The sequence below is a fragment of the Rattus norvegicus genome, chromosome 1 (genome assembly GCF_021556685.1).
Source record: "Rattus norvegicus strain SHRSP/BbbUtx chromosome 1, alternate assembly SHRSP_T2T, whole genome shotgun sequence".
Taxonomy (NCBI): Eukaryota; Metazoa; Chordata; class Mammalia; order Rodentia; family Muridae; genus Rattus; species Rattus norvegicus.
In genome coordinates, this window is record NC_141534.1 from 223,534,690 (window position 1) to 223,595,637 (window position 60,948).

The window sequence follows — 60,948 nt, forward strand, 5'->3', positions numbered from 1 at the left end:
TTTGTGATTTCTTAATTGTTTCTATTTCCATTTTTAGATCCTAGATGTTTTTGTTCAATTCCTTTACCTGTTTGATTGTGTTCTCCTATATTTTTTAAGGGAGTTATTCATGTCCTTCTTAAAGTCCTGTACCATCATCATGAGATTTGATTTTAACTCTGAATCTTAATTTTCAAATGTGATGGGGAATCCGGGGCTTGATTTAATGGGAGAACTGGGTTCTAATGATGCCAACTAGTCTTGGTTTCTGTTGCTAATATTTCTGCACTTGCGTCTTGCCATCTGGTTATCTCTAGTGCCTGCCCTAGGTGTCTCGGATTGAAGCCTTCTTGGTCTTGTGATCTTGGTCTTGCCAGAATTTCTCAGATTCCAGGTGTTTTTGTGATCTTGTGATTCTGGGATCCTGTAATTCTATGATCCTGTGATCTTGAGTGTGTCAGAGCTCCTGGGATTGAAGACTCTTCTGAGATACTGAAGTCTTGGTATGACCAAACCTCCTGAGGTCCTGTTTTGTCAGAGCTCCTGGGAGTCAAGCTTTGTTTGGGTGTTGCAGGAGTGGGTTGGGGGAGGCCAGAGTCCTGAGTTTGCTATGGGCACAGTTACATGCTGGAAGAAATCCATGCCTATTGGTGGGTAGAGAGTTGTGTTTCCCTTGTTGCTATGTGGGTCCCAGTTATGCTGGGTGTTAGAGAAGTTGTGGCTTCAACTGTGACCTTTATTGTGTCAGTGCTCTAGTGATCTTGGGTGTGTCTGATTTCCTAGGAGTTGGGCTTTTTTGGTCATCCTGTTCTCCTGTGATACTGGGCCTGTTAGAGCACCTGTGTTCCTTCGATTCTAGGCATGTTAGAGCACCTGGATGGTGGGCTTCCATATTTGTATTTCATTACATAAATAACAACTATTAATTTCCCACCTGCGAATGTAAGCATCAAGCTCTGTTAAATTTTTAATTACTCAAAAGTGATAATAGGCACTAGCATTAGTTGTAGTCCTCACTGTGGCCAAGTGGATTGCTTCATACCCATGTTCTTGTAGTCATAACTAACTGTAGCCAAAACTATTAATGATATCAATACATTGTATATATCCATAAAATTTTTCATAAAATAAATACAAAATAATCAGACATTATTTTTAAGAAAGCAAATTGTAGACATTCACACTGATGCACACCTATTATTATGTTCTACAAAATTATGTTCTAAATTGAGATGAAAAATTTTAGACTTTTTTGTTTGTTTGTTTGTTTGATGTATTGAAATATATCATGTATACTTCCTGGCCTAGAACCTACTACATGATGGAAGGTGATGCTGTATTCCTATCCCTACTAAATCTGTATCCTGACTGCTAATATTTCACCTTGTACTATCATACCTGGCTCTGGATCTTGTAGTACTGTACATCAAGTCCAGACCTTTATACATTCTATGCAGTACCCTACTATCTAATTTATCTGTATCTTGAACCTTAGATGGCAATTTCAGAGACATATTGTTTTATTTATTCATGCTTCTTTTTGTATGTTCCTGTATGAATAAGTGGACTCACCTGTGGATGCACAGAAGCCAAAATAGAAGGGAACATCAGCTGAATTCCTGCACCTTGATCTGCTTATTTCTCTGAGAAAAGAATTGGACCTGGTGCTTATCTTGTCTGGGTAAGCCTGAAAGCCAATAAACCCCAGTGAGTTCCCTGTTGTTTTGAACTCAAATCTAAAGTGACAAGTGTTGATGAGTATTGGAGTGCTAATTCAAATCCTTATAATTTTACATCAAGAGCTTTCAAGCCATTTTCCAGACCTGAATTTTATTTTTAGTACTCAACTTAGGGTTCTTTACAGGACTAGTTAATGAAGATGACCAGAGACAAGGTAATTAATCGATTCTGCACAAAAGAAATAAAATAATATAAAGCATTCAGTAATTGTCTTTCTTACTCTGCATCTTAAGTTATGATTATCTCAAGTTCATTCCACTTTGCCACAAATGATATGATATAATCTTTATCCCTGAAAAAATTTCCCTGTGTACATACAGCACATTTTTATACACTTATCCATTGTGAGGCACATCCACTTCATCCATAATTTAAGTATTTTGAATATTGTTATAATAAACAAGATCGTGAAGATATATCAGTGTATGCTGTTTTGTTTCTCTGAGAATATACACAGGAGTGGTCTTGCTGGATTAGGTGGTAGTTCTATTTTTGTTTCCATTAAATACTTTTACTTTTAACTGTTAGGCCACAAACTGGTAGGTTTTATTATGCATTTCCATAAATACTTTATTTTGTTGGTTCTTCCCCACTTCTTTTGTCACTCCTTATCTCCTTTTTACTATTATGAGCTTTTCTGTTTCCATGAGTAGTAGAATTATATTTCTTGTACTGTAAAGAGGCATGGAAGTTTTGTGAGGCTGCACTGAACCCATAGACCATCTTGAAAACATGTGCAAGACATAAATTCTTGTTATCTTAAGCCACCATGACTTCGTATGATTTATCTGAGTAGATAAATCTACCATACCTCAACTTAAATTTTATCCCCACAAATTCAATTTTTCTACCAACAGATGTTCAGTGTTTCTTTTCCAAACATATGTGAGGTATAAAAATAAGGAAGGTACCTGCATTATTGTCTTTTCTAATATACATTGAAATGTGATTTATTTAGTAACAAATATTCATTTTTTTCAAAACACACTTTCATTTGTTTTAGATTCATACTAAGCTTTCATATCACTTTGATCTGTTTTTCTCTAATGTTATTTTTATTATTTTTGGTTTTCATGAGTAATTCATACTTCACTGTTTCCAGTTGGAGTATTTTATTCTTGATAATACATAATGTTTAGAACAAATCTTCACACAATTAATGAAAACAATACCGTTCATAATGCTTAATGATACTCAATTTTCCAGTTCACTATAAATTCTAGTACATGTTTCTTTGTCTATTTAAATAAATTAATCAATTTATCCTTCAGAATTCTTTGGTAACAAGGGATCAGCAGTCACAGAGCTACCTTCTTCTGGGAGATGGTACCTATGATGCAAGGCTCTGAATGACAAATCCATTTGCTCCTCCTGTGACTTTTTCGGGAGATAGTATACCAAAGCTCAATCCCATAGGAACAGTCTGCCCCAAATCACTGTTTTTTTCAAGCTGGTTGACAAGAGTAATAAGTTAGCATATCTAGGTTCTTTCTTTTGCAGGAACACCAGAAGAGACAGACCTATTATATTTTATTTCTCCTCACATTGAAGGTGAGAGAAATTCTTTTTTCTATCCTTTGATTTTCAAAGTTCTGATACCATTAGAAATGTAATGATCTTATAAATAGACTCTAGCATTTCAAATATCCTTTGGCCCAGAAGTCAGTGATCCTTTGAATTCACTTAAAAGTCCAGTTACTTCAACTAAAATATTAACGACCAATCTTAAATAAATGCTAATGTATGATATATTTAAATTTGGTAAGTTTACAGTTTAATAGCATCTTTGTTCTCCTGTGAGGCTCAACTAATCTTCTTCTGTGAAGTGGATATTTATTGCTAATATCATAACTAAAGCAGGTAAAAAAATAAACAAATAAAATGTGCATTGCTCACCTTCATAGGTTTCATGTTTCAATGCAAATGTGTTCAGTTCCATATTTTACTTAGCACAACACTTTTCAGTTAGGATTAGTTTCAAGTCTTTAAAAGCAAGGAAAGGGGAATTTGTCTGAAGCAAACTTCTCAATGTCTTATGGTAATATTATTAGGAGAGTAAGAATCTAATTGATATCTTCAATATATAAAATAAATAACCTCCCTTTTCTATATAATAATAATTAGACACTAGCAGTGGTATTCCAACTTAGATTGTCTGGATCTTGAGAATATAAAGAGATAAAGAAAAACATTCTCGTATTCTTCTTGTTAGTGATCCTCTGCTTCTTTAAAAGATGAAAGATGAAGAAAAACAAGCATAAATTGTGACACACATTTATACCATGGTGTTAAATGTATTAAAAATAAATGAGAAAGAATACTTCGGACTAAGACGATAATTACTTGATAGATGAATTGCTTTTGTAGAGAAAATATGCCACTCTTTGGAAGAGACAGAGTAGATAGAAGTCATTCAAGTGACAGTTTCAGTTGATCACAAAATAAAATTTTAGAAAATTCTACCTTCTCATTCTGAAGCATGACTTGGAAATTTCATGAATGTATTGTACATTGGAGATGTCCTAATATTCATTATCTTCCTTAAAAATTGAAATACTCATTAAAAGTATACTAGATATTTTCTGAAGTCCCTACCAGATCTAAGAATTCATAACCTCTCATAAAACAAATGTGAATATTTAATTAACTACAGTATTCTTATTTTATAAGGTTGCCCGATTTCAATACAATTGCCAGATTTCACTATTCTTGCATGGACTTCAAAGCCCTCCAAACTAAGACAGGTAGTAGACTAGCCCTTAGATTTTTGTTTATGCTAGACACTAAAACACTCTGTTCTTAAGCAATAAACTGTTTTCTAAAGTATAGCTCAAATATAAATATGTTATTTTTATAAGGTTCCTTAAAAATATTGTACTGTGAAAACATCTTAGAAGTTAAAATAAAAATTACATTTTAAAGAATGTTTATCTATTCAATGTGCAGTAATTTTATTTAATAAAATATAAATAATTTTAAATGGTTATCCTTGAACTTACAGATGATTATAAGGTTTTGCTTTATTGTCTTTCTTAATATAGACTCTGATATTACCATCCCACTTAATTTCAATATAGTACTTTGAACAAAGTATAAATATCATCCCTATTTTTCTTGGAAAATTTGAAAGAAAGAGAAGTTACACATTTCCTAACATCATAGACCAGTTGATAGAATTATTATACTCATATAGTACTCTCCTCCAGGTACTGAAGTGAAATAGGTGAAGTGCTAAATATCATGAGATATTCTTTAAATTATTTTTAAAATTTAGAAGAAGAGAAAGTAAATGAAGCAGAGACCACTCATTAGCTCTAAAAATAACAGAAATCCGTCTTTGCCCAAGATACATGTAATATTGACATGAAATTATGTAAATAATATTTGTGATGATGAGAGGTAGTTGGAAACAGATTTCTTTTTAGAGGTTTATATTGACTAATGGTCAGTATTAAAATGTGTTAATTTAAATTAAAACTACAGGACACCACTTTTGCTGTTCCTAGACACTGGTTGATATCTAAAAAGAAGTAGAATGTGTATTTTTTATGAGTCATACATGTTTAAAGAAACTTTAGGGTGATGTAAATTTATTTTGTTCCGCTATGCTTTTTGAGGAAAGTAATTCTTCCTTTAGAGTTCACATTTCTCTGGGGAAATGAAGAGAGGTATGGGCAAAGGCCTGGATTCATCTTCTACAGTATTATACAAACTCAGAGAGAGTTTTCTTGGGTTTCTAGTAGTTTTGTTTATGTTTTTAATGTGTAAGGATGAAACATAAGGAAAAATACAAAAGGGTTGTTGCCATATGTGAAGGATTGTATGCCCTAGAAGACACACACACACACACACACACACACACACAATTTTATATATATGAAATATAATAACATTAAGTGTATGAATGGATAAAGGAATAGAATTCTTCCTTAACATTCTCATATGGTTTTGGACTGAGGAATTCCTTGATGCTTAGAATTAAGTTTATTGGAAGAATTTAATTGTTATTGAATGCCTTCTGAAAACACCTTTCTGTATTCATCCATTTCCTCTGATGCTTTTGATTATTAGTCTTTTATTATCAAAGTGCAAGTATAAATTAACATGTAGATTTACATGTGAAAAATTTAATAAAAATAAAAAGTCTAAAAGATACACTCTGTTTCTTTTGCATATCCATATTTTGTTAATGAATTATAATCATTGACTATAATAAATTAATATATCACCAATCTAACAGAACTTTTTCTGATGTAAAGAGAATATTTGTAGATTCAATGACTTGGGAGAACCACTCAGTACTGATGGAATTTGTGTTCCTTGCCTATCCTAATCACCTAGAACTACGTATGCTCTGCTTCCTTGGAGTAAGCCTGGCTTATGCATTGATCATCTCTGGGAATATTCTCATTGTGGTATCCATCCAGACAGAAACCCGTCTACATGCACCCATGTACTATTTCTTGGGAAGCTTATCAGGTATAGAACTATGTTACACTGCAGTGGTGGTACCTCACATCCTGACAAACACCCTGCAGTCAGAGAAGACCATTACTCTGCTGAGCTGTGCCACCCAGATGGTCCTTTTCATTGGACTTGGCAGTGCTGATTGCTTCCTCTTAGCTTCCATGGCCTATGACAGATATGTTGCCATCTGTCATCCCTTGCAGTACCCTCTTTTCATGACTGTAACTCTTTGTGTTCGCTTGGTTGTGGCTTCTGTGATCATTGGCATGGTCTTGTCCTTACAGCTTGTGATCTTCATCTTTTGTCTACCATTCTGTCAGGACAGAGGAATAGAACATTTTTTTTGTGATGTGCCACCAGTGATGCAACTTGTGTGTGCCACGAGTCATATCTATGAGCTTTCTGTGCTAGTGGCTGCTGCCCTAGCCATAGTTGTGCCTTTCTTTTTCATTGCCACCACCTATGCCTTGATAGGAGCTGCTGTGCTCAAACTCCACTCAGCAACTGGCCGTCACAGGGCCTTTAACACCTGTTCCTCCCACCTCACTGTGGTGTTGTTGCAGTATGGCTGTTGTGCCTTCATGTACCTGCGCCCCAAGTCTAGTTTCCATCCCAAACAAGATCAATTCATCTCCCTGGTATACACACTGGGAACCCCATTCCTCAATCCTCTTATCTACACTCTGAGAAACAATGAAATGAAAGGTGCCATAGAGAAAGTACTTACCAGAAATTATTTCTCCCAGAAAATTGTACAATAGGAAACATCCCACATAATAAGGTTTAGTCCTAGCCAAAACAAGCCACTGAGCTACGAAAAATTATTGTCATTGCTGATATTGAAATTATTTCCACAGTAACAATAAACATAAGCTACTTAAATGTTCACATATGTATGGTGATATTCTTTACTATGTGCTACTTTTAGACTGGGTGATTATATTTATAAAAAAGATATAAGCAAACACATGCAGAAAGTAATGTTAAGTGGCAAGTATATGATTTTATTGAACTAGGCATTAGAAAAGCTTATTCCATAAATTTTAGATTAAAATTTTGAAATAACAAAATTTTATCTGGCACTTGAGAGCCAGGAAAGTGAGAAATACTTAAACATTATTAATTGCAGAGGCCATTATCACTAAGATACCTAGAAATAAGAATAGCTACAGTGTTTTAGAATCCAATGAGAATGGGACTCGGAATAGAATTGATTAGTGGATTGATAGTTTTGATTGAAATAAAGGCCTATGGCTCCAGCTGCATGTGTTGCAGAGGATGGCCTTGTTGGGCACCAGTGGAAGGAGAAGTCCTTGGTCCTGACAAGGTTGGACCTCCAGTGTAGGGGAAGGTCGTGGGGGGAGAGGGGTGGATGGGGAGGGGAACACCCTTATAGAAGAAGGGGAAGGGGATGGGATAGGGGGCTTATGTCTTGGAAGCCGGAAAAAGGGAATAACTTTTGAAATGTAAGTAAAAAATAGCCAATAAATGGGGGGAAAAGGAATCATTTAACCAATAAGACCACATGAGAAAAATCCTGGGATGAAAGTACCATAACCTCCCTGGTATCTCTTGCTCAGTCCTGTACTGGGAAACCCAGCTGGATGCCAGAGTATCTGGTATCTGTGTGACTTTAACAGGAAGCCCATCTTTTGAGAAATAAGCTGTATAGAGAGGGACATTGAAGATTGGCAAAAAACAGAATGACTCAAGATTTTCATTGTAGTATTATATGTAAAACTAAAATTATGTTCTCTAATAAAATTATTTTTAAATAAATTTTGTATGAGAAACTTGATTCTGGTTTTGTTTTAGGATGCTACGTATTAATACTGTTATCATTAAGTGCTTACAGTGTTCAAAAATTAGGAATATTACAGGGAGCATATAACACACATATTTATTAACATACCTTATCAATTTGTCTTCAAAATATTTTTATTATAATAAAAATTCTTTCCATAGAAAGATCTAATGTGACCAATACTTTCAGATACTTAAGATTATTAAAGAAGTACTACAGAGTGTGTTGTCTACATAATTAATTGATGTAGTTTGCTGCTAGTTCTAAGAGGCTGACAAATCATCCAGTTAAACCCAATATTGTACAGACAAGTATATCAAAGTGACTCTTTTTCCTTACCTTCTATGTGGATATATATATACACGTATATATATATATATATATATGTATATATATATATATATATACATAGAGAGAGAGAGAGAGGGAGAGTTAATTACAAGGTTCTGCATTTTAAGCAAGGTGTGCAGATTGTAGCATTGATATGTATTTTATGACACAATATTCAATCGAATGAAAGTTCCACATAAATTTGAAAAGAATAGTCAACCTATAAATCACAAAGAATGCTATATTTTCGAGCTATGTAATAGTATATGGTTTGTATTTTTATTTCATTTGGTTTTAGATTTTAATGTCAGGGTCTTACAAGGTAGCTCAGGTCATATTTAAACTTGTAATCTTTCTGTTTCAGCCTCACAAAGACTGGGAATATAAAGAAAAGCTATGGGTCTTAAGTAATAATATAATTTTAGTCTAAAATGTTTTGCATAGCTTATCTACTCTGATCAGTATTTACTGAAGATTATGGATCAAATTGTGCTACTGTTATTGTAGATCTGCCTCTCATTTTCTTTTTTTTTTTTATTAACTTGAGTATTTCTTATATACATTTCGAGTGTTATTCCCTTTCCCGGTTTCCGGGCAAACATCCCCCTCCCCCCTCCCCTTCCTTATGGGTGTTCCCCTCCCAACCCTCCCCCCATTGCCGCCCTCCCCCCATAGACTAGTTCACTGGGGGTTCAGTCTTAGCAGGACCCAGGGCTTCCCCTTCCACTGGTGCTCTTACTAGGATATTCATTGCTACCTATGAGGTCAGAGTCCAGGGTCAGTCCATGTATAGTATTTAGGTAGTGGCTTAGTCCCTGGAAGCTCTGGTTGCTTGGCATTGTTGTACTTTTGCGGTACAACTCCAAGCTGTTCCAGTTCTTTCTCTGATTCCTTCAATAGGGGACCTATTATCAGTTCAGTGGTTTGCTGCTGGCATTCGCCTCTGTATTTGCTGTATTCTGGCTGTGTCTCTCAGGAGCGATCTACATCCGGCTCCTGTCGGTCTGCACTTCTTTGCTTCATCCATCTTGTCTAATAGGGTGGCTGTATATGTATGGGCCACATGTGGGGCAGGCTCTGAATGGGTGTTCCTTCAGTCTCTGTTTTAATCTTTGCCTCTCCCTTCCCTGCCAAGGGTATTCTTTTTCCTCATTTAAAGAAGGAGTGAAGCATTCACATTTTGATCATCCGTCTTGAGTTTCGTTTGTTCTAGGGATCTAGGGTAATTCAAGCACTTGGGCTAATAGCCACTTATCAATGAGTGCATACCATGTATGTCTTTCTGTGATTGGGTTAGCTCACTCAGGATGATATTTTCCAGTTCCAACCATTTGCCTACGAATTTCATAAACTCGTTGTTTTTGATAGCTGAGTAATATTCAATTGGGTAGATGTACCACATTTTCTGTATCCATTCCTCTGTTGAAGGGCATCTGGGTTCTTTCCATTTTCTGGCTATTATAAATAAGGCTGCGATGAACACAGTGGAGCACGTGTCTCTTTTATATGTTGAGGCATCTTTTGGGTATATGCCCAAGAGAGGTATAGCTGGATCCTCAGGCAGTTCAATGTCCAATTTTCTGAGGAACCTCCAGACTGATTTCCAGAATGGTTTTACCAGTCTGCAATCCCACCAACAATGGAGGAGTGTTGCTCTTTCTCCACATCCTCGCCAGCATCTGCTGTCACCTGAGTTTTTGATCTTAGCCATTCTCACTGGTGTGAGGTGAAATCTCAGGGTTGTTTTGATTTGCATTTCCCTTATGACTAAAGATGTTGAACATTTCTTTAGGTGTTTCTCAGCCATTCGGCATTCCTCAGCTGTGAATTCTTTGTTCAGCTCTGAACCCCATTTTTTAATAGGGTTATTTGTTTCCCTGCGGTCTAACTTCTTGAGTTCTTTGTATATTTTGGATATAAGGCCTCTATCTGTTGTAGGATTGGTAAAGATCTTTTCCCAATCTGTTGGTTGCCGTTTTGTCCTAACCACAGTGTCCTTTGCCTTACAGAAGCTTTGCAGTTTTATGAGATCCCATTTGTCGATTCTTGATCTTAGAGCATAAGCCATTGGTGTTTTGTTCAGGAAATTTTTTCCAGTGCCCATGTGTTCCAGATGCTTCCCTAGTTTTTCTTCTATTAGTTTGAGTGTGTCTGGTTTGATGTGGAGGTCCTTGATCCACTTGGACTTAAGCTTTGTACAGGGTGATAAGCATGGATCGATCTGCATTCTTCTACATGTTGCCCTCCAGTTGAACCAGCACCATTTGCTGAAAATGCTATCTTTTTTCCATTGGATGGTTTTGGCTCCTTTGTCAAAAATCAAGTGACCATAGGTGTGTGGGTTCATTTCTGGGTCTTCAATTCTATTCCATTGGTCTATCTGTCTGTCTCTGTACCAATACCATGCAGTTTTTATCACTATTGCTCTGTAATACTGCTTGAGTTCAGGGATAGTGATTCCCCCTGAAGTCCTTTTATTGTGGAGGATAGCTTTAGCTATCCTGGGTTTTTTGTTATTCCAGATGAATTTGCAAATTGTTCTGTCTAACTCTTTGAAGAATTGGATTGGTATTTTGATGGGGATTGCATTGAATCTGTAGATTGCTTTTGGTAAAATGGCCATTTTTACTATATTAATCCTGCCAATCCATGAGCATGGGAGATCTTTCCATCTTCTGAGGTCTTCTTCAATTTCTTTCCTCAGTGTCTTGAAGTTCTTATTGTACAGATCTTTTACTTGTTTGGTTAAAGTCACACCGAGATACTTTATATTATTTGGGTCTATTATGAATGGTGTCGTTTCCCTAATTTCTTTCTAGGCTTGTTTCTCTTTTGTATAGAGGAAGGCAACTGATTTATTTGAGTTAATTTTATACCCAGCCACTTTGCTGAAGTTGTTTATCAGCTTTAGTAGTTCTCTGGTGGAACTTTTGGGATCACTTAAATATACTATCATGTCATCTGCAAATAGTGATATTTTGACCTCTTCTTTTCCGATCTGTATCCCTTTGATCTCCTTTTGTTGTCTGATTGCTCTGTCTAGAACTTCAAGAACTATATTGAATAAGTAGGGAGAGAGTGGGCAGCCTTGTCTAGTCCCTGATTTTAGTGGGATTGCTTCAAGTTTCTCTCCACTTAGTTTAATGTTAGCAACTGGTTTGCTGTATATGGCTTTTACTATGTTTAGGTATGGGCCTTGAATTCCTATTCTTTCCAGGACTTTTATCATGAAGGGGTGTTGAATTTTGTCAAATGCTTTCTCAGCATCTAATGAAATGATCATGTGGTTCTGTCCTTTCAGTTTGTTTATATAATGGATCACGTTGATGGTTTTCCGTAGATTAAACCATCCCTGCATGCCTGGGATGAAGCCTACTTGATCATGGTGGATGATTGTTTTGATGTGCTCTTGAATTCGGTTTGCCAGAATTTTATTGAGTATTTTTGCGTCGATATTCATAAGGGAAATTGGTCTGAAGTTCTCTTTCTTTGTTGTGTCTTTGTGTGGTTTAGGTATAAGAGTAATTGTGGCTTCGTAGAAGGAATTCGGTAGGGCTCCATCTGTTTCAATTTTGTGGAATAGTTTGGATAATATTGGTATGAGGTCTTCTATGAAGGTTTGATAGAATTCTGCACTAAACCCGTCTGGACCTGGACTCTTTTTGTTTGGGAGAACTTTAATGACTGCTTCTATTTCCTTAGGAGTTATGGGGTTGTTTAACTGGTTTATCTGTTCCTGATTTAACTTCGATACCTGGTATCTGTCTAGGAAATTGTCCATTTCCTGAAGATTTTCAAATTTTGTTGAATATAGGTTTTTATAGTAAGATCTGATGATTTTTTGAATTTCCTCTGAATCTGTAGTTATGTCTCCCTTTTCATTTCTGATTTTGTTAATTTGGACGCACTCTCTGTGACCTCTCGTTAGTCTGGCTAAGGGTTTATCTATCTTGTTGATTTTCTCAAAGAACCAACTTTTGGTTCTGTTGATTCTTTCTATGGTCCTTTTTGTTTCTACTTGGTTGATTTCAGCTCTGAGTTTGATTATTTCCTGCCTTCTACTCCTCCTGGGTGTATTTGCTTCTTTTTGTTCTAGAGCTTTTAGGTGTGCTGTCAAGCTGCTGACATATGCTCTTTCCTGTTTCTTTCTGCAGGCACTCAGCGCTATGAGTTTTCCTCTTAGCACAGCTTTCATTGTGTCCCATAAGTTTGAGTATGTTGTATCTTCATTTTCATTAAATTCTAAAAAGTTTTTAATTTCTTTCTTTATTTCTTCCTTGACCAGGTTATCATTGAGTAGAGCATTGTTCAATTTCCACGTATATGTGGGCATTCTTCCCTTATTGTTATTGAAGACCAGTTTTAGGCCGTGGTGGTCCGATAGCACGCATGGAATTATTTCTATCTTTCTGTACCTGTTGAGGCCCGTTTTTTGACCAATTATATGGTCAATTTTGGAGAAAGTACCATGAGGAGCTGAGAAGAAGGTATATCCTTTTGCTTTAGGATAGAATGTTCTATAAATATCCGTTAAGTCCATTTGGCTCATGACTTCTCTTAGTCTGTCGACATCACTGTTTAATTTCTGTTTCCATGATCTGTCCATTGATGAGAGTGGGGTGTTGAAATCTCCCACTATTATTGTGTGAGGTGCAACTTGTGTTTTGAGCTTTAGTAAGGTTCCTTTTACGTATGTATGTGCCCTTGTATTTGGGGCATAGATATTTAGGATTGAGAGTTCATCTTGGAGGATTTTTCCTTTGATGAATATGAAGTGTCCTTCCTTATCTTTTTTGATGACTTTTAGTTGGAAATTGATTTTATTTGATATTAGAATGGCTACTCCAGCTTGCTTCTTCTGACCATTTGCTTGGAAAGTTGTTTTCCAGCCTTTCACTCTGAGGTAGTGTCTGTCTTTGTCTCTGAGGTGTGTTTCCTGTAGGCAGCAGAATGCAGGGTCCTCGTTGCGTGTCCAGTTTGTTAATCTATGTCTTTTTATTGGGGAGTTGAGGCCATTGATATTGAGAGATATTAAGGAATAGTGATTATTGTTTCCCTTTATATTCATATTTGGATGTGAGGTTATGTTTGTGTGCTTTCATTCTCTTTGTTTTGTTGCCAAGACGATTAGTTTCTTGCTTCTTCTAGGGTATAGCTTGCCTCCTTATGTTGGGCTTTACCATTTATTATCCTTTGTAGTGCTGGATTTGTAGAAAGATATTGTGTAAATTTGGTTTTGTCATGGAATATCTTGGTTTCTCCATCAATGTTAATTGAGAGTTTTGCTGGATACAGTAACCTGGGCTGGCATTTGTGTTCTCTTAGGGTCTGTATGACATCAGTCCAGGATCTTCTGGCCTTCATAGTTTCTGGCGAGAAGTCTGGTGTGATTCTGATAGGTCTCCCTTTATATGTTACTTGACCTTTTTCCCTTACTGCTTTTAATATTCTTTCTTTATTTTGTGCGTTTGGTGTTTTGACAATTATGTGACGGGAGGTGTTTCTTTTCTGGTCCAATCTATTTGGAGTTCTGTAGGCTTCTTGTATGTCTATGGGTATCTCTTTTTTTAGGTTAGGGAAGTTTTCTTCTATGATTTTGTTGAAGATATTTACTGGTCCTTTGAGCTGGGAGTCTTCACTCTCTTCTATACCTATTATCCTTAGGTTTGATCTTCTCATTGAGTCCTGGATTTCCTGTATGTTTTGGACCAGTAGCTTTTTCCGCTTTACATTATCTTTGACAGTTTAGTCAATGATTTCTATGGAATCTTCTGCTCCTGAGATTCTCTCTTCCATCTCTTGTATTCTGTTGGTGAAGCTTGTATCTACAGCTCCTTGTCTCTTCTTTTGGTTTTCTATATCCAGGTTTGTTTCCATGTGTTCTTTCTTGATTGCTTCTATTTCCATTTTTAATTCCTTCAACTGTTTGATTGTGTTTTCCTGGAATTCTTTCAGGGATTTTTGCTATTCCTCTCAGTAGGCTTCTACTTGTTTATTAATGTTTTCCTGTGTTTCCCTAAGTGTGTTCATGTCTTTCTCGAAGTCCTCCAGCATCATGATCAAATATGATTTTGAAACTAGATCTTGCTTTTCTGGTGTGTTTGGATATTCCATGTTTGTTTTGATGGGAGAATTGGGCTCCGATGATGGCATGTAGTCTTGGTTTCTGTTGCTTGGGTTCCTGCGCTTGCCTCTCGCCATCAGATTATCTCTAGTGTTACTTTGTTCTGCTATTTCTGACAGTGGCTAGACTGTCCTATAAGCCTGTGTGTCAGGAGTGCTGTAGACCTGTTTTCCTCTCTTTCAGTCAGTTATGGGGACAGAGTGTTCTGCTTTCGGGCGTGTAGTTTTTCCTCTCTACAGGTCTTCAGCTGTTCCTGTGGGCCTGTGTCTTGAGTTCACCAGGCAGCTTTCTTGCAGCAGAATATTTGGTCTAACCTGTGGTCCTGAGGCTCAAGTTCGCTCGTGGGGTGCTGCCCAGGGGCTCTCTGCAGCGGCAGCAACCAGGAAGACCTGTGCCGCCCCTTCCGGGAGCTTCAGTGCATCAGGGTTCCAGATGGTCTTTGGCTTTTTCCTCTGCCGTTCGAGATGTGTGTGCAGGGAGCAGTCTCTTCTGGTTTCCCAGGCTTGTCTGCCTCTCTGAAGGTTTAGCTCTCCCTCCCACGGGATTTGGGTGCAGAGAACTGTTTATCCGGTCTGTTTCTTTCAGGTTCCAGCGGTGTCTCAGGCAGGTGTCCTGCAGCTCCTGGGCCCTCCCCCACGGGAGCCCAGAGGCCTTATACAGTTTCCTCTTGGACCAAGGATGTGGGCAGGGGTGAGCAGTGTTGGTGGTCTCTTCTGCTCTGCAGCCTCAGGAGTGCCCACCTGACCAGGCGGTTGGGTCTCTCTCTCACCGGGTCTGGGAGCAGATAGCTGCTCGATCTGCCTCTCATTTTCATTTTGCCAACATTTGTTTTCTGCTTTTAATTTGACTCTCATCAAAAGAGCTATAAATGTCAAATTTATGGCAAATAATTATTAATTATATATTGTTTCCTGTTCTTTTTTGAAATTATAAGTTAATTGCTTTTCTCCATTTTCTTTCGTTCATCCAAACCCTCCCATATTTTACATCGACTCTCTTTAAAACTGATGACCTCTTTTTCACTAGATGTCAAGGCATAAACATGCATTTTATATACATATGTTCCTGAAATATAGGCATACAATTTTCTGTGCATGTATGTTTTGAAACTCTGTTATAAAATTTAAATATTTTAGGCATGCTTCTGTGTTACTGAAGTAAAACTCACTTTATCATTAATTAATATTTCTTTTTTTGTATTGGATTTTTTATTTGTATTTCAAATGTTACTCCTTTTTCAGGTTTTCCAGACATAATCCCATATCCTATCCCGCTTCCCTTCTTCTATAAGGGTGTTCCCCTTGCAGACCACCCCCCTTCCTGCCCCTGCCCCAACCCAACATTCCCCTACACTGGGACGTACAGCCTTGGCAAGACCAAGGGCTTCTCCTTCCACTGGTCATCTTCTACAACATATGCAACTGAAGCCATAGGTCACTCCATGTTACAGTCTTTGGGTAGTAGTTTAAGTCCCTTGGAGCTTTGGTTGTTTGGCATTGTTGTTCTTATGGGGTTACAAACCCCTTCAACTCTTTCAATCCTTTCTCTTTTTCATCCAACTGGGATCCTGTTCTCAGTTCAATGGTTTGCTTCTAGCATTAGCCTCTGTATTTGACATGCTCTGGCTGTGTCTCTCAGGAGACAGCTATATCAGGCTCCTGTCAGCATGCACTTCCTGGCTTGATCAATATAGATTTGCTTGGTGGTTGTATATATATATGGGCTGTATACCGATGTGGGGCAGGCACTGAATGGTCATTCCTTCAGTCTCTGTTTCAAACTTTGCTTCCATATCCCCTCATATGAATATTTTTCTCCCTTTAAGAAGAGGTGAAGCATCTGCACTTTGGTCATCCTTCTTCTTGAGTTTCAGAAGCTCTGTGGATTGTATCTTGGGTAATTCGAGCTTTGGGGCTAATATCCATTTATTGGTGACTGCATACCATCTGTAGTTTGCTGCAGATTGGCTTACCTCACTCAGAATAGTATTTTCTAAATCAATCCATTTGCCTATGAATTTCATGAATTCATTGTTTTTGATAGCTGAGTAGTAATCCATTGTGTAGATGTATCATATTTTTTTTATCCATTCCTCTTTTGAAGGGGTTTTGGGTTCTTTCCAGCTGCTGGTTATAATTAATAAGGGTGCTATGAACACAGTGGAGCATTTGTCTTTATTGTGTGTTGGAGCATCTTTTGGGTATATACCCAGGAGAAGTATAAATGAGTCTTCAGGTAGTACAATGTCCAATTTTCTGAGGAACCTCCTCAGAAAAGGGTTCCTCTTTCTCTGCATACTCACCAACATCTGTTGTCACCTGAGTTTTTTATCTCAGCCATTCTGACTGGTGTGAGGTGGAATCTCAGGGTTGTTTTGATTTGCATTTCCCTGATGACTAAGGATGTTGAACATTTATTTAGGTACTTCTCAGCCATTTGATATTTCTCAGATGAGAATTCTTTGTTTAGCTCTGTACCACAACTTCAATAGGTTTATTTGGCACTCTGGAGTCTAACTTCTTGAGTTCATTGTATATTTTGGATATTAGTTCTCTTTCAGATGTAGGTTCAGTAAAGATTTTTCCCCAATCTTTTGGTTGCTGTTTTGTCCTAATGAAAGTGTCTTTGCCTCACAGACCTTTGCAGTTTTAAGAAGTCTCATTTGTTGATTATTGATTTATGAGCACAAACCATTGGTGTTTTGCCCAGAAAATTTTCCCCAAAGCCCATGTGATTGAGACTCTTCCCTACTTTTTCTTCTATTAGTTTGAGTGTATCTGGTTTGATATGGAGGTCCTTGATCCACATGGACTTAAGCTTTGTATAGGATGATAAAAATGGGTCAATTTGCATTCTTCTATATGCTAATCTCCAGTTGAACCAGCACCATTTGCTGTCTTTTTTTCACTGAATAGTTTTAGCTGCTTTGTCAAAGATCAAGTGACCATGGGTATGGAGGTTCAGTTCTGGGTCTTCAATTCTGTTCCCCTGATCTACCTGCCTGTCTCTGTACCAACACCATACAGTTTTTATCACTAATGCTCTGTAATACTGGTTGAGGTCAGAGATGGTGATTCCCCTAGAAGTTCTTTTATTATTGAGGATAGTTTTCCCTACCCTTGGTTTTTGTTCCTCCCATGAATTTGCAAATTGCCCTTCCTAACTCTATGTAGAATTGAGTTGCAATTTTGATGGGGATTGCAGTGAATCTGTAAATTGCTTTTGGAAATTGGCCATTTTTACTATATTAATCATGCCAATCCATGAGCATGGGAAGTCTTTCCATCTTCTGATATATTCTTCAATTTCTTTCTTCAGACACTTGAAGTTCTTGTCATACAGCTCTTTCACTTGCTTTGTTAGAGTCATAGCAAGTTATTTTATATTATTGGGGATGATTGTGAAGGGTGTCATTCCCCTAATTTCTTTCTCTGACTGTTTATCCTTTGAGTAGAGGAACGCTACTGATTTGTTTGAGTTAATTTTATACCCAGCTATATCTTATCTATATCACTCTAGAAGGGATCCAGTTAACACAAATACATGCCTCTCTCCTATAATAGCATATTTTTGGTGCAGTAGCTCAAAATCATCAAAAGTACAGATTGATTCAAATTAGCAGCCTCCTTTCTTTTCAGGCCTGCCATATTTTAACCTCTCTCTAAGAGGATTCTTAATATCATAACCACCAAACTGATAACCTCACATATTTTGATAATTAAAACAATTCAAATCAATCAAAGAAATCTAAACAATTACCATTATCTATTGAAATATTGCTCTTCCACTATTCCCTGCCTTGTTCTTACACTATTAAATTTTACTAGTGAGGTGAAATCCTAAATTTATTTATTCATCTATACATACTTAAATTCTCCCTTCTATGGAGATTTGTATGAGTATGTCTAGCCCATTTTTCTTTATATAATTGCTCTCTTCATAGCAGGAGCTGTTAGCATTTGTGGTTTCAGTTCTTACATAATCACCAGCCTGCTACCTATGGCCCTGGTTGGATTGGGTGTGTCTCATTCTTAAGCCAGAATTATGCATAACAGTTTAATACACTTTTTGTCCTACTTCCAAACCAACACATCTTGGGAAGGAACCACATGGCTTGGGCAAATCTTCTGCTAGGAAACCAATCCCCTCTGCCTCGTAATCTCACATCACGGTGCCTGTTTTATATTTAAGAATCTCCAATTAATTTTCATAGCTAGTTCGTGTCTACAAATTGGATGCCATCTGCTGCTGTAGAAGTTTAATTCACTCTGATATCCCAACGGCGGCTGTGCAATTTCCTTGTTGCCTGCCTAAAATGCTCTGGATTCTCAAATGAAAGACACAAACACTGGCAGCCTTATATTTAATAGGACTTAATGGCTGGACCACACCCAATCTTCTACATTGCTTATGCTGTCCCTGGTACATTCCTGAATTATTACTTACTAAAATCTATATTCCATCATTGCTACCAAAGTCCCAACAGGGTCCAGCAACAGGGACCACTCTTACCTGGTTCAAGCTTAATTGTTTGCTTTTCTCTCTGCAGCTCCTTTATCCTTCTCTGGCTTCAGTAAAGTTATTGGAGTAGAGAAATAAAAACAATTTTAAAAATCAAGAGAAGGAAACTAGATAAAAAATGTTATCAAGTGAATAAATAATGGGGGCTAGTCTTAACAAAAGTATGGGCAGAGGTAAAGAAGATGAAAAAATGCATACAGAAGAAGATGTGGTGAATTGCAAATGAGGAAAAATGGAAAAGATGAGAAAGAAAATGAGGAAGACTATAGCCTGGGAGTTTTGTGTTTTCTGTTCCTCTCATTCCCTATTGGTGCTCATTTTGTTAGAGCAGTAGTTCTAGTCCTTCCTAATTCTACAACCCTTTAATAGATTTTCATGCTGTAGAGATCCTGAACCACAAAATTATTTGCTTCCTACTTCAAGATTCAAAGTAAAGAAAGAAAGAAAGAGAGAGAGAGAGAGAGAGAGAGAGAGAGAGAGAAGAAAGAAAGAAAGAAAGAAAGAAAGAAAGAAAGAGAGAAAGAAAGAAAGAAGAGTATAAAAAGAAAAGGAAGGTCCAGCAGCAGGTCCAAAGTGGGATTCAGCTAAAGGGGATACTCCAAGGCCTGACACCATTACTCGGACTATACAGTGCTCACAAAAAGGGGCCTATCATGACTGCTGTCTAAAAGACACATTAAGCAGCTGAAATAGTCAGATGCAGATAGATCTATGTATCCAAACAATGAACAGAAGCTTCTGTCCCTTCTTATTGAATTAGGAAAAAGCTGTAGGAAGCAGAGGAGGTGACCCAGTATGAGGACCAGCAGTCTCAGTTAATCTGAACCCCTGAGATCTCTCAGACACTGGACCACCAACCAGAAGGCATACACCAGCTGATATAAGGCCCCCAACACATATAAAGCAGAGGACACTCAGGTCTTGGTTCAGTCAGAAAAGATGCACCTAACCCTCAAAAGACTGGAGGCCCCAAGAGGTTTAGAAGTTTGGTGGGGTGTCTCACAGAGACAGGGTTAGGTGAGGAGGAGGTATGAGATTTGGAACAGGTGGAGGGTAGACTGCAAGGGGAATAAAATTTGGAATATAAAAATAAATAAATACATACATTATTTTAAAAAATGATTCCATGTGTGCTGACATTGGGCTGTAAAATTGCTCAATTGCTCATCAGTAATGAGCACTAACTGCCAGATTTGCTTCCAAGAACCTAGATGGTGACTTGTAGCCATCCCTACCTCATGTTTCTAGAAGTCTGATATGCTCTTCTGACCTCCATGGCATTCTGTGTGCATGTATGTGATGTACAGACATATATTCAGTACAAAAACACAGCCACACAAAATAAGCAATAAGTAAATTAAATGTCAATATATAAATAAAATTTTATTTTTATTTAAACAAATTTAATTATTACTATAATTTTTAAGTTTTAATTGTTTAATTGTTACATAGAAATTGTAATACATATGGGATGACATATGTCTTGATACATGTTCCTGCTGTGCAATGACCAAACAATGACAATAACAATAACAATTTATTAAATGGAACTCATGGGTCCATCCAACATCCATAGTTATTCTTACCTGTCCTAGAATGGTTAGCATTAAAAAGAGAAAAAATAAAGTAAATAAATAGCAAAGCCTGACCAAGATATAAAGATAAAAGTTTTCACACCATTGATCGTATACGTTAGGAGAACTATGGAATACAGTATGAAGCTTCCTCAAAAAACAGAATTAAACTTTACCATCTGATACAGATATCTCAAAATGGTAGTGTAGCCAAAGAAAATGAAGTTGATGTTTCAGAGAGAAACTTACACACCCTTGGTAGAGCATTGTTCAGGACAGCTAAAATGGATTCAAGCCAGTTGTCTATCAACCACTGAATGGACACAGGGCAAGTGAGGCATATACTCTCTATATTTCTCAGCTATTGAAAATGGAGCCGTCATCCATAGAGAGATGGATGAAACCTAATAATATTATACACAAAGAAATAAGACAGAAATAAGACAGACACAACATCACCATCATCATCATCATCATCATCATAATAATAATAATAATAAGTAGAATAAAAATTATATCCAAGACCACAAAAATGACAGTTAATAAGTACATCATATGTTCTGATTTTGAAAATAAAATCACAGTTCATTGTACTTTAAAGCTAACAGATTTATCACATCAATTAAATCCGACATTTCTCCTTGCAGATTAGAACGCCATTTTTAAACTTCCCTTGTAGCTTGGAGATTAGAATGACCACAAATAGAATGACCCTGGCTCTCCAGGTGGCTGGGCCTGTGTAGGATAAGTATGTTACACATGCTTCAGGGTCTCAAGCTTGAATAAATGTCTCTCTATCTAGAATGTATCACCGTCAATTTCCTGATGGGTATAAAAAGGAATTATTGATACCTTCCCAGAGGCCTAGGAAGAGTTTTATAGTGACCACACAGAAAAGTTTCTCTTTAACCTTTGTCTTTCTTTAGTTGAATTAAGTGTAAGTGGCCCCAATAGGGATTTATATTCTCTCAAGTGACTCATTATTTTAAAGAAATTACATGAAGGGCATTTAAATACTAAACTAGATCGGCCAAGAATGGACTCAATGATTATATCAGAATCTATTCCACATTAACGAGAAGGTCACAAGTCTTGTCAGTCAAGACTGAAATTTTAATTACTCCATAATATCATGGTTCTTATGAATGGCATTCTTACCTAATTCTAGCCTAGTCACTAATTTCTAAGGAACCTTTTTTCTCCTGAATGTCAGAATATGAATAACACTTCCTGCTGTCATATAGATCTCATGAAACCATGATTTAATGCCGTCTTGTTCTCACTGGATGACTCTGACCAAAACCTCATGAACCACCATTATTGTTTTACCTGTATGAAGACTGGGAAAGTTTCTTTAAAGGAGCTCCCTCAGATATCTGTGGCAGCAACATCTGAGCAGCAAAGTTAATTTGCTCATTGGTGAGTTTCCTTAGATGGCTAATGGAAAAGAAATCAAAATTGTTGAGAGAGTATCTAAAAGACTCCGGTTTTATTCATATTTTCCTCACATAAATAATAAAAATAAAAAACTCTATAATGCTTTCCAATTTAAAATGAATAATCATGAATATCAACATTTATGAAACACAAGTATGTTGTTAATATATGGATAATTATTTGCATGAATAGACATAGAAAACATAGTTGAGATACATGGTTGAATTGACTAACATGACATATGTGATAAAGTGAGATTAAAACTTAAGTCATTGATAAAGTCAGAGGAAATCTTAGTGTGAAATAGTGACAAGACCAGAGTAGCCTATTCTCAGCTAAGTGGCTATTGCAACTGATGGCTGATGGGAGAGTTAGAGTAGGTTTTCTCTAGGAATGTTTCTCCAGAGAGACTACCCATGCTCCTATATGCTATACACTTACAGACAGCCCTGATGAGATCTGAGGGGTTAGAGAAAAAAGAACAAAAGAAAATATGAGGTGAGAAGAAATGGTGGTAGGATTGGAGAGAGGCTAAAGGGGAAAAATGGAGTTTGGATATCACTAAAACAATCAGTATGAATGTATGAGATTCTCAGTCAGTAAAAAATATAAATCATTCAGACTATCTCCTTTTAGAAAATATTAGAAAGTAGAATTTGTTCTTATAGGTCTCTTTAAGAGTAAGTCAATACTCTACGTTTTCTCTATCTCATGTTTGGCTAATGAGCAGAATTTTGAACAATTTAAAAGAAAACATTTAAGTCATCTGCATTTTTGAATATCAATGAAATATAAAATGTCTAATATAAAATTTAAATATCCCATATTGAAATTTTATGTAAAATTAATTATATCACTTTCTCACAAAATATTAGCATTGAAAATATACACAGTAAATCTCTAAGAATATAAGAAAATATTTTCAAAATGACTATTATAATTTTCATTTCTGAAGGAAAGAGAATTCTCATTTAAAAAATAAAAACAGTTTAGCACTTAGTTCTGCAGAGTCTTTAAATTCCTCTATTATAAGCTAAAGTTACGAAATATGACTTTTCTTTCAATTACACCAGGCTAGAATTAATAGTTTATAAAATATTAATGTTTCCCTGGTTGCTTTATTTGCTGATAAGGTGCATTGGCCTGAGAGATGAAGTGAGGAGAAGCCTAACTGCCACTATATTTGAGAATATATGGTAGTCAGAAAAATGTTTACACTGTACAGTGCTTACCTACTAAACTGTATCTCAATATAAGATTATTGTGTGGACATTCAAGCATTGAGGAATAACTGCTACAAAGGATATTAACTTGATTGGTGTAAAATAAATACCTCAAATTTTTGTTTTTATGTTTTCTATTATTCATTCATCAAGTTGAACAAGAACTAATCAATTACCCCAACTTAGTTTGTTATTATTTCATATTATTATTAATATTATTGTCTGCAACAGACAAATGTAAATGAATGATATTGTAAAGAGAGAAATAACGAAGGTCTAAAATTATTATAGCATAATTTGGTTGTAGAAACCATGACTGAATATTTGCTGTGAAAGCTGGTTTAAAGGATTTGAGATTAACAAATAAATAAATTTAAGTCAAACCAAACAAATAAAGGGACATGAATAAGGAAATAAATGAAACTAATAAACTGTGGTCTTGTGCAATTTAATATAACAGTAAATGAAATATTTATCAAACTGACTCTAACAAAAACTGATTGTTTTAAGCATTAGGCTCCTAAGGGGCAATGTGAACGCTATTGCATATGTGTATTTGTTACATGAAGATGATGCCAAGGTTGGAGTTGTCTCCCAAAACAGTCTTAGGGAAAACCACAGTATATCAATGATAAAAATGAAACCAACGGGTTTGCAGAAACTGTTGTATTGGGGAAAAGAAGTGTTTGAGTGTCACACAGAAACAAATATGCACACACAAAGTTGTCTTAAAGCCTTAAGAGAGGTGAATGTCAAATTTTGAAGTTCAAATTTAAGTTTAAATAATATTTTTATTCCATAGCATGACCTTGCATATATGAGCTCGTTTTCCTTTACATAACTATTTTTGGAATTTGTGCTTGCACACCACCAATTCCAGACATCTCTGTCTTACTTGATCCACAAAAAGAACATCTACTGAATCAGATCCTGACCACTTCTTCATGTTTGTAACATTGCTACCTTGGTTTTTGCTTTGAGAAAACAATCCTGAAAGCTTCCTGGAACCAGCTTTTAAATTATTTCTTTTTTTTTTTTGATATTTGATTGTAATTGTCCTATTGATAACCTTGATGTATTTGTTTTTATATTTCCTTGTCTTTTACTCATTTTTTAAGCTAAGACCAGTTATTTGATGAATATAGATGCAGAAATTAAGTATAAAATATGTGCTAACTGAATTGAAGAACATATTAAATTATGGCCAAATGAACTTCATCCATGAAAGATAACATTTTTGCAAAACATGTGCATCAATAAATGTAACACACCACATATACACCCTTAAGAACAGAAACCACATAATCATTTGGATTGATGCTGAAGGGGTATTTCGACAAAGTTCCAACATGCCTATATGATAAAAGTTCTGTAAACGGCTGTAAATAAATGAAGATAACTAAAAATAATAGTCTATATAAAAAAAATCCTGTGTAGCTAACTTTATATTAAATGTAAACAAACTCAGAGCAATTCCTCTAAAATCACAAATGAAATAAGAATGTTCATTTTCCCTCTTTTATTTGATATACTATCCAAAACCTTAGTTATATAATTTGTCAAAAGAAAGGCATGAATGTGAATAAAAATAGGAAAGAAAAGGTCAAATTATACCCAATTCCAGATTATATAACTCTTTTTTAAAAGGCAGTATCAAGTCTGCTAGAAAATTTTTGGACCTACAAAACACTTACAATAAAGTTTCATAATATAAAATAATTTTCAAAAAGTATTGCACTAACTCTGTAGATTAATTAATTTTGGTAGGATCAGATTTTTGTAATATAAACCCTGCCAAATGAAGGGTATACAAGGTCTTTTGATTGCTAATTATTTTATTTGACTTATCTTTCCAATGTTCTTGAATAGAGGTTGTTCTTTGTTTGGTTTATGTGTGTTCCAAAATATTTATTATTTGGAGTGTGTTTGAATGGGGTAGTTTTTCTAATTTCATTCTCTGATTGTACATCATTGCTATGTAGGAAGAAGTCTAATGTTTTTCCTCATTATTACTCTTTTTCTTATTAGAGGAGCAACACAGTCTGAGAAGAAACAGTGTTAAAGGACTTCACCCTCCATTACAGAGAGGATGAGATGAAAGAGTAAGTATCTAAGGAGAATTCCATCCTAATGAGAGAGCTGAAAAGAGTCATTCTCTAGACTCTCCTAAGCCCAGAAATGTGACACATTTAAAATATTCAGCTTTGTAAATTATTCACAGAGTCCATATCCGTATACCCTGTCATACATTAGAGAGCTAAAAATGTGCATTCTATATGCTAAGCATGAAAATTAAATTATCAAGCAAGAGTACTGGATTTAAAACTTGAATGTGAGGTTTAGGGATTTAGCTCAGTGGTAGAGCGCTTGCCTAGCAAGCACAAGGCCCTGGGTTCGGTCCCCAGCTCCGGAAAAAAAAAAAACTTGAATGTGACCAAAAATCTAATCAATTAGCACTCTTCCATTCTATCTCCTCAAATTTTATCAAATGCAAAGCAAAGCCCCAAATTCTTCAGTCATAATATAACTGGAGAACTGCAAATGATCATTATAATACATTTACACAGAGAAAGACAAAGCCATAAGCAGAATGATAACCATCAATCCCACAATGCCAAAACTTAATATTTCCAGACATGTAATTGCATCGTGTGAGTATATGTAATTACCTTTAAGTGGTATGCTGTTTTACAATCTCATTATTAAGTTTTTCTCATTTTGTTAGGATTTTCCGCATTGTTATTTTAAATTATTTCGGAGACTTGCACCATCTCGCTAAGTACCTTTCTCTTGATGTTTTTTTCATAATTTTGCTCCATTCCACTGAAAGTTATAGCCAATATTCCTGTCTATATTTTATAGACAGGTAGAGTGAAAAAATTCCTCAAAACAATATTCCTGATCAAAGTATATGATTCTCTTCCAATCCTTCATTGTACATATCAAGTTGTACTACAAAAATCTATACAGCAATTACACTCAGTTTGGATATTTGAGAAGAGACTTGTCTCTCAAACGCAAATGCCACAAGCATTTATCATTCCTCTATTATAATCAATTTGATCTCAAAAAGTTGTTTCCCATTTATCTCTTTATTTGAATACTACTGAAATTGTATTTCATGTGTTTATGTTTGTTTACCTTTAAGATTCTTAAAATCTTTCAATATCTTTTAATAATTTTCCATTATTTTTGCTGAATTATAAAATGTTATTGTTACTAAATATGCAGAATGTGTTCTCTCATCAAAGAAATTTAACATTTTTTGTCTTTTCCCCAAAAATAAATTCTGCCCTTTTATTACTTGGATAAATACATTTATGTACCATGAGACATTATAGATAATGTGAACTAGATTTTAGCTTTTCTTTATTTTCAACTTAAATTTTCCCTATAAGAATGAATTTTCACTCATATGACTTGAGAAATAACTACAGATGTTAGGATTTCAAGGCTTTGTAAGTGTGTTGAAATAGTAATGACTGATAATTGAAATAAATTTAGTGGGTACTCTGCCAGTGCTGTTTTAAGTGCTGTCATATGTCTCTCAGAAACTGAAGGAGGAAGAGACTTCTCTTCTCTGATATATTTCCCAGGTAATAAAACTAATAAGAATGGTATTGGAGGTCAAGAAATAAAGCAATTAAGGAAAGAGACTTAGCAGTAGTGAGCCTATGCTTAAATTCCCACTGCCGTATATAATATTGTAACCTTGGGCAAATATCCAATTTCCTTATCTGTAAAACATCACTTAGAATTTATTACTCCTAAGTAAGTTAATATTAATATATAGACTTCTATCCATTTGTGGATTTGCAATATGAAAACTCAGATTTCCTCTAATGACATTATGTGTAATTTTTAGCTTCATTTTAATTGACAGATAAAAATATTTCTTTATTTTTAGGTGTAGCAGGATTGGTCAGTGTATGTATTTTTATTCTTCTTTAAATGTATTCGCTGATATGTTACTTACTATTCATTTATTCAATTGTTCATTTATTTTGATTGTTTGAGAGGAAGGAACCATCAACCTATGGACAAATGTCAAAGATTTTACTTTGATTATAAAAGTTAATAAAAATCAAAGCCTTTATTCCGTTCATCAGGTATTTTTTTAAAATAAAGTGGGACAACATATTTATGACAAACATAAGTAGAAAATTATGAAAGAATCTTATTTTTTTCATTATTGGGGTTTACGGTTATCTGATGACAACATTTTTGTGCATAATTATTAACTATTTCTAAAGCATGACATTACCAGAATTCATTAAATACATTTATAACACTTTCACATCTGGTTAGATGTAATTAAATGAATATATAATTATTACTGATGATTTGCACTGTTTTTAGGCATAGTAGAATAAATTAAAATCAAATATGGAATAGTCAAATATTCTGTAGAGGACACTATGAGATTCAGAGTTAAGCAGTCATCATGTAGCATGTTGTACAGATGAGTTACGTTGGTTTGTATGTCACACCAGTTGAGTTGTTGATTGTTAACAATTCCCCACTACCATTCACTTCAGAGTGCTCATGACTGTGACTGTCTCACTGATCCTGTGTGTGTGTGTGTGTGTGTGTGTGTGTGTGTGTGTGTGTGTGTTTTGTTTCTTCAGTTAATCATTATTCTGTCTTGTTTCAGTTTTCTTGTATCTCAGGTAAGACTAATATTAACACATTTCTGTTTAATTCATTGTCAGGTAAAGTTTTATCTAAATTGAAAACCTTTGGGTCACAGAAGGAAATACAGAAAAATTATAAAATGAGAAATATATGAAAAGTGTAGGTCATAAAAGATCAGACTTCAGATAATAGCCCAGTTTGATATGGAGTCAGACTAGATGTAAAGTAAATGGAGTATAGCTATGTGTAAGGCACAGAGAGCTATGAGAACAGAGAGTTAGTACATAAAAGTGCTAGATAGAACAACCTGAATAACTTTTGCAGGCATGATGTAGAAGTACATATTTAAGTACAGTGAAGTTCATAAATTATCATTACATTGATAATTGAAATATAGTTAAACTAATTGTTAGTGATGAAAGCTGAAAGAGTGGTGAAAATGATAGAGAAAGTGTCTGTCTGTTTATTATTGTGGTTCTCCATCTTGGTAGTGATTTAATTTTATTACAAAAATAACTAAGATCTTTACATAACTTTACATGTAAATCTACATATATTCTATCTGAGTAAGAATCTATATAAAAATGTGAATGGTGCATTTATTTATCTAGCTTTAAACACAGTTAAATATATGTTTGTCCTATTTAAAAATATGTCCAAAATATACAGTTTTACATACAAACAAAATGTTTCTCGGTTAAATCAAATATTGAAATAAATGGAGGAAACATCTACCAGTTTTTTTGGGAATTTGTCTGTAGACAAGCATGTCCACTACTAAGATTTCTAAGGAAAAATATGCCAGACTTTTAATTGTGAATTTATTTCCCAAAATTGGGATCGAAACTAAATACCAAGAAGAAAACCACAGAAGAAACAGATTCAGCCTCCCTGACTTTTCTCTGGCTTGAAGCAACTCAGTAAATAAGATACCGCATTTCCTTTGTTTGTTTGTTTGTTTGTTTGTTTGTTTGTTTTCCATGCAAGGCATGATGAATGGGAAGCCTGTCCTCAATCAATCTGGGACTCCTGAGTTTGTTTTCCGCGTTTTCACCACTGTCCCTGAATTCCAGGCTCTCCTCTTCCTCCTCTTTGTCCTGCTGTATTTGATGATCCTCTGTGGTAATACAGCCATCATCTGGGTGGTGTGCACCCACAGCTCCCTACACACGCCCATGTATTTCTTCCTTGGCAGTCTGTCTGTCTTGGAAATCTGCTACACCACAGATGTAGTACCTTTAATGCTTTCTAACATCTTTGGGGCCCAGAAACCCATATCACTGGCTGGTTGTGGGACACAAATGTTCTTCTTTGTAACTTTAGGAAGCACTGACTGCTTTCTCTTGGCAATCATGGCCTATGACAGGTATGTGGCCATCTGCCACCCTCTACACTACACCCTCATCATGACCCAGAAGCTGTGTATCCAGATGGTGATGGGCTCTTTGAGTTTGGCGCTATTTCTCTCCCTCCAGCTCACTACCTTAATTTTCACCTTGCCCTTCTGTGGACATGACAGGGAAATAAACCACTTCCTCTGTGATGTGCCCCCAGTTCTCCGCCTAGCTTGTGCTGACATTCATGTGCACCAGGCAGTCCTCTATGTAGTGGGCATACTGGTGCTGACTGTCCCATTCCTGCTGATATGTATCTCCTATGTGTTCATTGCTTCTACAATTCTACGCATGCACTCTGCAGAGGGTCGCCAGAGGGCTTTCTCTACCTGCTCCTCCCACCTCACTGTGGTCTTGCTGCAGTATGGATGCTGTAGCCTCGTATACCTGAGGCCTCGCTCCAGCACCTCAGAGGATGAGGACCGCCAAATCGCTCTGGTCTATACTTTTGTCACCCCATTACTCAACCCTCTGATTTACACTCTTCGAAATAAAGATGTGAAAGGCGCGCTGAGGAACTCCATCTTCCATAAAGCAGTCTGAGGGGAGATAAAGATGTCAGGGAATTGTGTGGTAATTGTCAGTTAAATCATTCAACAGAAAAGGACAAACAAAATTATATCACTTACTGTCATCAACATTACATTACATTAAAAAAACAAAAAACAAAATCACATGCGAGCACCCCTATTACTGCCTCTCCTTGCTGCTTTTGTGCTCTCCTGCCCGTCATGGCCAGCCTTAAGGACCGCAAAGTGAAGTGGTGGTTGTTGGAAAGCCAAGGCTTTGAGGACTACATGCAGGAGCTAGAAATAGGACTGGCTCTTGGGAAGATAGGTGCCATGGCCAAACCAGACTGTATCATTATTTTGATGGCAACAACATCACTGACAAAACTGAGAACACAGTAAGCACGACAGTGTTTTCTTGTACCCTGAGAAGTTTGATTGCAGGAAGACTGAGTAAGACCAAATGTACCTTCACAGACGGTGCCCTGGTCCAGCACCAGCAATGGAAAAGGGAGAAAAGCACAATAGCAAGAAAACTGAAGGATGGGAAGATGGTGGTGGAATGTGTCGTGAACAATATCACCTGTACTCAGATCTATGAGAAGGTGGAATGAGGGCTTCATCATCATGCTGGACAGGAGTTAGCTGTCTGAGTGAATAAACTGAATTCAATGAACAGGTCTTAACAGCTCTACTAGCCTGGTATTCCTGAGGCCTCCCTCCAGCACCTCAGAGGATGATGAAGACCGCCAAATCGCTCTGGTCTATACTTTTGTCACCCCATTACTCTCCCTTTCTTTCTCTCTCTCTCCCTCCCTCCCTCCTCCTTCCCTCCCTACTTTCTCTCTCTCTCTCTCCATCCTTATCAAGGAATTTATTTGTTGTGGTAAACTTATAGGACAAATCAAGAGTGAAAGTTAACTAGGCCGCCAGAAGTCAGGAATGCTGATACTTGTTTGAACATACATGGGGGAGTTACAGCTGAATCTTAGAATTATTTCCAAATATGAAGAAAATCTATCCTTTAATAATCTTAGAAAAAGTATTTTGTCTTATATCTTATAAACAGAAAGTAAACCAGATTAATCCACTTACACCACATCTCCCAGTATCCCAGAAAACCAAAAAGAGCATTGACAAGAGACCTCAGATACACAGTTATCCTGATCCCCTCCATTGCTCTGCTGATTTGATGCCCATGGGCTTTCCTAGTTTCCGACTTCTTGTGTCTGTCCCCATTCTGTGTTTCTTTTAAGGATTCTTGTGGACAAGAAGTATCACAACAGAAGAAATTTGACTTAGAAGTTTGGTCTAACCGTACATATCAATTTTTCCCTCCAACTACTCATATAAATAACTACCATTTGAATAGTCTAACAAAAAGGACTAAATGGATATTTAAAGATCTAATGACAGTGTATGGTCCATGATTGTATCCCTAATCACTTTTTTAAATATTTCTTTCTTTCTTATTTGTTTATTTTTATTTTTATGGATATTTTATGTATTTACATTTCAAATATTATCCCTTTCCCCATTCTCTCATACCCCTCCGCCTCTGCCTGCTTCGAAGAAGATGCCTCCACTCCCACCTACCCACTCCCACCTCAACACCTTAGCATTCCCCTGTGCTGGAGCATCAAGCCTTCATCTCAAGACCAAGGGCTTCGCCTCCTATTGATGCCAGACAATGTCATCCTTTATAATATAAGTGGCTGGAGTCATGGGTTCCTCTACGTGTACTTTTAGTTGGTGGTTTAGTCCATGGGAGCTCTGGGGAGTCTGGTTGGATGATACTGTTGTTCTTCGTATCATGTTGCAAACCCCTTAGCTCCTTCAGTCCTTTTTCTAACTACTACATTGGGGTCCCCCTGCTCAGTCTAATGGTTAGCTACAAGTATCCTTATCTGTATCAGCAAGGCTCTGGCAAAGTCTATCAGGAGACATCTGTCAGCAATCACTTCTTGGCATCAGCAATAATGAGTGGGTTTGGTGGCTGTATATGGGATGGATCTCCAGTTTGGGCAGTTTTCTTTATCGCAAACACTTCACGTGAAATCCATGTCAAACTGTTGGTTTACACAGGATCATTTCTTTGCTTAGTAAATAAATGTGTTTGAATAATAATAATAATAATAATAATAATGTGCTACCAGGATGGACATACTCAACTTTCTTTAAGTCATAGAATAATTTTAAAATTTGAATAGAGCTTCCAACATGGGAACACCGTTCTACTTAACTTCATTTTAGGATTCTCATTTCAAACAAGACAGTTGCTTTATTGGGAACCTCACATACATGCTGCATTTGAATAAAGGCTGCTGTCTATTTACATGCGATCTCCAGAGGAGGATGAAAAGCTCATTCTATAAAAGGGAGCTACTTACCTTCTTAAAAGGGCAAACATTTCCCAAAATTAATGTATTTTTCTATATTTGATGTGAAGATATAGTTAGCAATTGCATATTTACTGTATGGGTTTCCTTCACATTAGGTGTTTCTACTGGTAACTTCATCATTTTCTTCTTATAAACAAAAAAGAATTACATTACATAGGTGATGTAGATAAAGATAGCTAGTCTATTATACCAAGACCAGATCCTTTGTGGCTTCAGCATAAAGTCTCTCTACTGAAAATTCTGTCATTAAAGTTGGTCTTTCAACCTCTTCTACACTAGCCTTTTTTTTAATTTTATTTTTCTTGGATTTTATGTATTTACATTTCAAATGTCATACCTCCTCTCCCTCCAATAACCCCTCCTCCCAACCCCTTGCTTCTATGAGGATGCTCCAACTCCTACCCATCCACTCATCTTAGCATTACCCTACATAGGGGAAACAAGCCTTCACAGGACCAAGGGCTTTTCTTTCTATTGATGCTGGACAATGCCATCCTCTGCTACATATGTGGCTAGAAACATGGGTCCCTTCATGTGTACTCATAGGTTGGAGATTTAGACCCTGGGAACTCTGGTTGGTTCTGGTTGGTTGATATTGTTCTTCTTCCTTTGGTTTAAAAAACATCTTCAGCTCCTTCAGTCTTTTCTCTAACTCCTTCATTGAGGTCCCCTGTTCAGTCAAATGGTTAGCTGCAACTATCCTCATCTAAATTGGTAGGGCTCTGGCACAGCCTCTCAGAAGATACCCATATCTTGCTCCTGTCAACAACCACTTCTTGGCATCAGAAGTAGTGACTGGGTTTGGTGGCTGCATATGAGATGAATCCCAGGTGGGGCAGTCTCTGGATGACCATTGCTTCAGTCCCTGCTTCACTCTTCGTCACTATATTACCCCCTGTGAGTATTTTGTTCTCCCTTCTAAAAAGGACTGAAGAATCCACATTTTTGTCTTCCTTCTTCTTGGGCTTCATATGATCTGTGAAGTTTTTCTTAGGTATCCCAAGCTTTTGGCCTAATATACAGTTATCAGTGAATGCATACATTGTGTTTTCTTTCTGACTGGGTTATGACACTCAAGAAGATATTTTCTAGTTCTATCCATTCACCTAAAATTTCATGTAGTCATTGTTTTTAATAGCTGAATAGTACTTCATTGTTTAAATGGACCACATTTTCTGTATCCATTCCTCTATTGAAGTACATCTGAAAGAATCCTGGTCCTGGATGCTTTCAGATTCTTTTCCTCCTATATCTGCCTCAGGCATACCTGTTTATGCATCTGCCCTCCAGTGTATAGATTAGGCTGTGTAACACTCATGTAAATACATATTTAACTAGAAGTCACTAAACTCTGTACTTCACAATAGGTTATCTCTGCTCAGTGACCTGTGTATAGCAAAAAACAATGCTTACCATGTTATTTTCTTCCAGAACATCTATTGAAGTTTGCTAAATACAGGTTATAAAATGAAAGTAGGATCCATTAGCTCTAAAGCACATGTGCTTTTGATCTGGCCTAAGAAGTTGGCATAAATTACATGATTATTATATGAATATGTATATATTATATCCTGAAATGTTTCAGGTCCTTAAGCCTAAAATTTACTGGTATACTTAAAAATGCTTCAATGAAATGACTTGAGAATCCAAATTTAATCTACCAAGGTAAAATAGTACATTAATGGACATTAAATTAATTTTTAACCATACACTTCATGTGATTCTCCATATGATAGAATGACAAAATAAAAGCTATATAAGTCATGGGGAAGAAGACGTTAAGCTTCCCACTTGGACCAGGAGTTGAACTCTCATATTGTCAGTCTCTGCGCCAGACACCATTATCAATTGACTCATCTTACTAGTTGACTACATCATTCTAATTACCATCTACTTCTCAGTATTTGCTGCTATGTCCATGTTCTTTGAGCTGATAAGAAACCATTGTGCCAATACTTTCCAAACAAAATAGTTTTCATCTTAAGGACGCAAAAAGATGTAGTAATATATTACAGTTTTTGCTTTCAAGTGTGGCCACCATGGGGCCAGATAATGACACAACATGAAAGTTTAATAATAGTTTCTTGGTCAGTGGACTATGATGTTCTTATTCTTGCTGCAACTGGATGTCCCATGATAGGGTGATACCTTTAGGGATCTTCAACTTCTCAGATAAGTGGAGGAGGAAATGAGGAGTATGAGAATGGGAGTAGAATGAGAGGAGGAAGGAGGGAAAGGTAATGGGGGTGGAGGAGAGGGAAACATGATCTGGTATTGGATGGGGGGAAAGTACTGAAGTATTGAAGGTGAACAAAAGAATGAAACCAGGCAACCTTTGGATGAAGGAGGTTGGAAGGACACTCTAAAATATACCAGTGTCCTGGGAAGTGAGAGACACTCAGGACATGACCGGGGGTCGGGGGGGAAGGCTAGATGAAATGCCCTACAGTGGGGAAAAGGAACTTATTGAACCTACTTCTAGCATAAAGACAGGGCATCAAATGAAGGATGGGGTTGCTGTCTGAGAGTCAAAGCTCTGACCCATAATTCTTCCTGTCTGAAAAAAATGCAGGAACAGAAATTGAGAAGATCTTGAGGAGAAGTCCAGTGACAGGCCCAAAATGGGATCCAGATCAAGGGGAAGCCTGAAAACTGACATCATTACTGAGGCTATGGGCATTTAAAAACAGGGACCTACCATGACTGTCCTCCAAAAGATCCAACAACAAGCAGCTCAAAGAGTCAGATGCAGATATGTGAACCCAACCAATGAACAGAAGCTGCTGACTCCTCTGGTTGAATTAGGGGGAAACTGGAGGAAGCCGAGGAGGAGGACAACTCTGTAGGACAACCAGCAGTCTCAATTAACATGGACTCCTGATATCTCTCAGACACTGGGTCATCAACCAGGTGGCATACACCAGCTAAGATGAGGCCTCTAACACCTTTACGGCAAAGGACTCTCATGACTGGGTTCAGTCAGAGAAGATGCACCTAATTCTCAAGAGAGTAGAGGCCACAGAAAATTTAGAAGTCGGTTGGGTGGGTGGGGTGGGGACATACTTGTGGATACTGAGGGGTGTGTCTGAAGGAGGTATGTGATATGGAACAGTCAGTGGGTGGACCAATAGGGGAATAAAATCTGGAGAGTAAAAATAAATAAGTTTATATTTTTTTAAAAAAGAAAATAAGTGAGCATTATTTTCTCTGTTACATGGATTTCAAGTGTGAATCCCCTTCAATAATGATTGCATATTACATAAATATATCAAAGAAATAACTTGTATTGGCTGTTAAGTGATGGTATGAAAAAAATTACTCTAGCAGTAATACATTATGTTACAAGGAAACACATTTAATTCAGGCTAAGTTGCATATACTTTTGTATATGCATTACCTTGTGCCCACTGGGTGCAAGAACCTATGAGCACTCAGAGGCAGGACCCATCTGCTTCCTGCCTGCACCTAGAACTGAAAGACAGTCACCAGGATAACCTACACACCTGAGATTACAGTACCTGTTTCCAGAAACAGATGAAAGAAAACAGGAAAACAGTTCTACAGGAGTGCTACAGAAGGGTCAAGCCACTATCAGAAACAGCAAGACAAGCAAACAACAGTGACAACCCGATGGCAAGAGACAAGCACAGGAACCTAAGGAACAAAAACAAAGAGTAGTTGGCATCATCAGAGACCAGTTCTCTCTCCAAAGAAAATACTGGATATCCAAACACACCAGAAAAGCAAGATTTATACTTAAATTCACATTTGATGATAATAATGGAGGACTTTAAGAAGGACATAAATAACTCCCTTAAAGAAGTGCAAGATGACACAAGTAAACAAGTAGAAACCCTTAAAGAGGAAACACACACACACACACACACACACACACACACACACACACACACACAAAACCTGAAAGAATTACAGGAAAACACAAGCAAGCAGGTGAAGGAATTGAACAAAACCATTCAGAACTTAAAAATGGAAATAGAAACAATAAAGAAAGCGCAGAAAGAGAGAACACTGGAGATGGAAAACCTAAAGAAGAGACCAGGAGTCATAAATACAAGCATCATCAACAGAATACAAGATTTACAACACAGAATCTCAGGGACAGAAGATACCACAGAAAACATTGACATAACCATCAAAGATAATGTAAATCGCAAAATGTTCCTAGCCCAAAACATCCAGGAAATCCAGGACACAATGAGAAGATCATACCTTAGGATGATAAGTATAGAAAAGAGTAAAGACTCCCAACTTAAAGGGCTAGTAAATATATTCAACAAAATTATAGAAGAAAACTTCCCTAACCTAAAGAAAGATATGCCCATAAACATACAAGAAGCCTACAGAACTCCAAATAGAGTATACTAGAAAAAATATTCCTCCCTTCAAATAATAGTTAAAACACCAAATGCACAAAACAAGGAAAGAATATTAAAATAAGTAAGGAGAAAATGTCAAGTGACATATAAGGCAGACCTATAAGAATTACACCAGACTTCTCACCAGACACTATGAAAGCCAGAAGATCCTGGACAGATGTCATACAGACACTAAGAGAACACAAATGCCAGCCCAGTCTACTGTATCCAGCAAAACTCCCAATTAACATAGATGGAGAAACCAAGACATTCCATGACAAAACCAAATTCTCACAATATCTTTCTACAAATCCAGTCATAAAAAGAATAATAGATGGAAAACTAAAACACAAGGAGAGAAACAATGCCATACGAAAGGCAAGAATGTAACTGGCTTGCAATGCAACAAATAGAGAAACCCACGAACATAATTCCACCTCTAAAAATAAAAATGACAGGAAGCTATAATCACTATTCCTTAGTATCTCACAATATCAAGGGACTCAATTCCCTAATAAAAAGTCATAGGCTAACAGACTAGATATATTTTGCTACATACAGGAAACACATCTCAGAGACAAAAGCAGACACTACCTGAGAGTAAAAGACTGGAAAATAACTTTCCAAGCAAATGATCCAAAGAAGGAGCTGGAGTTTCCATTTTAATATTGAATAATATTGACTTTCCACCAAAAGTCATCAAAAGGATAAGGAAGTACACTTCACATTCATCAAAGGAAAAATCCACCAAGATGAACTCTCAATCCTAAATATCTGTCCAACAGATCCAAGGGCATGTACATTCATAAAAGAAATCTTACTAAAGTTCAAATCATACATTACACCTCACACAATAATGGTAGGAGATTTCAACACCCCACTGTCATCAATAGACAGAGCATGGAAACAGAAATTAAACAGACATAGAGAAACTAACAGAAGTTATGAACCGAATGGATTTAACAAATATTTGAAGCACATTCCATCCAAAAACAAAAGGATATGCCTTCTTCTCAGTACCTCATGGTACCTTCTCCAAAATTGACCATATAGTTGGTCACAAAACAGGCCTCAACAGATACAGAAAGATAGAAATAATCCCATGCATGCTATCAGATCACCACAGACTAAGGCTGGGCTTCAATAACAGCAATAATGACAGAAAGCATACATACACATGGAAGTTGAACAGCGCTCTACTCAATGACAAAATGGCCAAGGAAGAAATAAAGAAAGAAATTAAACACTTCTTAGAATTTAATGAAAATTAAGATACAACTTACCCAAACTCATGGGACTCAGTGAATACAGTGCTAAGAGGAAAACTCACAGCTCTGAATGTCTGCAAAAAGAAACAGGAGAGAGTATACATCAGCATACATATGATTATTACAGAGCAATAGTCATAAAAACTATACGGTATTGGTACAGAGACAGGCAGATATATCGTGGAAAAGAACTAAAGACCCAGAAATGAACCCATACACCTACAGTCACTTGATCATTGACCAACGATCTAAAACCAGCCAATTGAAGAAAGAGAATTTTCAACAAATGGTGCTGGTTCAACTGAAGGTCAGCATGTAGAAGAATGCAAATTGATTCATTCTTATCACCCTATGCAAAGGTTAAGTCCAGATGGATCAATGACTTCAACATCAAATCAGATACACTCAAACTTATAGAAAAAAAAGTAGAGTCTCAATCACATGGGCACTGGGGAAAATTTCCTGAACAAAACATAAATCAATAATCAACAAATGGTACCCCATAAAACAGCAAATGTTCTGTAGGGCAAAAGACACTTTCATTAGGACAAAACAGCAACCAACAGATTCGGAAAAGATCTTTACCAATTCCACATCTGATAGAGGGCTAATATCCAAAATATACAAGGAGTTCAAGAATATAGACTCTGGAGAGCCTATTAAAAATGGGGGGCAGAGCTAACCAAAGAATTCTCAGCTGAGCAATATGGAATGGCTGAGAAGTACCTAAGCAAATGTTCAACACCCTTAGTCATCAGGGAAATACAAATCAAAACAACCCTGAGATTGCACCTCACACCAGTCAGAATGGTTAAGATAAAAAACTCAGGTGACAACAGATGTTGGTGAGAATGTAGAGAAAGAGGTCCTCCATTGTTGGTAGAATTGAAAACTGGTACAACCACTCTGGAAATGAGTCGGGAGGTTCCTCAGAAACTTGGACATTCCACTGCCTGAGGACCAAGCTATAGCTCTCCTGGGCATATACCTAAAACATACTCCAACATACAACAAAGACACATGGTCCACTATGTTCATAGAACCCTTATTTATAATAGCCAGAAGATGGAAATAACCCAGATGCCCTTCCACAGAGGAATGGATTCAAAAAAATGTGGTACATCTACACAATGCAGTGCTACTCAGCTATCAAAACAATGACTTCATGAATTTCATTGGCAAATGGAATGAACTAGAAAGTATTATCCTGAGTGAGGTAACCCAATCACAGAAAAATGTACTTGGTATGATCTCATTGATAAGTGGATATTAGCCCAAATGTTCAAATTACCCAAGATGCACAGACCACAGGAATTTCAAGAAGAATTATGACTAAAATGTAGATGCTCCCACTCCTTCTTAAAATAGGGAACAAAAATATCCATAGGAGGAGGTATGGAGGTGAAGTTTATAGCAGAGACTGAAGGAATGGCCATTCAGAGCCTGCCTCACATTTGGTCCATATATATATATATACACACACACACACATATATATATATATATATATATATATATATATATATATATATATATATATATATATACACATATAAACACACATGCAGGGACCAAAACTATATAAGAGATGAATCTAAAAAGTACATGCTGAAAGGTATCGGATATAGATCTCTCCTAAGAGACACATCTAGAGCATGTCAAATAAAGAGGTGAATGCTAGCAGCAAACCACTTATCTGAGAACAGGACCCACTTTGCCGGAATTAGAGGAAAGTTTTAAAGAGCTGAAGGGGCATGCAACCCCATAAGAACAACAATGCCAACCAACTAGAGCTTCCAGGGACTAAACCACTACTCAGAGACTATGCATGGACAGACCCAGAGCTCCAACAACGTGTGTAGTAGAGAATAGACTTATTGGGGCGCACAAGTAGAAGGGGAAGCACTTGGTCCTGCCAAAGTTCTACCAACAGTGCATGGAAATGTTGGGGGGCAGTAGTGGGGGTGGATGTGGGGGACACCCTTATGGGGGATGGACAGTGAATAGGGGAGTTATGGATAGGAAACTGGGAAAGGGAATAACATTTGAAATATAAATAAACGAACATATCTAATTAAAAATGAAAAAAGGGGTTGGGGATTTAGCTCAGTCATAGAGCTCTTGCCTAGGAAGTGCAAGGCCCTGGGTTTGGTCCCCAGCTCCGAAAAAAGGAACTAAATAAATAAATAAATAAATAAGAAAAAAGAAGAAATATAAATAAATAAAATATTCAATTTTCTTTTCTTTCCTTCTCTTTCCTTTTCTTTCTTTTCCTATTCTTTTCTTTTCCTTTCTTTTCTTTTTTTTTCTAACCTGGGCAGGAGCTCAAATCAGGAACTTGAGAAAATAACTATACTAGAGATCAGGAGAGAATGCTGCTTTTCCATTGCTTTAACCAAGGTTTGCTCCCTGTTTCTATGCAACAGAGGACTTTTTCCCCATGCATACTCCCAGCCCCCAAGATATTGGGTTTTCCTACTTCTATCTAAATCAAGAATAGGTTTTACGTAGTTGCCCAGAGGCCAGCGTGATGGAGGCAATTCCTCAAGTGAGGATATTTCCAAGTGTGGTAATCTTGTGTCAAATTGACAAAAGGGATAAAAATTAACCAACCAACAAATCTCTGTACTAGAAACCAACAAGCACAGACTTGAATACTCAGAATATCTGGGTATATGGCCATAACCCTTAAATTCTAAAACTAGTAAAGATATGTGGAGAGATTATAAAATTAGGCAAGCATGGGGTACTTAAGATGATATTATGACAAAATAGAGGGATAATATGCATAACTGAAACTCTATGTCTGATTTTTTTGTACTGATTTATTCTCTTTCTACTCTTCATCATGAGTTTGCACTTCTTTTTTTTTCATCTTTATTAACTTGGGTATTTCTTTTTTTTTGGTTCTTTTTTTTGGAGCTGGGGGTATTTCTTATTTACATTTCAATTGTTATTCCCTTTCTCAATTATCAGGTCAACATCCCACTAACACCTCCCTTTCCCCTTCTCTATGGGTGTTCCCCTCCCCATCCTCCCCCATTACCACCCTCCCCCCAAAAATCATGTTCACTGGGGGTTCAGTCTTGGCAGGACCAAGGGCTTCCCCTTCCACTGGTGCTCTTACTAGGCTATTCATTGCTACCTATGAGGTTGGAGCCCAGGGTCAGTCTTTGGGTGGTTGGAAGCTCTGGTTGGTTGGCATTGTTCATTTAGGATCTCAAGCCCCTTCAAGCTCTTTTAGTCCTTTCTCTGAATCCTTCAACGGGGGTCCCATTCTCAGTTCAGTGATTTAATGATGGCATTCGCCTATGTATTTGCTGTATTCTAGCTGTGTCTCTCAGGAGAGATCTACATCCGGTTTCTGTTTACCTGAACTTCTTTGCTTCATCCATCATATCTAGTTTGGTGGCTGTATGGGCCACAAGTGGGGCAGGCTCTGAATGGGTGTTCCTTCTGCCTCTTTTCTAAACTTTGCCTCCCTATTCCCTCCCAAGGGTATTCCTCTTCCCCTTTTAAAAAAGGAGTGAAGCATTCGCAATTTGGTCACCCTTCTTGAGTTTCATGTGTTCTGTGCATCTAGGGTAATTCGAGCATTTGGGCTAATAGCCACTTATCAATGAGTGCATACCATGTGTCTTTTTCTGTGATTGGGTTACCTCACTCAGGATGATATTTTCCAGTTCCATCCATTTGCCTATGAATTTCATAAAGTTGTTGTTTTTGATAGTTGAGTAATATTCCATTGTGTAGATGTACCACATTTTCTGTATCCATTCCTCTGTTGAAGGGCATCTGGGTTTTTTCAAGCATCTGGCTATTATAAATAAGGCTGCTATGAACATAGTAGAGCATGTGTCTTTGTTATAGGTTGAAACAACTATTGGGTATATGAGCAAAAGAGGTATAGCTGGGTCCTCAGGTAGTTAAATGTCCAATTTTCTAGGAAACTCCAGAGTGATTTCTGGAATAGTTGTACAAGTCTGCAATCCCACCAACAATAGAGGAGTGTTCCTATTTCTCCACATCCTGGCCAACATTTGCTGTCACCTGAGTTTTTGATCTTAGCCATTCTCACTGATGTGAGGTGCAATCTCAGGGTTGTTTTGATTTGCATTTCCCTTATGACTATTGTTTGGGGGAGGGCCATAATGGGGGGAGGATGGGGAGGGGAACACCCATATAGAAGGCGAGGGGGAGGGGTTAGGGAGATGTTGGCCCTGAAACCAGAAAGGGAATAACATTCGAAATGTAAATAAGAAATACTCAAGTTAATAAAAAAATTAATAAAAAAATACTTGGGAACAAAACCAAAAAAAGAAAAAATAGAAATAAAAATATATTTAAAATAAAAAAAAGATGTTGAAAATTTCTTTAGGTGTTTCTCAGCCATTTGCAATTCAGCATGCCTCAGCTGTGAATACTTTGTTTGGCTCTGAACCCCATTGTTTAAGGGTTATTTGTCTCCCTGCATGCTAACTTATTGAGTTCTTTGTATATTTTGGATATAAACGCTCTATTAGTTGCAGGATTAGTAAAGACCTTTTCCCAATCTATTGGTTTCCATTTTTTCCTAACTACAGTGTCCTTTGCTATACAGAAGCTTTGCAGTTTTATGAGATCCCATTCGATTCTTAATCTTATATCATAAGCCATTGGTGTTTTGTTCAGGAAATGTTCTCCAGTGCCCATGTGTTTGAGATGCTTCCCCGATTTTTCTTCTATTAGTTTGAGTGTATCTGGTTTGATGTGGAGGTCCTTGATCCACTTGGACTTAAGCTTTGTACAGGGTGATAATCACGGATCGATCTGCATTCTTCCACATGCTCCAGTTGAACCAGCACCATTTGCTTAAAATGCTATCTTATTTCCATTGGATGGTTTTGGTTCCGTTGTCAAAAATCAAGTGACCATAGGTGTGTGGGTTCATTTCTGGGTCTTCAATTCTATTCCGCTCGTCCATCTGTCTGTCTCTTTACCAATAACATGCAATTTTTATCACTATTGCTCTGTAATACTGCTGGAGTTCAGGGATAGCGATTCCCCCGGAAGTCCTTATATAGTTGGGGATAGTTGTAGCTATCCTGGGTTTTTTGTTATTCCAGATGAATTTGCAAATTGTTCTATTGAACTCTCTGAAGAATTGGATTGGTATTTTGATGGGGATTGCATTGAATCTGTAGATCGCTTTTGGTAAAATGACCATTTTTACTGTATTAATCCTGCCAATCCATGAGCATGGGAGATCTTTCCATCTTCTGAGATCATCTTCAATTTCTTTCTTCAGAGGCTTGAATTATTATCATACAGATTTTTCACTTGCTTGGATACAGTCACACTGAGGTATTTTATATTATTTGGGACTATTTTGAAGGGTGTCATTTCCCTAATTTCTTTCTCAACTTGTTTCTCTTTTGTGTAGAGGAAGGCTACTGATTTATTTGAGTTAATTTTATACCCAGGCACTCTGCTGAAGGTGTTTATCAGGTTTAGTAGTTCTCTGGTGGAACTTTTGGGACCACTTAATTACAATATCATATCATCTGCATATAGTGATATTTTTACTTCTTCTTTTCCAAACTGTATCCCTTTCATATTCTTTTGTTGTCTGATTGCTCTGCCTAAAACTTCACGAACGATATTGAATAAGTAGGGAGAGAGCGGGCAGCCTTGTCTAGTCCCTGATTTTAGGGGGATTGCTTCAAGTTTCTCTCCATTTAGTTTAATGTTAGCTACCAGTTTGCTGTATATGGCTTTTACTATGTTTAGGCATGGACCTTGAATTCCTATTCTTTACAGGAATTTTATCATGAAGGGGTGTTCAATTTTGTCAAATGCTTTCTCAGCATCTAATGAAATGATCATGTGGTTTTTATCTTTCAGTTTTTTTTTTATATAGTGGGTTATGTTGTTGGTTTTCCATATATTAAACCATCCCTGCATGCCTGGGATGAAGCCTACTTGATCATGATGGATGATTATTTTAATGTGCTCTTGGATTCGCTTTCCCAGAATTTGATTGAGTATTTTTGCATCGATATTCATAAGGGAAATTGGTCTGAAGTTCTCTTTCTTTTTTGGGTCTTTGTGTGGTTTAGGTATAAGAGTAATTGTGGCTTCGTAGAAGGAAATCTGTAGCACTCCATCTGTTTCAATTTTGTGGAATAGTTTGGATAGTATTGGTATGAGGTCTTCTATGAAGGTTTGATAGAATTGTGCATTGAACCCTTCTGGACCTGGGTTCTTTTTGGTTGAGAGACCTTTAATGACTGCTTCTATTTCCTTAGGAGTTATGGGTTTGTTTAAATGGTTTATCCTGATTTAACGTCGGTGCCTGATATCTGTCTAGGAAATTGTCCATTTCCTGCAGACTTACAAGTTTTGTTGAATATAGGCTATTGTAGTAGGATCTGATGATTTTTTGAATTTCCTCTGATTCTGTAGTTATGTCTTCCTTTTCATATCTGATTTTGATAAATTGGATACATTCCCTGTGTCCTCTCATAAGTCTGGCTAAGGATTTAACTATCTTGTTGATTTTCTCAAAGAACCATCTTTTGATTCTGTTGTTTCTTTCTATGGTTCTTTTTGTTCCTACTTGGTTGATTTCAGCTCTGAATTTGATTATTTCCTGCCTTCTAATCCTCCTGGATTTATTTGCTTCTTTTTGTTCTAGAGTTTTTAGGTGTGCTGTCAAGCTGCTGATATATGCTCTCTCCTGTTTCTTTCTGCAGGCACTCAGAGCTATGAGTTTCCCTCTTAGCACAGCTTTCATTGTGTCTCATAAGTTTGGGTATGTTGTACCTTCATTTTCATTAAAGTCTAAGAAGTCTTTAATTTCTTTCTTTATTTCTTCCTTGACCAGGTTATCATTGAGTAGAGCATTGTTCAACTTCCATGTATATGTCGGCGTTCTTCCCTTATTGTTGTTGAAGACCAGCTTTAGCCTGTGGTGGTCTGATAGGACACATGGGATTATTTCTATCTTTCTGTATTTATTGAGGCCTGTTTTATGACCAATTATGTGGTCAATTTTGGAGAAAGTACCATGAGCAGGTGAGAGGAAGGTATAGCCTTTTGTTTTAGGGCAGAATGTTCTATAAATATCTGTTAAGTCCATTTTGTTTATGATTCTTCTTAGTCTGTCTATGTCTCTGTTTAATTTGTTTCCATGATCTGTCCATTGATGAGAGTGGAGTGTTGAAATCTCCTACTATTATTGTGTGACGTGCAATGTGAGCTTTGAGCCTTAGCACGGTTTCCTTTATGTATGTAGGTGCCCTTGTGTTTGGAGCATAGATATTTAGGATTGAGAGTTTATCTTGGATTGGATTTTTCCTTTGATGAATATGAAGTGTCCTTCCTTATCGTTTTTGATGACTTTTGGTTGAAAATCGATTTTATTCGATATTAGAATGGCTACTCCAGTTTTCTTCTTCAGACCATTTGCTTGGAAATTTGTTTTCCAGCCTTTTACTCTGAGGTACTGTCTGTCTTTGTCTCTGAGGTGTGTTTCCTGTAGGCAGTAGAATGCAGGCTCCTCATTGCATATCCAGTTGGTTAATCTATGTCTTTTTATTGGGGAGTTGAGTCCATTGATGTTGAGAGATATTAAGGAATAGTGATTGTTGCTTCCTGTTATATTCGTATTTGGATGTGAGATTATGTTTGTGTGCTTTTCTTCTCTCTCTTTTGTTGCCAAGATGATTAGTTTCTAGTTTTTTCTAGGGTGCATCTTGCCTCCTCGTGTTGGGCTTTACCATTTATTATCCTTTGTAGGGCTGGATTTGTAGAAAGATATTGTGTAAATTTGGTTTTGTCATGGAATATCTTGGTTTCTCCATCTATGTTAATTGAGTGTTTTACTGGATACAGTAAGCTGGGCTGGCATTTGTATTCTCCTAGGGTCTGTATGACATCTGTCTGGGATCTTATGATCTTGTGGCTTTGACAGTCTCTGGTGAGAAGTCTGGTGTGATTCTGATACCTCTGCCTTTATATGTTACTTGACCTTTTCCCCTTACTGCTTTTTTCTTTTTTTTTTTTTTTTTTGGAGCTGGGGACCAAACCCAGGGCCTTGCGCTTGCTTGGCAAGTTCTCTACCACTGAGCTAAATCCCCAACCCCCCTTACTGCTTTTAATATTCTTTCTTTGTTTTATTCATTTGGTGTTTTGACTATTATGTGATGGGAGGATTTTCTTTTCTGGTCCAATCTATTTGGAGTTCTGTAAGCTTCTTGTATGGTTATGGGCATCTCTTTCTTTAGCTTAGGGAAGTTTTCTTCTGTGATTTTGTTGAAGATATTTACTGGTCCTTTGAGCTGGGAGTCTTCACTCTCTTCTATATCTATTATCCTTAGGTTTGATCTTCTGATTGAGTCCTGGATTTCCTGTATGTTTTGGACCATTAGCCTTTTCTTTGTAGTACATTGTCTTTGACAGTTGTGTTGATGATTTCTATGGAATCTTCTACTCCTGAGATTCTCTCTTCTATCTCTTGTATTCTTTTGGTGATGCTTGTATCTATGGCTCCTTGTCTCTTCTTTTAGTTTTCTATATCCAGGGTTGTCTCCATTTGTGCTTTCTTTTTTTTTTCAGAGCTGGGGACCAAACCCAAGGCCTTGTGCTTGCTAGGCAAGTGCTCTACCACTGAGCTAAATCTCTAACCCCCATTTGTGCTTTCTTTATTTGCTTCTATTTCCATTTTTGATTCCTTCACCTGTTTGATTGTGTTTTCTTGGAATTCTGTCAGGGATTTTTGTGATTCCTTTCTACAGTCTTCTACTTGTTTATTTATGTTTTCCTGTGTTTCTCTAAGGGAATTCTTTATGTCTTTCTTGAAGTCCTCCATCATCATGATCAAATGAGATTTTAAATCTAGATCTTGCTTTTCTGGTGTGTTTGGATATTCAGTGTTTGCTTTGGTGGGAGAATTGGTCTCCAATTATGTCATATAGTCTTGTTTTCTTTGGTTCCTTCGCTTGCCTCTCGCCATCAGGTTGTCTCTGGTGTTACCTTGTTCTGCTATTTCTGACAGTGGCTAGACCTTCCTATAGGCCCGTGTGTCAGGAGTGCTGTAGACCTATTTTCCTGTTTTCTTTCAGCCAGTTATGGGAACAGAGTTTTCTGCTTTCAGGCATGTAGTCTTTCCTGTCTACTGTTCTTCAGCTGTTCCTGTGGGCATGTGTCTTGAGTCCGCCAGGAGGTCGCTTGGAGAAGAGAAGTTGATCTTACCTGTGGTCCTGTGGCTGAAGTTGCTCCTGGGGGCCTGCCTTTGAACTCTCCGTGAGGGCAGCAACCAGGAGGGTCTGTCCTGCCTTTTCCCGGGGCACCCGTGCACCGGGGTCCAAGGTGGCATTAGGTGTTTTCCTCTGGAGTCAGAAATGTGGGCAGAGTGTAGTCTCTTCTGGCTTCCCAGGTGTGTCTGCCCCTCCGAAGGTTTAGCTCTCCCTCCCACGGGATTTGGGTGCAGGGAACTGTTGACTGGGTCCCTTCAGGTCTGGGTGTGGTCTAGACTGCAGGGGACCTCTCTATGTCTGATTTAAAGGAAACTCTTCCATGCAATGGTAGAAATGTTTCTCTTGGCTTCCTTGGAATGAAGATTTATCATTTAAATAGGATATTTTATTTGTTTATATTTTAAATGTTATCCCCTTTCCCAGTTTGCCTCCAGAAAATCTGTATCTTATCCTCCATCCCCCTTCTTCAATGAGGGTGCTCCCTCACACACCCAGCAAATCCCACCTCCCTGTCCTGGCATACACCTATACTTTGGCATCTAACCTTCACAGGACCAAGGGCTTCTCCTTCCATTAATGTCCAACCAGTCCATCCTCTGATACATATGCAGTTGGAGCCATGGGTCTCTACAGGTGTACTTTTTGTTGGTGGTTTAGACCCTGGGAGCTCTGGAGAGCCTGGATGCTTGATATTGTTGTTCTTTATATGGGTTGCAAACCCTTCAGTCCTCCAGTCCTTTCTCCAACTCCTCCATTGGAGAACCTTTGCTCAAAAACCACATTGCACATCAAAAAAAATAGTAGTGGGAGACTTTAAAACCCTACTCAAATCAATATACAGATCATGGAAACAGAAACTAAACACACTTTGAAATTAAGAGAAATTGTGAACCAAATGTATTTAAGAGATATCTACAGAACATTGCATCATAAAACAACAGAATATACCTGTTTCTCAGCACTTCATGTTACCGTGTCAAAAAACTGACAATATAATTAACCACAAAACAGCTTCAATAGATACAAGAAAATCTAAATAATCACATGCATCCTATCAAATCACCATGGATTAAGGCTGGTCTTCAATAACAACAAAAACAAGAGAAAGCTCATATACACACAGAAACTGAAAAATGTTGTACTCAATGATAACAGGGTCAAGGGGAAAAAATAAAGAAAGAATTTAAAGACTTTTTAGAATTTGATGAAAATGATGGCACAAAATATCAAAATTTGTGGGTCACAATGGAAACAGTGCTAAGAGGAAAACTCATAGCTATGAGTGATTCCAAAAAGAAACTGGAGAGAGCATACACTAGCTGGTTGACAGCACATCTGAAAGCTGTGAACAATGATAAGCAAATACACAAAAGAGGAGTAGATGGTGAGAAATAATAAAGCTGAGAGCTGCAATCAAGCAGGTAGCAACAAAAAAAGAACTGAATAAAGGCATAGGGGGCTTTTGGTGGGGAAACCAGGAGCGGGGCTAACATTTGAAATGTAAATAAATAAAATATCCCATAAAAATGCATTCTTAAGTAATAAAATCCTAAAAGTTAGAATATTGTGTTTATCTCCAAGATCAAAGTTGTCAAAAACTTGGATTTTGTGGAATAGACAGTAGAAAGGACCAATGCTATGTGTGGTACTTAAGACAGTATTGAATAACCATGAGTAGCTGACATTGAGACCATGTGTAAACTTACACAAAATATGCACCTACTTTGAGACTCAATAAAAGAGTCATGTTGTAGAATACAGTTCCTGGTTTCCAATGCACCAGAACCTGGAAATTCAAAAGGGTGTCTGTTTTATTTTACACTGCTGTGAACAGACACCATGACCAAAGCAACTCTTATAAAGACAATTGTTTGGGTCTGGCTTTGAGGTTCTGAGTTTTAGTCCATTATCATAAAGGTGGGAACTTGGCAGCATAGAGGCAGATATGGTGCAAGAGGAGCTGAGAGTTCTACATCTTCATCCGAAGGCTTCTAGCAAAATACTGACTTCCAGGCAGCTAGGATGAGTGTCTTAAAGCACATGCCCACAGTGAAACACCTACTCCAAGGCTATAACTCCAAAAATGCCACTCTTTGGGCCAAGCATATTCAACCCATGACATTCCATTCCCTGCTGCCCTTAGGCTTCTTTAAACTCTCAAGTCTATTTGGGACCATATTAGACATACCTTAATTTTAAAAGTACATTTAGTCAAAATTCCAAAGTCCAAAGTTCAAAGTCTCTTCTGAGATCCATCCAATCCCTTAAGTGTAATCCCTTAATTAAAACAGGCAACCAGCTGGACATACTTGAAACTCTGCTTCTCATGTCTGATGTCAAAGCAGTTGTCAGATCTCCAAGTCCTTTTTTCATCTTTGTTGACTGCAACAAACTTCTTTTCCTGGGCTGGTTCCATTCCCTATTAGCAACATTCCTCAGGAGATATCCTATGGCTCTGGCATTTCAAAAATTTTGGGGTCTCCAAGGCAACTTCAATGTTAACAGCTTCTTGACTTCTAGGCTCCTCCAAAGGGCTGACTTCATTTCTCCAGTCCTGCCCTTTGTAGCACTCTAAACTCAGGTTGATCCATTTACTGCTGCTGCTATTCTTGGTGATAATTCCATGGTACAGGTATCTCCAGTACACTGGGTTCTTCCATTGCCACAAGGCTTCACCAATAGCCTCTCACAGGTTTTCTTCATGGTGCCAAACCTCAAATCCTTTGCATTCCCCGTTCATTCCTGTGTTGTCAACTCCATCTGAGGCTGCTTATCAATGGCCTTCTATGGCCTCTCACAGTGCCAAGCCTCACTGTTCTTCATGACCCCTTCCTGACTTCAAAACCAGTACCAACTGGGTGATTCTTACACATTATCAAGTACATCTGCAGCTTAAGGTACAACTTTGGCTATCTCTGGAACACAATTTCTTTATGCTCTCAGAAAACACAGAATATTTCACCTCAGTGATACTGGTCTCTTCTTAATCAATGCTAAATTCTTAGCTCCAGCTAACCAGCACCAGTTGTCTTAGTACTTCCTTCTATTCTGGACTATAAAGCGAGTGCCACATGGCTGGAGCTGACATGTTTTCCTGCTTGCTGGAGCTGGAATATCTCTTTGACCCCCTATTTTATTACCAGCTTACTGTTTTCCAACTCCTTCACTGCCTAAGCTTGGCTGTACTGGATCTTGCTTTGTAAATTTACTTTTAACTCACAAATCTGCATGCCTGTAAACTGGGATTAAATGTGTGCACCACCATGCCTAGATTTAAACTTTTCTTCACCTAGAACTTGTGCTAGTTTAGGCTGCCCTTGGACTCAGAGATCTGCTTACCTTGATCTCCTGGAATTAAAGGTGTTTACCACCATGCCTGAATCTAAATTTAGCTGGATAGGAGATTGGCCCAAAGTCTCATCTCCTTTAACACGGGATTTAGTTCCATTTAACGTCTTGGTACTTCTTTAATATTAGAACCATATATTTTATATTTTTCCTTTCCGGGCTTGCTATACTTGTTTAAAATGTTCTTCCTGAGATTTAGCCAGAGAACAAAATCTTTCTGGGACTTCTTTTGTTAATACAATTAATCCGAGTCTCTTCACCTTAGCCTCAGGCAGACTCTTCAGAAAAGAAAAAAAAAAAAAAAAAAGCAGCCACATTCTTCACCAAAATACCACAAAACAGTCTTTATGCCACTGAGATTCTTCTCCTCTGAAACCCCTTGAGCCAGGTCTACACAATTTAGATTACTCTAAGCAACAAAGTATTCCGTATTCCCACTAGGGTGGCCCGTTAAGTCCCATCTAAAGCATGCCACTGCTTCCCAAATCCAAAGTCCCAAATCCCACATCCTTTCAAACAAAAGCATAGTCAGGACTGTCACTCATGAAGAATACAGTGGCCATCATCTGTCTTTTTCTACAGATTGAATCTTTGTGATTTATTCATAGAGGAGTCCATATCAATATTCTAAGCAATCACCAAATATTCTCTAATCAACATAAGAAGAAAATAAAAAAGTAACTCTCAACGTTTCTACACCTCACAGGAATATAAGGCACACACTGCCAATCATCCACTGTCTCTGCACAGCAATAACAAACTAAGTCACAAGGGAAAAGTCACAACATAGGAACAGTGCAGAAGAAAAGGCGAAGGAAAAACAATTACCAGCCTATTCCCCATGCCTCCCAAACAACAATGTAAAAATAACTGTTTTCTTGAGAAAAGCACTACAGGGATACTGTCTCTAAGGAGCTGGGAGGAGACAGATGTCCCATGGGAGCTACTGTGAATCCATGACTTCATTAACTCTGGCACTCAGATGTAGAGTCTGGTTCTAAGCAGCCCAGGATAAGTGCTTTCATTTCTATCTCTGCACTGGTAAGTGCTAAATGCTAAAGGGTCTAGATCCCAGTAAGATGATCTTTACCATCAGTAAGGGTTGTAGCTTTTTAAATTTGTCCCTTGATTTTAACCAGCTAGAGAATCACCTTAAAGATTCAAAACATTTGCACAACACCTCTATTAGCTTTGAGAACTACAACAGGAAAATTAGATATGATATTTTCAATAAAAAATACACAAAGCCTGGAAATTTCATGGTGTAACCTTTGTAACATCTGAGTAAACTTCATTGGGTAAATATAACACATTTTCTTTTATCCAATCATTGGTTGAGGGACATCGAAGTTGTGGAGGTGTTTAGTCTTACTGAAACTTCATATATCATGTTTGATTGATATTCATGGGAATTCTGCCCTTTTCTGAAGGGAAACAAAAAAGGAGTGGATGGGAAAGGCAGAGGTGGGGAAGATGGACTGTGAGGAAAGGAGAAAGAAGAAATTGTGGTCGGGATAAAAAAATTTAAAGAGGAACAAACCAAAGAAAAAGATGCCCAAGTATTCATAGTGGTCAGTTCTAAATCAATATATAATTTAAACACCAAAAAGCCCTGTGAAGGTACTCTATGCATCAGTTATAGATCTCTGTATACATAGTGTCTATTTTGGCTTTGTCAGGAAGTGTAAGCATTCATTAAGTATTCTCCTCTAATCAGTAAAAGGAGAAAACACAGAATTAACTCTCAGCATTCCTCCACTTCACAGGAATACACTTCCTCCTCAGATTTGTAAGCCAAGCATCTCAGTGAAGACACCTCAACCACTGCCCCTGAAAATTCCTGCCTTCCTTTATCTAGTTTCAATTGTATGGTCAAACATTTTTCAAATTCTCCACAGAAACAAACACCCTTTAAGAGACAGTGACATTGACAATGCTAAAATAGAGAGAGGGAAAAATGACAGAGTCCAAATACCACTTGACTTTCATCTTGATATTTCTTCAGTAAATCTCAGGAAAAAAACATTTTATTGCATATCCAATTCCCTATCTCTGGGTGACAACATGTGATGAATCAGTCAATCTTTACTTAGAAACCATCTTTTGTTTTAATGATTAATACCCTTCTCCAGCAATAAAATGCTAATCTCAGTAAATGTTAGAAATCCAGTTTCCCAACATGTTCAATCTATGCCTTCCTTGCATTCATTGAGGCTTAGGTCTCCTACATGTAAGAACTCTTCCTTGGGAAAAATTCAATTTTATTCTACCATCCTTTAGTTCTACATTGTCCATCACATTTTGTCTATCCTTCATGACTGTTAATATTTTGGTTTGCCATTTTAACAATTTTGTATTTCACAAACATAGAAAATATATAGGACAAAGCCAAACCATTCAGGGCTCTTGCCAGAAAGTGTTATCACTTGATTCCTTACAAAGCGCAGGCAAATTTTTTAATGTGACTATTTTGGAGTTGTCAGAAGTCTGCCTTTGAACAATGTGCAATTACGTCATTCCCTGAGAAGGATAATAAAGTTTCTCCTTTTGTTCTTAAAAATTTCCTCTTGCATTTGACAGACATCACATTACTATTTTCTGTCAGTTTTTCTATGTCAGCAACTTTCGGTTTATTGGTGTCCTATCAATTGTGCCCTGAGCTTTAGTGTCTGTTTTTGCTGAAGTATCAGAACCATACTGAAGATTTCTTTACATGAAGGTTATAATCTCCTAATTATTTTTTCAACATGGTAAATGAGAAAAATACACTTCAGGCATGCATGTCCATGGGCTCAGCTCTAAACTAATCTACTAGGATGTAAATTCTGCCATTATACATTTTAATAACAATTATATTCATTTTTAATGAACTCAATTTCTAGATACCTCAGTTGTGGTAGGCAGGATATAACAAGGTGGGATTACATGTTTTTATATTCTGTAGACACTCAATTTATTTTGGTAAGTGAACATGCATAAGACATACACCTAGAGAATTCTGTGGTTGCATGATTCTTTCCTATTTTCGTGAACATTTTGGGTTTTTTTATATATACAGTGTTACTGGATTAGTATTACCAATCAGTAAAAAAGGAGTTTCAATAAGACCAATGACGTTTTCATCATTAAACCAGCATGTCAGTTCAAAAGGAGATGAGTAGTTTAATTGTGCTTTCTACTATCTGTTGATTAGCAAAATCCATCTCAACAAAGTTCTTTAGTAGTGTATATTTAATATGGGAAGCAGATATAAATAGCCATTAGGCAATGAAAAGCAAAAATCTTTGAGAGTTTTAAGTGATCATTGTATAATCCTTGGAAGAAGCCACTAAACATTGTCTGGCTTTGAAGAAAATTTAAAGGTCCTTGAATTTTAAAACTTAGTTCAGTTGATTTTAAATATATTTGGGGGTACATATGAGAGTAAAAACAATGGACATTCTTGACTTTACACATAACACTAATATAAACGATATTTAAACTGGTAAAGTAAACAGCTGAGTATTTCATACCAGCCCTTTCCAATGAAGTTAACTGGACACTTAGAAATCAGCATATATCAAAGGTTAATGGGATCTCTGAGAATAGATATGGAGAAAGATATAGAAAATGGGAGTAATAGTTGTAATCTGTGCATTTATATGGATTACTAAATGACAAAAAATGAAAAGTTGAATGTCTTCAACCTAGTAAATCATGAGATTTTGGGTCAGGTAATGCAATCTACAGGGGTGGGGTGTGGAGGAGTCAATTACTTTTACAGGACGCCAGATTTTCCCGCAGTGAAGTTCATCATAAATCCAAGCGTAATGTGGTGTGTTACTTCTATATCATTAGTGTTATTTTGCATCAGTGAGCATACATTACAAGTCACTGGTTATTGTTGTAGCTCAAAGGGTCCATAGAAGGAAAAACTTAATTACCTTTTGCCCTAATAGCTCACAGAATACCTTCAAGCGTATTATTTTACATTACAACTTCTTTATTGTGAGTCCCACATTCTAATTAGTAATTCAGCAACTCAGAACCTTTGTTTTGTATTTGTTTTAAATCCATTTACATAGAAATAATAAATTATATGCATATAATTATATACATGAATTGAAACACAGTTAACCTAATCTCTGGTGATAAAGATCAAGAGTTATACTTGGGGAAATATGAATGATTTTATTTTTACACACATCCCACCACTTTCATGTGACACTAACATTCTTCATTAGATATATTTATTTACTTACATTTCGAATGTTATCTACTTTCCTGGTTTCCCATCCATGAACACCCCTCACTCCCTTCTTCTTTGAGGGTGTTCCCACAGCCATCCACCCACCCCTTCCTGCCTCACTGCCCTGACATTCCCGTACACAGGGGTTGTCCAGCCGTGGCAGGACCAAGGGCTTCTCCTATCATTAGTGCTCAACAAGACCATCCTCTGCTACACATACAGCTGGCCCATGGGTCTATGTGTACTCTGTGGATGGTGGTTTAGTCCCTGAGAGCTCTGGTTAGTTGGTATTATTGTTGTTATGGGGTTGAAAATGCCTGCAGGTTCCTCAATCCATTCTCTAACGCCTCCAACGGGGACACTGTTCTCAATTCAATGGTTGGCTGTGAGCATATGCCTCTGATTTGTTATACTAAGGCAGAGCCTTTCAGGATACAACTATATTAGGCTCCTGTCAGCAAGCAATTGTTGGCATCAGCAATACTGTCTGGGTTTGGTGGCTGTATGTATACAGGCTGGATCCCTAGGTGGGGCAGGCTCTGAAGGGTCATCCCTTCACTCTGATCTAAACTCTGACTTTGCATCTCCTCCTATGAAGATTTTTGATTCCCTTCTAAGAAGGACTGAAGGACCCACACATCAGTCATCCGTATTCTTAAGCTTCATATAATCGGTGGATTGCATCTTGGCTAATCCAATAATTTAGGCTAATATCCACTTAATCAGTGAGTACATACAATGTGTAGTTTTTGTGATTGGGTTACCTCACTCAGGATAATAGTTTCTAGTTCCATCCATTTGACTATGAATTTCATGAAGTCATTGTCGTTAGTAGCTGAGTTTTATTCCATTGTATAAATGTATCACATTTTCTGTATCAATTCCTCTGTTGAAGGACATCTGGGTTCTTTTCAGAATCTGACTATTATAAATAAGGCTGTTATGAACACAGTGTAGCATGTGTCTTTGTTGTATGTTGGAGCACCTTTTGGGTATATGACCAGGCAAGTTATAGCTGGGTCCTCAGGTAGTACAATGCCAATTTTCTGAGGAACCTCCAGACTGATTTCCAGAGTAGTTGTACCAGTTTGCAACTCCACCAACAATGGAGGAGTGTTCTTCTTTCTCCATTGCCTCACCACCACCTGTAGTTACCTAATTTTTTTATCTTAGTCATTCTTACTGATGTGAGGTGGAATCTCGGGGTTGTTTTGATTTGCCTTACCCTGATGATTGAGGATGTTGAACATTTCTTTAGTTATTTCTCAGCCATTCGATATTCCTCAGCTGAGAATTCCTTGTTTAGCTCTGTAACCCATATTTTAAAAGGGTTATTTGACTCTCTGGAGTATAATTTCTTGAGTTCTTGTATATATTAGATATTAGCCCTCTATTGGATGTGGGATTGGTAAATATCTTTTCCTTATCTGTTGGATGCCATTTTGTCCCAATGACAGTGTCCTTTGCCTTATAGAAGCTTTGCAATTTTATGAGGTCCTGATTGTTGATTCTTGATCTTAGAGCATAAGCCATTGTTGTTCTGTTCAAGAAATATTCCCCAGTGTCCATGTGTTCAAGGATCTTCCCCAACCTTTCTTCTAATAATTTGAGTATATCTGGTTTTATGTGGAGGTCCTTGATTGACTTGAACTTGATCATTGTACAGGGTGATAAAAATGGATCGATTTGCATTCTTCTACATGCTGACTGCCAGTTAAACCAGCCCTATTTGTTGAAAATGCTATCTTTTTTCCACTGGATAGTTTTGGCTCCTTGATGATTTTAAGTTATTGGAATTGTTTCATTTCTTCACGCTGATGATTTTTATACTGGAGTACTCATTGTCCATCTCAAAAGTTGAATATTCACTTCTTACATGGATTTTGCAGAAGTTCTCTGTATGTTTTGTTTCAATAACAATGCTTAGCCAAAATTAGCTAGGATATCCATTGACCTAATTTTAAAATATCTACAACTATAATTACTTAATTAAATACAATGGAATACAAGCAATGTATTAGCTCATATCAATGGAGTTTAAAATCTAACTGATAAGATATAGCAAGAGAAAAATTGCTTGGTACAGTTTGCAATGAGAAGTTATAGGCCACTGCCCAATTAGTGGAGGTGTCTAGAGAAAAACCATGTGAGACCTTTTATTATGAATGTACTTTCACCATTGTACTTGAAAACAGAATACTAAATAGGCAATCCCTAATCAAAGCTCAAAATCACCCTCCCTACTCTTAAGACAAGCCAACAGTCATTTTCTTATTTATTTTTCAGAAGACATGGTGGATGAAAAGTCTTTCTTCAATAAATCTGGTCCACCAGTGTTCACATTCCGTGTCTTAACTAATGTTCCTGAATTCCAGGCAATTCTCTTCATTCTCTTCCTCCTTCTCTATTTGATGATCCTCTGTGGCAACACCACCATCATCTGGGTAGTGTCCAAGTACAGCTTCCTGCACATGCCCATGTATTTCTTCCTGGGCAGTCTGTCATTTGTGGAAATTTGCTACATCACAGATGTGGTGCCCTTGATGCTTTCTAACATCTTTGGAGCGCAGAAGCCCATATCACTGGCTAGTTGTGGGACACAAATGTTCTTTTTTTCTGTTTTTGGCTGCACTGATTGTTTTCTCTTGACAGTCATGGCTTATGACAGATATGTGGCTATCTGCCATCCACTACACTACAACCTTATCATGACCCAGAAGCTGTGTATCAAGTTGGTGATAGGTTCTTTGAGCTTGGCACTTTTTCTCTCTTTGCCCCTTACTGCCTTTACCTTCACATTGCCATTCTGCAGATACCACCTGGAAATTAACCACTTCCTTTGCGATGTGGCTCCTATCATGCGCCTGGCCTGTGCTGACATCCACGTGAACCAGGCAGTCCTCTATGTAGTTAGCATCCTAGTTCTGACAGTACCATTCCTGCTAATTTGCATCTCTTATGTGTTCATCGCTTCTACCATTCTGCGCATGCATTCTGCAAAGGGTCGCCAGAGGGCATTCTCCACCTGTTCCTCCCACCTCACTGTGGTTTTGCTACAATATGGCTGCTGTAGCCTAGTGTACCTGAGGCCCCGCTCCAGCACCTCAGAGGATGAGGACCGCCAAATTGCCCTGGTTTACATCTTTGGTACTCCGTTACTCAACCCTCTTATTTATACCCTTAGGAATAAAGATATCAAAGATGCTCTGAGGAACTCTTTCTTCCGTACATCAGCTTCTGATACTAGTTGATATCTTGAGTTTGGAGCTGAGTATCTATCTATATGTTAAGCAAATCAACTCTAAATAACAAATAATTAAAAGACTTATCTTCCTTTCACATTTGGCTTTTGATTTTTTTCCCTCTATGTTCTCCATGTGTTCATCTGCAATAATTTCCCAAAGTGCTGTGAATATAATTTAGATTTAAAGTTTTTAAATTCTCCTATAGCAATTGTTCCACCAGATACAAGTAATACTTTATTGGTGATATATTGATGGCTTTATAAATACTGCCTGCTGTGGAGGTGTCCTTATTAAGGAAAACTCATAAAGATATGTATTATTCTCAAAGATATACATTCTGCTATTTTAGACAACATGGCATGCAAATCATAATTTACAGAATTCATCAATTGCCTTATTTTTACATTTCAATGAATACTGTTCCTTCTACAATTTTTCATTTTCTTTCTATCATCTAGGAGAAGGGCATGAATTTATTTCCATTGACATAGAATCAACAATATCACAGCTTTTGTAGGGTAGCAAAAAATAATTATATTCACTGATTTTTTTCTGTGCTCTTAACTCACATGTTAGTTTTATTCTTCCTTAAAGAAGAAAAAATTATCTCTTTTCGTATAAAGTATGGGTATTAGTGTTCTTCTTCAATGAATGTATGTGTTTGTTGACCAAAGAAGCCAAATATGGTACCCCACCCTAAAACTGGAGTTATGGATTGATCTGAGCAGCCATGTGGAATTCAGGGAACGAAAATCATCTTCTCTGCAAGAGTAGCAAGTGCCATTAATCACTAAACCAACTCTCCAATAACCAGAAGAAATTAGTTTTAAGTGTTCGTGCTAAGTATGTAAAGATGACTTAAAATATTTAAACAATATTATTTCTGTTGTTTTGTTCCTCCATTTTGTTTCTTTTCCTTGTAATGTTGTTTGTTGGTTGATTGGTTGGTTGGTTGGTTGGTTGGTTAGTTGGTTGGTTGGTTGGTTTATTTCTCTAATATAATATAGCCCAACCTCAGTTTCCCTTCCCTCCACTCCTTCCTGACAACACTCCCACCTCCCTACCTCTCCAGATCTACTCGTCTTCCTGTTTCTTTCAGAAAAGAATGGGCTTCACTGGGATATCAATCAAACACAGAGTAACAAGATACTAAGAACACTAAGTAACAAGAGTAATAAGACTAGGCACAAACACTCAAGGCTGAGTGACACAACTCAATTGGAGGTAAAGGGTCTCCAGAGCAGGAAAAAGAATCAGATATACTCCTACTTCTATGGTTAGGAGTCCCACAAAAGCACTAAGTGACACATGCAGGTTGTGGGATGCTGTTTTAGTCTCTTTGAGCCCCTGTGACCCTTGCTTAATTGATTCTCTGGGCTTTCTTCTCCTCGTGTCCGTAATCACTCTTAATCCTATAATTCTTCCTCCACCTTTTCCATAGGGTTTCTCAAGCTCCAAGGGAGGGACTCAATGCAAAGCTTCAGTTGGGTGATTTATCATCCTAATATTTAGAAGCAGGATTCTGCATCTGCTCAAATCAGCTGCCAGAGGAAATCTTTCTAATGATGACTGTGCTACATACCTATCTCTGAGTATAGCAAAACATCATGAGAAATCATGTTATTGAACTTTTTATTGTATGTCTCAGTGCTATGCAGCAAGGGTTGGGCATGGATTCTGCTCATCCAGATAGTGTAGGACATTGGCTCTATTTCATGACTGGGCTTCAAATTAGACTAAACATTCATTAGCCACTTTTATCACTTCTCTGCATCCATTGTCCCAGCACAAATTTCAGACAGGATAGCTTGTAGATCAAAGGCTTTGTGGCTGGGTTCATGTTTGAGTTCCACCACTAGTAGTTGTCTAGTTACAGAAGACAGCCAATACCAAATCCATATGTAGGATTTGGATTAGTGACTAGGAGAACTCACTAGAATCACCTTGTAGTATCCTGAGAGTTTCTACTGCACCAGATTTCTATACTGCCAGAACAATGCCCTGGAGTTCCAGTTGTTTCTTCCCATATTCTCTCGCTCTATCTCTCATTCCCATTTACTCTCAGTCTATGCACAAAATTTATGCTATTACCCTCACCAGAGGAGATCCATGAATCCCCTAGAGTTCTTCTTGTTACTTAACCATTTTTGGTCTGTAGATTATAACATGATCATTTTTATCAGTTAATATCTACTTATAAGTGGAAATATACTACATTTGTCTTTCTGGGTTCAGTCTGGGATACTTCACTCAGCATGATTTTTTTTGTAGTTTCATCTATTTGACAGCAAATTTCATGATGTCAATTTTTTTCTTTTTTTTCGGAGGTGGGGACCAAACCCAGGGCCTTGCACTTGTTAGGCAAGCACTCTACCACTGAGCTAAATCCCCACCCCATGATGTCAATTTTTAACAGCTGAGTAATTCTCCATCGTCTGAATGCACCACATTGTTTTATCCATTCTCCAGTTGGGGGACATCTAGGTTGTTTCCAATTTGATCTATTATGGATAAAGCATCTATGAATATAGTTCAGTAAGTAAAATCTTTATAAAGAAGGAGAAACCTTTTGGATGCATGCCCAGGAGTGATGCATCTGGGTCTCAAGTTATATCAATTCCCAGTTTTTAGAGGAATCACCATGTTGACTTCCATATTGGCTTTATAAGTTTGCACTTCCATTAGCAATGTTGGCATGTTCTCTTGCTCTATATCCTCACCAGCAATGTTGATAGCCTCTCAAAGTACTTTTGATTTGCATTTAACTGATGGCTAAGGATGTTGAAGAATTTTTTCCATCCATTTGAGATTTCTCTTTTAGGAAGTCTCCATTCAAGATGATATGATAGTGTATTTAAGTGACCCCAAAAGTTTTACCAGAGAACAACTTAACCTGATAAGCAACTTCAGCAAAGAGCCGTGGTATAAAATTAGTGCAAACAAAAAGTAGCCTTCTTCCACTCAAAGGTAAAACAGGCTGAGAAAGAAATTAGGGAAATAACACACTTCACAATAGTCTCAATATAAAATACTTGATGTGACTTTAACAAAGCAAGCAAAAGATCTATATGACAAGAACTTCAAATCTATGAAAAAATAAATTGAG

The 60,948-nt window shown here is 37.2% G+C and overlaps 3 protein-coding genes and 1 pseudogene across 3 annotated transcripts; all 4 read left to right on the forward strand.

Moving 5' to 3' along the window:
• The first annotated feature begins 5,996 nt into the window (after nucleotides 1-5,996).
• Nucleotides 5,997-6,947, forward strand: Or10w3 (olfactory receptor family 10 subfamily W member 3). Its single transcript, NM_001001275.1, has one exon. It carries the CDS (start codon nucleotides 5,997-5,999, stop codon nucleotides 6,945-6,947), a length of 951 nt encoding a protein of 316 aa, NP_001001275.1.
• Nucleotides 6,948-28,814: 21,867 nt separating this feature from the next.
• Nucleotides 28,815-29,771, forward strand: Or10q1 (olfactory receptor family 10 subfamily Q member 1). The gene has a single exon (NM_001001289.1). It carries the CDS (start codon nucleotides 28,815-28,817, stop codon nucleotides 29,769-29,771), a length of 957 nt encoding a protein of 318 aa, NP_001001289.1.
• A 185-nt stretch (nucleotides 29,772-29,956) lies between these two features.
• On the forward strand, nucleotides 29,957-30,351 carry Fabp5-ps2 (fatty acid binding protein 5, pseudogene 2; annotated as a pseudogene).
• Nucleotides 30,352-56,888: 26,537 nt separating this feature from the next.
• Or10q12 (olfactory receptor family 10 subfamily Q member 12) lies at nucleotides 56,889-57,848 on the forward strand. Its single transcript, NM_001000259.1, has one exon. It carries the CDS (start codon nucleotides 56,889-56,891, stop codon nucleotides 57,846-57,848), a length of 960 nt encoding a protein of 319 aa, NP_001000259.1.
• Nucleotides 57,849-60,948: the final 3,100 nt, after the last annotated feature.

Bases quoted from the DNA above. Each gene is read 5' to 3' on its own strand.
- Or10q12 (NM_001000259.1), top strand. From the start codon at position 56,889: ATGGTGGATGAAAAGTCTTTCTTCAATAAATCTGGTCCACCAGTGTTC.
- Or10q1 (NM_001001289.1), top strand. From the start codon at position 28,815: ATGCAAGGCATGATGAATGGGAAGCCTGTCCTCAATCAATCTGGGACT.
- Or10w3 (NM_001001275.1), top strand. From the start codon at position 5,997: ATGACTTGGGAGAACCACTCAGTACTGATGGAATTTGTGTTCCTTGCC.